The following is a 72089-nucleotide window of genomic DNA, read 5'->3' as shown; positions in this document are numbered from 1 at the left end:
AGTGATTTGCTCTTCCTGTTTTCTATGCCTACACCCTAAGAGAGAGGATTCGTTTACATTAGTTTGTCATCATAACATGCAAAAGTTCTTATTAGGCAGTATCATTCGAAGCTACTGCAAAAGCCATCAGATACCCTCAAGTTCAAGTTCAATTTGGAACTTAGTGCCTCTGGAACTAGCCTAGTTCTCAACTCTGTTAATCACGTGCAGTGTATTAGCATTTTCGTCTCCTGATACACATGTCATGGATCCTAGCAAAAGTCTCTCTAAGGAATTTCTTGCCCTTTCTGTCCTTGAAGGTGATATAATGATTGTGGTCATGGGAACCCAGAGATTCCCACCTGCTACTTCAACTGATCTCCCATTGCCCTTCTGTTTTCCTCATGAAAAGTAGGTGACTTGCTTTTCTCCAAATATTCTATGCTTTTAACTTGCCGCCATGTTTTGTACATGTACTTCTCTTCTGCTAGAATGCCGTTCCTTTATCACACAATAAATTCTTCTCAGATTTCCATGTTTGGTTAAAGGGGTAACATTTATACATTATCTTTTCTACACTATCTTTCATGTTCACTATGAGGCTCAAAGAAAACTTCAATAGCCATGAAAAAATTAAGATTAGAGATTAGAATAGTTAGTATATTACTTACAAAATCAGTAGCTTCTATAACATACAATCCTTGAAATATATAATTGTTCAAATAGGTATGATAGAAGTTTCTCTCTCAATATAAAGTCCCAAAGAGGTCAGTGGGCAACTCTCCTCCAACTAGTGATTCAGAGTTTTTGGCTTGTTGTATCTTCTAGATTCACCATCCCTAACACTTTGCTATCTGCAACCACTAATGGAAGAAAAAAAAAAGGGTGAAAAAGATGTAACCACTTTTTAACAGCCATCATCTAGTAGTAATACACATCACTTCCACTCATTTCTATTCATTAGTACAGCTCACGTGGCCCAACCTAAATGTCTCGAGTTTGGGAAGTATGGTTCCTGACTGGGTGACAGTTTGCTGGTGACAACTGCTGTGCAAGGGAAAGCATACATGTTGGTGATGACAGTTCGCTATCTCTGCTACAGTTAATATTCGTATGTTTGCAAATGACATAAATTTCAATTTAAGAGAGCTTAAGCAACATGTTGTTTTAATGAAGTCACTCAGGGGGCTGTTCTGTGATGCCTAGGAACATCTACAGGGATCAGACAACTCTGGGGAACTTCAGATATGGGACCTAGACACAGAATGCCTACATGGTTATCTGTTGTCTTTGTTTTATCTGCTTGTTAGCTTTGGTCTTTCACATTGAAGAGCAATCGCTTCCCACATGGTAGGGGTGGGAAGTTAGCCAACTCCAGGCTTACAGTCTCCAAGTTTAGTGACTCCAGGGGAAAGTGAGAATATGTGTTTATCCATTTTGCTGTGTAAAAATCCCAGGGTAAGCGGCATCTGGGTGGTTCAGTCAGTTAAACATTTGACTCTTGATTTCAGCTCAGGTCATGATCTCATGGTCGTGGGGTCAAATCCCATGTCAGGCTCTGGGCTGAGTGTGGAGCCTGCTTGGGATTCTCTCTACCTCTCCCTTTGCTCCTCCCCCTGCCCATGCTTGCTGGCTTACTCTCTCTCTCTCTCCCTTTCTCTCAAAAATAAATAAATAAGCATTAAAAAAAAAATTCCCAGGGACAGACTCTGGCCAATTTGGCTCATATGTTCCCCCTCTGGACCAATTACTGTGGCCACTGCTAAGAAGTGCTCTGATTGGCTAGGCTGGAGTCCTATGTCCTCCACATTTTGGCAGTGGCAGGCATTGTGATAGCAGTTGTATACATGACAAGGTTAAGATCAAACTCTCCAAAGAAAGGTAGGAGCGGATATTACCAAAGAATGGATAAAAATTTTCTGGGTAGGACAAAAATAAATAAATAGATATTTACAGAATATTACGGATGTTTTGTACAAATTAGGAATAATGAATTGAGACTCTGAGATTTTATTCTAAAAATCAGTTTTCTGTATATTTCCCTAACTTCTGTAATAGTAAAATAACTTCAATTTGATAGTAACCTAAAGAAAAACTTTAGTCCTGCCCATATTTATGTTTGTTGCCAAATGTCAAATTTCATTTTATTTGATGTTTTACTTCACCATACCCTGAAACTTTTATAAGGGGCCATAATGTAGGACTGAGACAAAAAGTCCATTTTCCAATTGCACGTGAGTCAGACATAGGATAACCATACGTAGGTTTGCCGATGACAGTCCTGTTTTAGACCCGTTGTCTTATGTGAGACAACACATAAAGATGTGAGAAATTTTACAAAAGTATATTAGGAAATAATTTCACTATTTCACTAAATTGCCCCTATTTAACATTGTCTTCCCTGAATTACCTATGTTAAAATATGAATCCAAGGATTTTACAGTGCTTCCTTAGGCGACTTCCTTGGGATATTTAGCCAGGTCTAATGGGATCTCTATAGGACTTTAGATTCCTGTTCCTGGAACCTTTAGCAAAAGTAAAAGTGAAATGGATTATAGACAAAATAATTGGAGAGAATAAATTTCTAGAAATTAAAATTATGTTGCTTTAGTAAATATTTTTCATTAAATAATACCTATGTGTAGGTGCATATTCTTGACTAGATTCTAGTCTTTCTTGTAGGCTAGCTATACTCCCCCCTTTGAGGAATAGGGGATAAAATTTTTATTCTTTGGTTTTATAATGAGCATTATTATATATACTAGGTGCCATTTTCTGGGTACTTGGAATAGTCATGAAAAAAGTGGACAGTGGAGCGCCTGGGTGGCTCAATTGGTTAGCGTCTGACTCTTGATTTCAGCTCAGATCATGACCTCACGGTCATGAGATGAAGCCCTGCATCACCCTCTGATGGGCATGGACCTTAAGATTCTCTCTCTCCCTCTTCCTCTGTCCCTCCCATGCTCTCTCTAAAATAAATAAATAAATGAATGAATGAATAAATAAATAAATAAATAAATAAAATTAAAGCCGACATGGGGTGCCTGAGTGGCTCAGTTGGTTAAGCATCCAACTCTTGATTTTGGCCCAGGTCATAATCTCAGGGTGGTGGGATCGAGCCCCACATCAGTCTCAGGGCTGGGCGTGGAGTCTGCTTGAGATTCTCTCCCTCCCTCCACTCCTCCCCCACTCCTCTCTCCAAAAAAAAAAAAAAAATTAAAAGTGGAAAATGTTAATGTCTTCCTAGAATGAGATTTTTGTGGGGGAGACATAATAAACAAATAAGTAAATATATACTACAGTATCAGTTAAAGATATTGGTTCTGAAGAAATACAAGGCTATGTCCTTATCACAAATTACTTTTTTCTCTTTTAGGTTTACTACATGGGTTTCTTTTGCTTACAGCCAAAGGAGTCTTTTTTTTTTTAATTTTTTTAACGTTTATTTATTTTTGAGACAGAGAGAGACAGAGCATGAACGGGGGAGGGGCAGAGAGAGAGGGAGACAGAATCGGAAGCAGGCTCCAGGCTCTGAGCCATCAGCCCAGAGCCCGACGCGGGGCTCGAACTCACGGACTGCGAGATCATGACCTGAGCTGAAGTCGGACGCTTACTGACTGAGCCACCCAGGCGCCCCCAAAGGAGTCTTAATAATTATACTCCTATCTAAAAAATTTCTTATTAGCATTCACCAATTATATTTCAAATTGTGTTTTCATACTTTACCAGCTGATCTATTCCAGGAGCTCTCAAAAGTTTATTAGTTATTGAAGGACAATTCCATTTTGCTTTTAAATGTCTATTTTTTATTTTTGAGAATGAGGCAGAGTGTGAGTGGGGAAGGGGCAGAGAAAGAGGGAGACACAGAATCCAAAGCAGGCTCCAGGCTCTGAGCTGTCAGTACAGAGCCTGATGCGGGGCTCAAACTCATGAACTGTGAGATCATGACCTGAGCTGAGGTCAGATGCTTAACCAACTGAGCCACATAGGCACCCCACTGAAGAACAATTTCTGACTAGCATCTAGAAGTGAATTAAGAAGCAATAAACATAATCATAAACCACTTCTCCCATAACATTTTGTCCCCATCTGGGAAAATTTTTCCTCCCATAGTCAATCTAAACATCTCTTTAAAATGCAGGTCATCTACCTTTTTAGATTTATTTTTAGCCAGACGACATAAGCAAAGTATAGCCAGTAGGTTTCTGCACCCTATGCATCCTTGGTCTCACTCATGTGACACAATTAACATGGAGCCTACCCACTTGGATCTTAGGAAGAGTATGGCCCTGGTTCAGACCAGGATCCTTTCTGGAGAGAGATAGGTAAATCCTAGGGATAAGGGCTCACTGGACCAGTTCTTGGCGACAGCATTGTACATTCCTCTGAAATTTATCTATGTTCAATTTATCCTTTCTTTTTGAACAGAGGTCTGAGAGTATGGATTCTGTGAAAATGTTGCTCAACTTCTAGAATAAACCATAACACTTTAGTTATGTTTGTGGTAAAAGTGGACCTATGATGGGATTAGGTGGTCCTCAGTACTCCCAAGTCTCAGGGTGGATCTCATAGGCAGTGGGCAGTAGTTATAGCATACTTTTGAAGAGTTGAATGGGGATGAGGACTGGGAGAGAATCCAGCTATATATATTTACAAGAGTCTATTACCATAAGAATATGCCCCCTTCATTCTGGAAATAGAACAAGTGCTGTGTAAAACCCACCTAGCATATTTTCCACTGGCTTACATAATACTGCCATCCCAATGGTGTGTGCACTTACATATACCATATGTCATATTACATATCTCACACATATAAAGTTTATGGCATTTGTGGACCCAGTCCATGCATAACTTAAAACCTTATAATTTTATTTCAAAAAGCCGTAGGGTAAGTGAAAGAATATGATGGCCAAGATGGCTACAGTGTTGGGTTATGAACTAGATTAGAGGAAAACTTCAGCAAATTGGAGAAGCATGAAGCAAATAGGAGTACAGAAGTAGGTCAGCTTCTGCTGCTTTAGCTGAAGACTAGGGCCCACACCACTTATTCTGTCTGTAGTCCCAAGTTCTAAATTCCTGTTACTAGTCTTTAATCTTGGTAACATAAGCCATCCAAAATCACTATTTTGAACTTAGTTACTGGTGGTGTAATTGGCTAGATATCTTGAAAGCCTTCCAGATTTTTATCTACATCATCTAACTATGCTGGATAAACAACAAAATAAATCATTTTAAATCTATAGTTGAGCCAGTAAGAAAGTAAGTCAAATCTTGAAAGCACAAGAATAAAGCACCTTCAATGGATATATCATCCAGACATAAAATCAATAAGGAAACATTGGACTTAAGTCCATCTGATCCAACATATAGTTTAGCAGACATTTCCAGAATATTCCATCCAATAACAGCAGAATATACATTCCTGTCATGTGCAAATGGAACATTCTCCAGGATACATCATATATTAGGCCATTAAACAAGTCTTAATAAATTTAGGAAGATTTAGATATTATCAAGCCTCTTTCCAACCACAATGGTACGAAACTAGAAATCAATCACAATAAGAACAACAAATATGTTGAAAGTAAACAACATGCTCCTGAGCAACCAATGGATCAAAGAAGAAATCAAAAATAAATTAAAACAAAATATCTTAGGAGAGGGGCACCTGGGTGGCTCAGTCGCTTAAGTGTTTGACTTTGGCTCAGGTCATGATCTCAAGGCTCGTGAGTTTGAGCCCTACGTTGGGCTCTGTGCTGACAGCTCGGAACCTGCAGCCTGCTTCAGATTCTGTCTCCCTCTTTCTCTGCCCCTCTCATACTTGCACTCTGTTTCTGTCTCTCTCTCTCTCTTTCTCTCTCTCTCTCTTTCTCTCTCTCTCTCTCAAATATAAATAAACATTAAAAAGGAAAAAAAAGGTACACTTAGGAGAAACAAAAACAAAGGGACAGTATACCAAAATTTATGGGATGCGGCAGAAGCGGTTCCAAGAAGAACATTTATAGTAATAAATGCCTACATTAGGGAAAAAGAAAGATCTCAAGTAAATAACCTAACCATACACCTCAAAAAGCAGGAAAAAGAAAAATAAAATAATCCCAAATTTAGTACAAGGAAGGAAATAACAAAGATCAGAGAGTAAATAAATGACAGAGACAAAAGAGACAATAGAAAGACCAATTAAACTAAGAGTTGTTTTTTTAAAAAGATAAAACAGAAAACCTTTATCTAAATTTATCAAGAAAACAGGAGAAAATTATATATAAAAGAAGAGACATTATAATTGATACCAAGCAAATACAAAGAATCATAAGAAACCATGATATATAATTATATGCCCACAAATTGGACAAACTAGAAAAAAATGGATAGATTCTTAGAAACACACAACCTACCAAGACTAAATTGTGAAGAAATAGAAGATCAGAACAGACTGATTACTAGTAGGGATATTGAAAGGATGCCCACTGTTACCACTTTTGTTCAACATAGTAGGAAAAGTCCTAGCAGAGCCATCAGACAAAATAAAGAACTGAAAGGCATCCATGGGGCACCTGGGTGGCTTAGTCGGTTAAGTGGCCGACTTCAGCTCAGGTCATTATCTCATGGTTCATGAGTTCGAGCCCCACGTTAGGCTCTGTGCTGACAGCTTGGAGCGTGGAGCCTGCTTCAGATTCTGTGTCTCCCTCTCTCTCTGCCCCGACCCCCCTCACGGTCTGTCTCTCTCTCAAAAATAAATAAACATTAAAAAAAAAATAAAAAATAAGAAAGAAAGAAAAGGCATCCAAATTGGAAAGGAAGAAGTATATTATCTCTGTTTGCAGATGACATATTATATATAAAAAACCCTAAAGACTCCAGCAAGTAACTGTTAGAACTAATAAATTCAGTGAAGTTGTAGACTATAAAATCAATATACAAAGATCTGTTGCATTACTATTCACTAACAGATAATGATCAGAAAGAGAAATAAGAAAACAATGTCATTTACAGTTGTATCAACAATAATAAAATACCCAGGAATAAATTTAACCAAGAAGGTGAAAGATCTATACACTGGAATATATAAGATGTTGATGAAAGAAATTGAAGAAGACACAAATAAATGAAAAGATATTTCATGTTCATGGATTGAAAGAATTAATAAAATGTACAAACTATCCAGTACAATCTACAGACTCAATGTAATCACTATAAAAATTCCATTGGCATTTTCCACAGAAATAGAAAAAAGAATTCTAAAATTGCATGGAACCACAAAAACCCTAAATTGTCAAAGCAATCTTGAGAAAGAACAAGCTAGAAGCATTGTACTTTCTCATTTCAAATTATATTCCAAAACTACCATAATTAAAACATGAAGTATTTTCATAAAAACAGATACATAGATCAATGGAACAGGATAGAGAGCCCAGAAATAAATCCATGCATACATGGTCAATTAATTTATTACAAAGTATCCAGGAATATACAGTGGTTAAAGGGTAGTATTTTCAATAAATGGTGCTGGGAAAACTGAACAGCCACACGCAAAAGAATGAAACTGGACCACTATCTTAAACAATACACAAAAATTAACTCAAAATGGCTTAAAGACTTAAATGGATTAAAAATGGGTTAAATTAAAAATAAACAAGGGGGACTACATCAAACAAAAAAGCCTCTTTCTAGCAAAAGAAACTATCAATAAAGTTAAAAGGCAACCTATAGAATGGGAGAAAATATTTGCAAAGTCTCTTTCAATAAGGGGTTAATATCTATAATCTACAAAGAACTCCTACAACTCAGTTGCAAAAAATAACTCAATTGAAAATGAGCAAAGAACCTGAATAGACATTTTTCCAAAGAAGACATACAAATGGCCAATAAATACACGAAAAGGTGTTTGACATCACTAATTATCAGAGAAATGCAAATCAAAATCTTAATGAGCTATCACCACCTGTTAGCATGGCAGTTATCAAAAAGATGGGATAACACATGTTGGCAAAGATATAGAGAAAAGGAAACCCTTGGGCACTGTTGGTGGAAATATAAATTGACATAGCCCCTATGAAAAACACTAAAAAGTTTCCTGAAAAAATAATAATAGAACTACCACATGATCCAGCAATCCCACTTCTGATAAACAAAGGAAATATACCATTATCTCTAGAGATATCTCTACCCTCATGTTTTTTGCAGCATTATTCACAATAACCAAGATGTGGAAACAACTTAATTGTCGGTCATTAGATGAATGGATAAAGGAAATGTGATATATACAAAATATGTATTGATGTATATGATAACATATTAATATGTAAGTGTAATTATTTATATCAGAAAGAGAATATTATATAGAGAAGAATATTATATATATAAATTAGCCTTAAAAAGAAGGAAATCCTTTCATTTTTGACAACATGGATAGACCTGGGGGCCATAATACTAAGCAAAATAAGTCAGACAGAGAAAAACAAACACTGCTTGATATCATTTATATGTGGAACAGAAAGAAAGAGAGAGAAAGAGGGAAAAGAAAGGGAAGGCAGGAACGAATGAAGGAAGGAAGGAAGGAATGGAGGAAAAAAGAAAGAGAAAAGCTTAACTCATAGAAACAGAGAGTGAAAAAGTAGTTGTCAGGGGCCAGAGTCAGGGAAGTAGAGAGAGGTTGGTAGAAGGTGTACAGACTTTCAGTTATAAGACGAATAAGGTCTGAGAATCTCATATACAACATGGTGACTACAGTTGTTAGTATTGTATAATTGTATTTAGATTGTATAATTGAGATTTGCTAAGACAGAACAGTTATGTTCTCACCAAAAAAAAGTAAAGAAGGTAAATAGATGATAGATGCGTGAATTTATCTGGTGAAGATAATCTTTTCACAATGTTTGTGTGGATCAAAGCATCACATTGCACTCTTTAAATATCTTCCAGTTATACCTTAGGAAAGCTCAGGAAAAAAAAGGGAAAAAAAGTTACATCAGTGTTTCTCAATCTTCTTTTCATTATCACCCCCTAAGGAAACATTTTGGACTTTTTTTTCCCCTAATTGCCCTTACCCCCTATGAAATGTTAATACCACAGATATTCTTTACATTTGTTTATGTTCTGTGGCTCTTCAGAGGGCCATAAACCATTGTAATATCTAAAAAAAAACAAACAGAAAAAAAGAATTTACACCCAAGAACCCATTTTTGCAGGAAGGGCATATTGTCCCCTTGGTGAAGCTCTGCTTTCAATGTCATCATCATTAGTGGAATTAGTAAACAGAACCCTGAATTTATAGTCACTTGCCGAGTAAGAGGGATTAGAATACTGACTCTACCTTGTACTATCTCTCTTATTTTAGCAAAAGTATTCAATTTCCTCGGATGTCAATTTTCTCATGTATAAAATAAGGTAAAAGAATAAGCAAACAAAGAAACAAGATGGGAAATATTTGCCTAACATCACAGGGTTGTTGTGAGAGTAACTCTTCGTGAGATAAGTTTATTTATCGAGATAGGACTCACCGCAAAAGATTGCCTATCAGCGTTTTTACCAGTCTTGATGACATTAACATAGAAAGCACCTCAAGTGTTTGCACAGTAGTAATAGGAATGTGGCACTATGCTCTGCAGTTCAGTTGAGCATGCAAGCAGATGATAACGGTTTTTAGTGGAATTTGTTGAGACACAAAGGAGTACTCATGCCTATTGGAGGAAAAAGTCACAAAGGGAAATCTTGGAATATTTTCCCTTCAGAAGCTTTGAAAGCAGTAGCAAATATTGCTTGACTCCACTGAGTTATTTGCAGTGAAGGACTGGATTGCAAACCATTCCTTCTAATATTTAATTCATTGCTTTTCTATAATGAATGTAATTATCTTCAGGCAACTTAAGATTTCGATGTAAACTTTTATTTCCAACCATGGTTTATTAAGTATTACACCTAAATTATAAGCTGAGTTGGTCTAAAATAAGTTAATTAAGTTGGTCGTATAAAATCCATTTAACTTTTAACTCTCTACAACTTCTGAAATACACCGTTTGTTGAAAAATAATAACACGTGTAACATTTATTGAGCACACAGTGTATACCAGGCCCTGGACTAGGCGTGTTACAGTCATGGTTTTTGATCCCTATAGCAACACGAAGAGTTAGTAATGCATACTGTATTATTATCTACAGTTATCTACTGTAGCAAAAGTCATTTTATTTACTCCCAGTTCTGGGTGTCACCTAGGCTGTTCTGCCAGTATTGTTTAGGGTCACTCATGTGGATTCAGTTTGTGAGCTGGTCAGCTGGGAGCTATTTGGTCTAGAGAGGATCCTCTAGAATGCTTTGTCTTGGCTCCAGGTGGTCTCTCTTTCTCCAACAGGTCAGCCTGGGCTGTAGGATCCCAAGAAGGCAAGATGGAGGCCGTATGGCTTCCTAAGACCAGACTCGGCACTCACTCAATGTCACTTCCATTGCATTATACTGGTCGCAGCAGAGTCACAAGCCTAGCCCAGATTCAGGGAGTATGGAAGTAGATTCCACCTCTTGACGGTGCCAAGGCTGCCAAGAATCTGTGGCCATTTTTTTTTTTCATTTTTTATTTATTTTTGGGACAGAGAGAGACAGAGCATGAACGGGGGAGGGGCAGAGAGAGAGGGAGACACAGAATCGGAAACAGGCTCCAGGCTCCGAGCCATCAGCCCAGAGCCTGACGCGGGGCTCGAACTCACGGACCGCGAGATCGTGACCTGGCTGAAGTCGGACGCTCAACCGACTGCGCCACCCAGGCGCCCCTCTGTGGCCATTTTTAAGCCACCGCACATACTCTCACATAGGAGCTATTTGTTATTTGTTTGAAGAAATATCCAAGCAAACTCTTATTTACTTATTACTTTTTTACTTTCACCATCTTCAGCATAGCATGACAAAGAGGTAGGGTGAAGAAATAAAAACCTGTAACAATTTCATGAATGTAGTGACCCAAACAGAAGAATAAAATTCTTACTCTTGAAATCTAAATGAGCTCTGAGTTTTAGAGATAAGTTAAACAGACACAGTTGAGGTATAGACACTGCCTCCAAATGTTGCTTGTGTAATGAATTATCCTGTTGAGAGTAGTGAATAAGGTTGGACCCAGACCAGCATGGAGGTTTAGGCAATGCTTGGTGCTCTGGAGTCTTGCTTGCTCCTGATCTGAGACTGTGTGATAGGCCCACTTGTGAATAGAAAACTGCTGGGGAGTGGGGGGCAGTCATTGGGCCTATAGTTCTTGCATTTAAGAAGGTGATAAATCTTTATTCATCAGTGGATGGACATTTGGGATAAAGAAGATGTGACATATATATACCATGGAATACTACTTGGCAACGAAACAGAATGAAATCTTGCCATTTGCAACGATGTGGATGGAACTAGAGTGTATTATGCTAAACAAAATAAGTCAGGCAGAGAAAGACAAATATATGAATTCACTCATGGAATTTAAGAAACACAACAGATGAACACAGGGAAAGGGAAAGAAAAATAAGATAAAAACACAGAGGCAGGCAAACCATAAGAGACTCTTAAATACAGAGAACAAACTGAAGGTTGCTGGAGGGAAGGTGGGTGGGGGGATGGGTTAAATGGGTGATGGGCATTAAGGAGGACATTTGATGTGAGGAGCCCTGGGTGTTCTATGTAAGTGATGAATCACCAGTTTCTACTCCTGAAACCGAGACTACACTGTATGGTAATTAACCTGGCTTTAAAAACAAACAAACAAACAAAAACAATGATAAAATTTTTAAAAAATGAAGGTGGGAAATCTGAGATTCAGAACTAAAAATGTAGAGATAACAAGCTAGAAAGTGTTTGGTTTTAACCTCCTTAATTTAGCAGAAGGTAATCAAGTAAGACCTACAGGCCAAGGTGACAAAGTAATGACACTAAAAGCAATAAAAGAAAGGACATGTATGTTCTTGGATCTTTTCTCTCATCCTCATTTCCTCATTTGTGCAGGAGTGCAGGATATGGTGTATGCTTTGACTTTGACGAATCCCCATCCTGCCCTATAACCCGCACCCCCAGCCTTGCTGTATTTGGGGGACTTGTTGAATGAACGATGATGAAGGCACTTTGCACTCCTGGACATGGGAGGAGGTCTCACTTGCTGAATGTGCCCATGCCTGGGTCCTCTTAAAAGATTTTTATCAATGACATGAATGAAGCCATAGAAAGAGGGCTCTCACATTTACTAAGAACATAAATCTGGGAGGGTGTGACAGACACTACTCGTTGTCTCTGAGTACCTGTTCTCACCCTCTTACTTAATAATATAACTGTTCTTTTTTTTTTTTTTTTAATTTTTTTTTAACATTTATTTATTTTTGAGACAGAGAGAGAGCATGAATAGGGGAGGGTCAGAGAAAGAGGGAGACACAGAATCCGAAACAGGCTCCAGGCTCTGAGCTGTCAGCCCAGAGCCCGACGCGGGGCTCGAACCCACGGACCGTGAGATCATGACCTGAGCGAAGTTGGACGCCCAACCGACTGCGCCACCCAGGCGCCCCTGTTCTTTTTATCCTGAACTGTTGCTCAGAATAGAGATAGCATTTTTCAGCCTCTCTTGTAGGTAGTTGTGGCCATGTGGCTATGTTCTAACCAATGGATAAAAGGTACTAGAGGCAAAATTCTGCTCCCTATAAAAAATGATTTCTCAAGGCACCTGGGTGGCCCAGTTGGTTAAATGCCTGACTCTTGATTTCGGCTCAGGTCATGATTTCATGGTAATGGGCTCTATGCTGAACGTGGAACCTACTTGGGCTACTCTCTCCCCCCTCTCCCTCTGCCCCTTCCCCACTCACCTGCATGCACACTCTCTCTCACTCTCTCTCTCAAAATAAATAAATAAACATTAAAAAAATCATTTCTCAAGGGTCTGTAAATCAAAGTGTCGCATGGAATGGCACTTTGGGGCGGTCGTCTTAAATCAGAGACCAACTTTTTGGCTCTTTTCTACTTCTTGTTGGCTGGAGAGTGGATATAACAGCTGAATCTCTAGCCTTCATGTTGAACTATGAAATGAAGGAGGTGTTTAGGACAATAAAACCAAGTTGAAGGGTCAGCATCCCTGATGATCGGAAAGTCATCATTCCAGTGCTGAAGTGTTTACCTATGGTCTTTGTTCACATAAGATAGGAACGCATTTCTATGTTGTTTACATTATGGTGTCTTAGTGTCATGTTATTTATAGCCACATCTAATCCTGATTAATCCAGAGAGCTTGCTTCTGTGCTGAACAATGAAATCAATATCAAAAAGCTCTTGACAGACTGAAATGAAAGTCAAAACTGTTGTGAAATAAAGATGAAATAAAATGTAAATGGCAAGAAGAACTGGCTAAAGAGTAGTTCATACACAAAAGCCATGAGCGTGTGTTAGGGGAGGGAAGCTGGCAGACGTAAAGTTGATGTAGGTGAACAGCCTAATGAGGCTGTTGAAAGCTAATCCTATGGTTAGGTTAAATTAAATTGTACAGACCAAGAGAGATTAATACTTTGTTTTCAAGTTTATTTATTTATTTTGAGAGAGAGAGAGCATGCAGGAGGGGCAGAGAGAGAGGGGGAGAGAGAGAATCCCAAGCAGGCTCTATGCTGTCAGCACAGAGCCTGACGTGGGACTCAAACTCATGAACCATGAGATCATGACCTGAGCCAAAATCAAGAGTTGGATGCTCAACTGACTGAGCCACCCAGGTGCCCAAATACTTTCAATTTCGGTGTTGGCATAGCACTTCTGGAGTATTGTGCTCACTTCTGAGCCCCATATTATTCCCAGTGATAAACTAGAGAGGGTCTAAAGGGCAAACAGGATAGCATAGGGTCTGACAGCCATATCACAGTCAATGGAAGGGACTGTGAAATATTAGCTTGGAGAGGGGAACGTGTAGGGAAATGTAGGGAAAATGTATCTTCAAATATTCAAAGGGTCATTACATAGAAGACAGAGTATGATTGTTTATTTGTTTTTCCCCAGAAGGCATACTTATGATCAGTGAATGAAAAATACTAGAGGCAAAATTCTGTTTTGTAGAAGAAACAATTTCTCAATAATTAGGCTGCCTTGAATGAGAATGCACTGCTTTGTGAGGTGTTAGGTTTGATCATTCTAGAATCATGAGTGCTAACCTTTATCCTGTGCATTCTATGGGGCAAGCACTTTGTTGTTGTTGTTGTTGTTGTTGTTTTAAGTTTATTTATTTATTTTGAGGGACAGAGTGTGCTGGAGGAGCAGAGGGAGAAAGAGAGAAAGAATCCCAAGCAGGCTCTGCACCGTCAGCACAGAGCTCAGTGCGGGGCTCAAACTCACCAACGGTGAGATCACGACCTGAGCCAAAATCCAGTCAGATGCTTAACCAACTGAGCCACCCAGTCGCCCCTGACGCAAGCACTGTATGTGCTATCTCATTTAGTCCTCACAAACCTGTGAGGCAGATTCTATTTTTATCTGTGTTTTAAAAATTTGCAAGTTGGTCGAGGCTTAGAAAAGTCAAGTGACCTACCCAGCATCATCTGCCTGGTGAGAGGCGGAACCAGGCTTTGATGCCGCCCTGTCCCCCACTCATGGAAGTGGTCAGGCGTGGGCTGGGAGAAGGGGAACGTCAGCGGCAGTACCGTAGAAGTCCTCAGTTAAGCCGCCTCTGGAAGAGTCTCCATTTCTTTATCTTGAAAGCACTTTCTTAACTTTAGTAGGAGTAATGAGACTCAGTGGGTATAGTGGGAGAAAACGCCACTGGCTTTGTCTCGGGCCCTGTAGGTGAAAAGGGGGAATCATGAAACAGGTAGGGGAATGGATCAAAACATGCAAATGGAAATCTTGACTCTTCTGCTTTCTAGTTTGTGTAGTTTGGGACAAGGCACGCGGTCTGTTTGAACCTAGTGTCTTCATGAGTAAAATTCAAATAATTACGCACAACTTGCAGGGTTGTTGTGAGAGCTAAACATAAGTAGCTTGGGGCCTATTGCCGGGCAGATGCTCAAAACTGGTCACTAAGTATCACTGACATCTGGCAGGTACTGATGCCCGTATTGCAGCTAGAAAAATTCAGATACTGGGGTTCCTCCAGGATTTAAAGGAGAAATTGAAGCTCAGTTAGACTACGTAATTTTCATAACGCCTTAGTCACTACTTGGCTAGCAATTTAGGACTTTATTCTTTAGGATAAAACTGCATTTCCCAGGCTCACCCAAAATTCGGGTTCTGTTTGTGATTTAGGTTTTATCTCTCAGAGATACTCATGTAAGACTTGAATCCGTGGAAAAAAAAATAAGTGGTAGCAGAGACACGAAGCTGATGGCATGTAAGTGTTGGGGAAACACACAAAAAAAATCTCCTGAAAACTCAGAAAACCTCTCCACATAGGTCTAAAAGAAAGAAAACAGTTTTATTATTGATTAAGCATAAGCTAGAATGCGATATGAATTGCAGACAATCCTCTAAGAGATTGCAAAGACAGAAAGCAATCTGACCGTTTTATATAGCCAAGCAGACACAACCCATGCCTTACGTGTTCTCAAGATAAATAGTAACTCATCCTTAAGTGAGGCCTGGATGGCACCATTCGCCACGCACAGTTGATCCTAAATTCATCTAGGAATTGGGGCAGGCAGGCACCTGGGTTTGCGCGTTGCCTTTATCCAAAGGGAAACTAATCTCTCGTATCATTATGACAGGAGGTAAGTTTGCAACGTGGAGACAGGTGCCAGCTGAAATTAGGCTCCTCCCCTTGCACGGAAACTGGAACATAGGGACACTATCTTCCCTGATGATTATATTTCAAAGAATTGGTTTCCAGGTGCTTGAGGAAACATTCCTGGGTTATAAAATTGGCTAGAGGCGTATTTCATTTTTAAAAAGAGTTACATGCATTTTAAAGAAGCAGAGAAGTTACAAGTTTTCTAAAGCAAATGCTCTAAGAAAAGGGAGAGGGAGAAGTGCGTCACCTTTTTCAATAAGAAGAATCAAACTTGTTTTTCCTTATTTTTAATTTGCATTTGGCCTCATACAAGTCTTCACGTGTGCACGGTCTCAACGCCAACAGGTTGGGGTGGTGGCTTCTCTATCCTCTGACCCCAGACAACACCTGCAGGCAATACACTTTCCCTAGAACATGGCCAAGCTGCTGGGCCGAGACTGCATCTTCCTGACTTACTTCCTGATTATGACAGTTAGCAGTCCCCTGGTGGGCCCTTCAGCAGGGTTCATCTGAGGCATCCCGGAGCTTGCTCCTCCTTTTCCAGTGAGTTCGTACGCGCCTAACTCAATATGGTGAGTCCCTTTCTTCTTAAGGGAGTAGTGTCTGTTTTCTACAACTGAACTCCATCTAATATAAAATCTAATAAAAATGATCACCTAATAAGCCACAAATCTGTTTTAGACAAAGTCTCTTTGACAGTATTGGTATAAACAGAAGATGTCTAGAATTCGATACTTGAGATGATTTTGCTAGTGAAATAAATATTCTAACAGGCATAGGTAAATACCTATTAATTTTAGGTTGTTTTATGGATAGTATCAAATAGATGAGACTCAGGTGTGGTTTTAGTTTGGGAAACTTAGCACATTTCCTTGGCAGAGATTTCTTTTTTTCTTTCTGTTTTCATCTTCACATACTAAAACAAATGCAGTTTTTGAGTAAGGTTATCCAAAGCATAAGGAGATTCAAAAATAAAAGGGTTATGGCTAATCTGGGATTTTCCCGTTCCCAAGTCTCAAGGAACAATCCTTTTTCATATACTAGTATTTAATTCTTCCCATCCTTATGGACACATCCATCCCTTATCAAGAGGTAAAGGCTAATTCTCTTCCCCTTGAATCTGTGCTGGCCTTATCGCTTGCATCGAGCAACGGAATGTGACGGAAATGACCTCAAAGCCTGATCTAGTCCTTAAGGAGCCTAACAAAGCCTGCCTTTGCTTTCTCGGAAGCCAGACTTTGTTAAAGAAGTCAGACAATTTTGTGGAAGAGAGGCCACTTGGAAAGAGCCCCAGGAATGTGAGGCTGAAGGGCCAGGAGGTAGACCGGCCCTTCCAACCACCCTCTGAGGTGGCAGGCATCGCTAGGAATTCACACATGCTGGCCCTTCCCTGGAAAGCCCTGCACTCTCTTTTCCTAACATCCCTGCTTATCCTTCAAGACTCAGCTCCAGTTTCACTAATTTTAGGTCTCTCGGAGAAGCCTGGAAATGTGATGGCTATTGCCCAATTCTTCTAGCCTAAGGGTAGAGTGGGAGAGATAAAGGAGGCTTCACGTGGAATGTTGAAATCATTTTCTATATATTCATTATTTAGGAAATGATTACTAGTTGCTAGTACTACTAGTATAAAATACTAATACAACCACATACTGGGAACTATATGGAGAGAAGTGCTATATATATTATTATGCAACGAATAGTATATATGAAATTTGTATAGTTAATATTTGAATTACTATGTAGTAATAAAATTAAATAGGCTATGTATGAATAACGACTTTATAATAGTTATTATTATGTGTGGCACTCTACCTATTAATGTAATAGTTATTTACTAAATAATAGTAGTTATTAAGGGATGGATAAAGGGCCAAATATCATAAGGCAATAAATAATACTTGGATAGTTAATCTTACCTTATAATTATATAAAATATCTATTTCCTAGGGCTCAAAGCCAAAACCCATAGATAATCTGCTTCAACTTTGTTTTTTTAAAAAAATTTTTAATGTTTATTTCTGAAAGAGAGAGAGAGAGAGAGAGAGTATGAGCTGGGAAGGGGCAGAGAGAGGGGGACACAGAATCCAAAGCAGGTTCCAGGCTCTGAGCTATCAGCACAGAGCCCACCGCGGGGCTCAAACTCATGAACTATGAGATCGTGACCTGAGCCGAAGCTGGACGTCCAACCCACTGAGCCACTCAGGCGCCCTTCAACTCTTAACTATCATGCTTTCTTAGTGTAGAATTTCAGCCTCCGTTGACTAATCCCTCTAGCTGTGCTGACATTCCTGTGCATTAGCTTAAAGCAGTTTCTATTTAGTGCCCAGGACTTTTGAAAAAATCATACTAACAGTCAATAAAGGAGCAAGATTATGTTAATCTAGACTATCCCACTCTACCATGGTATGTCATAGTAAAGACGTTAAATAATTACCATATAACTGATAAAATATGGAAAGAAAGTTACAAGAAAAACAATATTGTCTCATGAAATCTTATTGGACCATGATGGGGCATCTCAGTGCCCTTGTCTTCCAAGCTGGAAACAGATACTGTGCCTCAAAATGATCATGCTAATTAAAGAAATAATGACATGTCAGTGTAGAATGTTCCTGTTTCTGATTCCTCCCATCTGTACCTAGTTAAGTGTTGATGTTGTCCTCATCATGTACATGTGCCAATCAACACACTCAGTGGCCGCAAAGATATAGGTGAGCTAATGATGCCAATGACCAAGTCCCTTACCAGTACCTCCCACAAACGTGTTCTCTCCCTTTAAAATCCTCTCACTAGAATAAGAAGCAGTAATAGTATAATGTTTTGACTTCCACTAGTTTCCAAGAGTTAGCAGAGAGAGAACCCAGTAAATTAAGGTCCAAAGGTAACTTTTTTCCAGCATCTACTATAAACTGGGCTCTTTGAGTTTTAAGGCACAGAAATTCATTCAAACTAGAGAAGATAAATTGGGAAGGTAGGTGGAAATAATTTAGGGCAGCAGGAAAAATTTTTTTTAAAAAGAAATATACACCATGACCAATTAGGAATTATTCCTGAAGTGTAAGGATAGTTCTACATATAAAAATTGATCAAGATAATATGCCATATCAAAAAGGAATGAAGGAAAAAAGAACATCTCATTCTCTCAATTGACGCAGAAAAAGCATTTGACAAAACCTGGCACCTCTTTCATGATAAAAACACTCAACAGGACAGATTGAAGGAAGATTCCTCAACATAATAAAGCCCATATATGAAAAATCCACAGCAGACATCATACTCAAGATGGGAAGCCTTTCCTCTAAGATCCAGAACATGGCAAAGAAACACAGAGAACATCTGATTTACAGTTTAATGCTTGGTTTAGTAAAAGTTAACAAAAACAATTAATATTATTAGTCTGTGTTAGTACAGAATAAAGCGCTGGCCAATCTTCACCTTTTAACATATTAGCATTCCTAAATAGGCATAAAATCCCCTTAGTGGTAACCAAGTACCGGGCAGGGGAGTGGCCGATCCTGAGCTCTGTCAGTAAGTGGGTGTGCTGTCTGCAGAGAATTTAAAATGATAATGAAATCATCTAAGTGGTCTGCTTTTGAAAATCACCATGTACAGGAAATGTGAACAGACTTCATGATAAAATACCCTACCTGGAAAAAGACTGTTTTTGGTCTGGGTTCTAAACAGTTGTGATGATTGTGGAATTTTAATAATAAATGTAAGTTTCACATTAGTTCATTTTTATTACTTATCCCTTCATAAACATTGAATTCTGGGTGGGAGCTATTTGAAGAACTCCTTAGTCATATACCTGATCACCTACCTATCTGCAGATTCAAGTATATGTGTTCATTTTGAGGGCAAGGTTGTAATGTTTGAACTCATTTGGGGTGGTTTCTCTCTCTACATATCCCTGAGTGTAAATCATGAAAAATAATGTAATTTTTCTTTTTTGTGTCAAAATTAAGGAAATGCAAATTTATTTTTTATTATTTTTTTAATGTTTGTTTTTGAGACAGAGAGAGACAGAGCGTGAACGGGGGAGGGGCAGAAAGAGGGAGACACAGAATCTGAAGCAGGCTCCAGGCTCTGAGCTGTCAGCACAGAGCCCGACGCGGGGCTTCAACTCACAAACCGTGAGATCATGACCTGAGCCGAAGTCAGATGCTCAACCGACTGAGCCACCCAGGCGCCCCAAGGAAATGCAAATTAAAACTATGAGGAGATAACAGTAAACCCCACCAGAATATCTAGAACTTAAAGAATGAATAGGGGCGCCTGGGTGGCTCAGCTGGTTAAGCTTCCACCTCTTGATTTTGGCTCAGGTCATGATCTCACGATTCGTAAGATCGAGCCTTGAGTGGGCTCAGCACTAATAGTGCTGAGCCTGCTTGGGATTCTTTCTCTCTCCCTCTCTCGCTGTCCTCCCAGGTGTGCATTCTCTCTCTCTCTCTCTCTCTCTGTCTCTGTCTCTGTCTCTGTCTCAAAATCAATAAGTAAACATTAAAAAAATAACTGAGAACATCAAGTGTTGACAAAGATGCAGAGCATTGCTGGTGATCTATACCTCTTTGGGAAAATTGTTTTGTATCTACAAGATTTGAACATATTCATACTCCATGACCCAGCAATTACTCCCCCGAGCAAACATCCAACAGAACTGCGTATGTACACCAAAACACAGTGAAAAATGTTTGAAGCAATATCATTTGTGACTGCCTTGTACTAGAAATATTTCAAACTTCTGTAAAGAGTCGAATGAACCAATCAATTGTGGTAGATTTATACAATGGAATAACACACAGTAATGAAGGAAACGCTGCTGTGCTCAACAACCATAATGAATCTCAAAAATGTAGTGTTGACCCATAGAAGCCTTAGACAAAATGATGCATAGTTTACAATTCCACATATATAAAATACGAAAACTGGAAAAAATTCTTCTGTGGCATTAAAACTCAGGGCAATTCAGACAGTTTAAATATGGCCTGGGAGGGGCATGACGATTTTCTGGGCTTCTCAGAATGCTTGGTTTCTTGACCTAGCTGGTGTTTACATGGATGTGTTCCCTTTGTGATAATTCAATAACCTGTACTTTTGCATACCTTTCTGAATGTATAATTCAATAAAAATGTTTATTTAAAAAACATGGCCTGGGCACCTGGATGGCTCAGTTGGTTAAGCGTCCTACTCTTGATTTCAGCTCAGGCCATGATCTCATTGTTGGTGATATTGAGCCCAGGGTGGGGCTCTGTTCTGTGTGTGGAGCCTGCTTGGAATTTGCTCTCTTCCACTCTCTCTGCCTCTCTCTCTCAAAATAAATAAACATTAAAAAAAAAAAATAAACATAGCCAACCATTAGGGTATAAACAAAAGATCTCACAGGCACTGCATTTTGGGGATATGATTATACGATCTGATACGGGTGGCATATCCTACAGATAGAAGTCCCCTTAAGAAAATCTGAAGCAAAGAAATCCATATTTACAAGACAAATTAACCAAGAGGAATGTTATTTAAGCAGTATTAAATACACCTTTTAAGAAATAATTCATTCTTTCATTGTGCATGAAAATGTCATGTGATTTTCAAATATTTTATTCCAATACTCAGAATCTATTATGTAATTATTTTTAAGTAAACTAAGTATTCCACCCTACACCTCACCTCTCTCTTTTTTTTTTTTTTACTGGCATATTTAGTTTATGAGATTCTAATGGAGCATCATCACCATCTTTAGTATCATCATCATTATCCCAGCGCATTTTCATCATGCTTAAGAGTAACAAAGAGCTTTTAGGAAGGCAAGTATTAGACTCACATTCTGCATTAGCAAACAGATTCAGACTGGCTAAGGTTGTTTTCATGTCGCACTCCTCATACGAGGTACAACTGCACCTTAGTCTAGTAGCCTCTCTTCATTAGCTCTTGAATCTGTCAACTTTCTTGATTTCAAGCCACATAGACCTACTCTGTTACCTCAAGTCAAAAAGAGAGGGGAAGGAAGGAAGTAAGAAGGAGAGAAGAAAGAAAGAAAGAAAGAAAGAAAGAAAGGGCAAAGGGAAAGGAAAAGAAATGATGCGGAATCCATCTGGTCTTCGTGTTGTGCTGGGAAGACTCTGAAATCCAAAAAGATTCCTGCTCTGGATTCCACATCCCAGGAACGAGGTTCGATGGGTTGTTTGGGTTTTATGCCCACTCCCTGACTATCATAAGGGACCGGGAAGGATTTGAATCCCTTCATTCCTGAGAGGAGGCATTTAGCCTTGGAGAATTTCCCAAAAGGGATATTAGAGTTAAGAACTTCCCCTAATGGGATATTAGGGTGCTGCTGATGATCAAGGTGAACGGGAGTCTGAGGGATGATGTAGGTAAGACACAAGGTTATAATCAAATTGACTGCACAGACATTTAAAGTTGCTTTGTAGACTGAACTGATTCTCAGTTGGTTTTTTTTTAATGTTTTTATCTATTTTTGAGACAGAGAGAGACACAGCATGAGCAGGGAAGGGGCAGAGAGAGAGGGAGACACAGAATGTGAAGCAGGCTCCAGGCTCTGAGCTGTCAGCACAGAACCCGATGCGGGGCTCGAACTCACGAACCGTGAGATCGTGACCTGAGCCGAAGTCGACGCCCAACCGACTGAGCCACCCAGGCGCCCCTGATTCTCAGTTTTAACTAGTGAAATACAAAATAAGGTTCATGTCAATTATCTTAAAGATTTAACAGGGTGAAAAGCAAATAGAGCAACAATAACAACAGAAAAGCTAATGGATATCTAAGAGAATATAAAACAGCAGTCAGTAATTCAGGGACTACTGGGTATTTACACAAAGAATACAAAACCACTAATTCAAAAAGATCTGTGTGTCCCTATGTTTACTGCAACATTATTCACAATAACCAAGATAGGGAAGTAACCTAGGTGTCCACAGACAGAGGAATGGATAAAGAAGATGTGATATATATATTGGAATATTATTCAGCCATAATGAAGGGTGATATCTTGCCATTAGCAACAACAGGGATGGGCCAAGAGTATTACACTAAATGAAATAAGTCGGATAAAGACAAATACCATAGGATTTTCCTCATATGTGGAATCTAAAACAAAAAACAAAAAACAAAAACAAAACCCAAATAAATGAATAAGCAACCAAAAAGTAGAATCAGACCTATACATACAGAGAACAAGGTTGGCTTGGGGATGGGCAAAATGGATGAAGAGGGTTGAGAGGTATAGGCTTCTAGTTACAGTATGAGTAAATCACAGGAATAAAAGATACAAGGAACACAGTCCATGATATGGTGATATCATTGCATGGTGACAGATGGTAGCTATACCCGTGGTGAGCACAGCATAACACAGAGAGATGTTGAATCACTATGTTGTACACCTGAAACTAATGTAACATTGTGTGCCAACTATGCTCAAAAAATAAAAAATAAAAAAACAAACCAAAGCACAATGAAATAATGCAGTGGCCACAAAAGAGGTCAAGGCTGCAGCAGTAGTTTAGGAAAACAGCAGCTGCAATAGTTTAGGAAAACAGGTGGAATTTTAAAAGCATGTATTTGTTTGTACTTAGGGCTGGGAATATGTGAGTCTTCGATATAATTTTCAATATGATCAATATAGTTTTGAATATAATCATGGTTGAGATCATTGTGAATATTATTTTGCTGGAGCTGCCATGACAAAGACAAAGTGGCTGAAACAACAGAAACTTATTATCTCACAGTTCTGGAGACTAAAAACCCAAGATCAAGATGTCAGCAGTGTTGGTTCCTCGTTAGGACTTAGAGGGAGAATCTGTTCTTTGCTTCTCTCTCAGCTTCTTTGCCAGCTTTCCTGGCAATCGTCGGCATATCACTTGGATCTCCACCTTCATATGCATATGGTGCTCTCTATGTGTGTGCGTCTGTCTCTGTGTCCAAATCTCCTCTTTATATAAGTACAGAAGTCATGTCCACCCTAATGACCTTTGCATTCTGAGGTACTGGGGGTTAAGGTTTAAACATCTTTTAGGGGGACCTAATTCAACCCATAACAGGGAGGATGCTTGTTATCAATCAAGAGTAATACTTCGTAATTTAGAATATCTTTTTCTGGGGACCATGGGGCGCCTGGGTGGCGCAGTCGGTTAAGCGTCCGACTTCAGCCAGGTCACGATCTCGCGGTCCGTGAGTTCGAGCCCCGCGTCAGGCTCTGGGCTGATGGCTCGGAGCCTGGAGCCTGTTTCCGATTCTGTGTCTCCCTCTCTCTCTGCCCCTCCCCCGTTCATGCTCTGTCTCTCTCTGTCCCAAAAATAAATAAAAACGTTGAAAAAAAATTAAAAAAAAAAAAAAAAAGAATATCTTTTTCTGGGGACCAGAAAGCATGTTCAACAATGCTTCATTATTAGGAACAGCTTGGTTTGTGAGAAGGTCAAGGATTTTACTAGGCTCAAATGACAACACCAAGGCTGCAAATACTATGCCCTGAGGTCGGACCTTTGTTAATTCTAAGTTCCTAATTTCATGTTTATTGCAAAACATAAAGTTCTTTCATTGAAAAGTATTGGCTTTGCTATTTAACACCTTTGTTTTATTTAGAGAATTCATCCCTTCATTTAATCTGTTTTCCCAAACTTGAGGATTTTGCTATTGTTAGTAATTTTTGGTCCTTAAGTATGATATTGTTGGTAGGGAGGCTTCATAAGTTTAGAATTTTACAATGACAGCTAACATTTATTAAAGCATTATCTAAAAAAATATTTTTTTTCTTAATGTTTGTTTGTGACACAGAGACAGAGCATGAGTGGGGGAGGGGCAGAGAGAGAGGGGGAGACAGAATCCGAAGTAGGCTCCAGGCTCTGAGCTGTCAGCACTAAGCCCAACGCAGGGCTGGAACTCACAGACCACGAGATCATGACCTGAGCCGAAGTCGGAAGCTCAACCGACTGAGCCACCCAGGCGCCCCTATTAAAGCATTATTATGTGTGTCAGGAGCAGAGTAAAATCTTTATACAGATTATCTCATTTAATTCTTGAATTATTCTCACTTTACACATGAGGAAGCTGAGACTGGACAGTTCCATGGAAGTCAAGTTCTGTAGCTATTAATAGTGAGAAAGAATGTGGACTCAGGCTGAGTCTAAAGTCCCACCATCATCATTATACAGGATTGCTAATTAAACAGTTTCAGTAAATTAAGATTACCCCCCAGTCTGTCTTTCAGTTCCCTGCTCACAAAGGAGCAAGTTTTATTTATAACCAGAAATTATGTGAAACGCTTGCTGGGTAGTAACAGCCATGTTGCAGTCAACTGCTCTGCATATAATCGTCTGGAGAAGAGCTAGAGAAAAGGCTGAGGGAGGCGAAGTGGGGGCTGGAAGGAAGGAGGGAGTCTATCCTGTCACTGGGAAGTTTTTCAGCACACACAGGACAGCTTGGGAGCGTTCTTGTCCTCTTCTTCCCAGACCCTCAGGAGGGATAGAAGGAATCTAGAAGGAATCTAGGTCTCAAAGGGGTCAGATCCTGGGCCAGTGCCTGAGGCTGACCAGCTGACAGCTGGCTCGGGGAAAGTCAGAGGAAATAAGACTCGGTTGGAGTGTAAATATTGTGTTGGAATACTCTTTAGGTACAATCCTTTTATTATAAAATGGGTTATTTTTTCTTTGGACCCAGATTAGCACTTCTCTGGGCTATTTCATGTAAGACATTCGGTGTCGGGAAATGAATGTGTCTCTGCGCTCCATCCGCATCAAATTAAACTGTTGATTTAAGGGGGAGATACGATTGCCTCAAATAAACTTTTATCTACCATGGTTGGCAAGGGATGAAAAAATAACACTGAATCCTTTTCTTTCCAAAGTCTGGAGAGAGTGGGGAGAGGGGGGGCGGGATGTACTAAAGTTTCTTTGGGCAAGCTTCAACTTTGGAGTGTGCCCCAGGTCTTACCCAGGAAATATGACACAACCAGAATGCACGGGCGTGCAAGAAGAAATTAATCTTAACGTCAGGAACGCTTTGCATTTGGAAATTCTCTATTTCAAAAAGCATCAGCTTACAAGAGGCCTGGCTACTTCCTTAAGCATCTTTGCAACCCAGCGTGTGATTTCCCTCCTATTCTAAAAGAAAGATGATTTGCTCTTTATCTCTTTTTCTCCCTGAGTGTGTGCACAGAAATTTCCGTGGCCTTCAGCAGATGGGCTTAAGAGCTATACAAAATAAAAAAAAAAAAAAATCCTTTATGATCTTTCAAACTTACTCTTTTTTTTTTTTTTTTTTTCCTCCTGGAATGTGCTGAGATGTCCAGAGCTGCCTGCTGTGTCAGGGAGTAAAATTGATGACCCAGTTGGATAGTGAATGGAGGATTCTCGACACCAGGTACCGGCCAGCCAACAGGACACAGGCTTGTCCCATGGCAGTAGCGAGTTGCGCTGCAGGCCAATAGCAAGGCTGCAAAATGGCCTGATCCAAACAGGAGCCAGTCCTGACTTCCTGGGCGGCCGGGGCAGTGAGGCAGAAAGCGGCTCTCACTGCTGACACTGCAAGTGCTCTCACAAAGCTCTGCCTGTTGGCTCTGGGCTAGACCTCCCACACCTACAAATAAAACAGAGGGAGATTAACTTGCATTAGAAACCAAGTGAATAACTTCAGAGGTAATTTTTTTTTAAATGCTCGTTTATCTAGATCCTGCTCTTCTTTTATTCAACTTCAAGGTATGCAAATATGACACCTTATACTTCTAGTCCTGTGCAATGTGTGCTAAAATGGCTGCTGGCCTCTGGGTCTAGATCTTAGTTAGCTCTCAATCAATTAGCAGGAAGTATGCAAAACAAAGTATATGTGGAGGGGAGACGTAGCCATGCTGACTGGGGAGGGTGTTATGGATGAGTGTTCACAAACTGAAACCACCGTTTCTTCCTTTACTCTTGGCCCCGCCCCCTCGGTGATCTTAAGCCTGAAGCAGGTACTTAGTTTCCTGGTAACAACCACCAAGGAGATACAGGGTGGCCTAACCCTGTTTCTTCTGAATTGTCATTTTAACATCTTTAATTTGGAAGTGCCTCTGTCATCTGTTAGGCTAACCGAAAAAGCGTTATACATTTGTGTTATGATATCAAAAGGCAGGCACTTTGGGATAATTAGATACAAAGTGCTAAATTACTTACAGAGTATCACCGATATTCAGTAAGTGCTGTTGAATTTTCCAACAGAGCCTTTTATTACCTTCACATTATGACTTTACGTCTATTCCAAAAAAAAAAAAAAAAAAAAAAAAAAGGGAAAGAAAAAGGCAAAAGAAAAGACTGAATGTTGGAGTTACTATCGTGCCCCGCTTCTGAACTTAAACTCTTGGAACGATTGCCTTTGCTGCGAATCTTACTAGGTAAGCAAAGTTAACTTCCATGTTCCTGAATTCTCCCTTTGCAAAATGGTATTTAGGCCATCTCATGTTAACCATCTAGTTCAAACCTATTTTGGAAGCCAGTTAAATAGAAGTAAACTTTAAAAGATTAATATTCAGAAAATGATGATCCCTTTACTCCAGAAAATGAGAGTGCTTCGTGTAGCCAAAAGAGCGGCCCTTCTGCTCCTCTCCCCTCTGCATTTATGTTCAGAGTGAGGAAGCGCATTTCTCCTCAGAGGACAGTGCAGAAAACAGCATGAGGAAGTCCTGGGCCAGGGAAACCGTTCATGACAGTGAAGTATGAGTGGGGAAATGTTGGTACTGTTCTCTGTCCCAGCTTCTGACTCCCTGACCCCAGGCAGGAAGGCACTCTCTCTAACTGCACTTCTTTTTTTTTAAACGTCTGTCACAGGGAAAGGCTTCTCCCTTAACTGTGTGTACATGGCATCTCAAAACCAACCATTTCTAAGTTCTCCGTATTCTGAAGGAGAACCGTTCTGATTCCTTCATTCTCTGTGCAGATGCTCCCAATGATTTTATGTCTCGACTCACTTCATGGAGGTCCTAAATATTGGGAAATCTCTTATATAGTGCATGTAAATTAAACCCGTCGAGAGAAATCTCATGCACACAACCTTTGGTACACATTACTCAACACAATTTGCCTTGGGCATGTCAGGGACTGGGATAATGTTGCATTGGGAAATACTGCGCCAATGTGATAAGGACCCACATGCTTTCTCAAGGAGTCCCTGTTTCTAGGTTAGAGATTATAACTAAGTAACTGAATAAAAGGCTGAAAAGACATTAAGGGAAATAAGCTTTCAGGGTATTTGCAGAGAATGATTCTTTACAAACTCCTATAAAATTAACTATTATGTTCATAATGATTTCATGAAGGATGTGATCTCTGGCAACATATGTTTCAGAAATGCAGCTGCCAGGGTGCCTGGGTGGCTCAGTTGGTTGAGCGTCCTTTTCGTGTCTCGTCATGATCTCATGGTTGTGGGGTGATGGGATTGAGCCCCACGTTGGGCTCTGCCCTGGGCACGGTGCCTGCTTGGGATTCTCTCTCTCCCTCTTTCTCTGCCCCTCCCCCAATTGCACTCGTGATCTCTCACTCTCCTCTCTAAAAAAAAAAAAGGAAGAGAAGAGAAGAGAAGAACAACTGCCTTAGCCGAATCAGCTGGCTAGGCCCTCAGCAGCTATTTTTTTTTAATGTGCCTCCAACCATAAGAATTTGCCATGGTTAGTAATTATAAATCATAAGACATTAGTAAAATTGGAGCAATGGTAAGAAATGACCCATGAGCTAGCTTTTATGTTGTGAAAATAAGGAGATTTTAAAGCTTAATCTTATCTGTGTGTCAGTCGTAGCGCATATAAGTACAAATGACTCAGATAAAGCAGCAAGCCACAAGGACTCACTCGGTCATGAGTAACATGTATAACTCAACCCCAGGGTTTCACTTCTAAGTTTGAGATCAGGTTTCTTGAAGGAAGTGTGGTCAGGTCAGATATACCAAGGGTAAGAAAGAAAGTCAACTTGGGAAGGGGGTGGTTTTTATAGGCAAGGGGGTTGCTACCATTATTATTAAGCATCATGCATGATTCCTAGCACTTTGCATGTCTGATTCTACATACTCATCTCAGTAACTCTATGAAGTTGGTACAATTATCTCTATGTCTCAGATGCCTACCATCGGGGAAGTTAGGTAAATTTTGCAAAGTCTCACAAACCATAAATGCCTCCGGAGAGTCCCAGACCATTCTGATTCCAGATCCCTAAGCGCATGCTTCTGTTGCCCCTCCTCTGGGTGGACGTCAAAGGCACTCAGTAAAGGGGAAATGAGATCCCAGTATGGCTGCGCAGCTGATGTGTGAATGGATAGAGGGAAAAATCTCACGGCTGGGCTCTAGAAAACACACGAATTCTACTCACCCATCTTTAAACCAACCCAGTCCCTGCAAGAAACCACTGTTATGCTGAGTGTTAGCCCACCCAGGCCCTGGAATTCATGCAAACTCCAATTTCATCCTATTCCACTGACCTTGTTTAGCATCTCATCTCTGGCTCCCAGTCACTGCCTTTCACCTCCTTACGTTCTTGGCTTCTGTCACACCTTTCCAGTTTCTCCTCCATTTACTCCCTTGGAAGGGATTCTGTGACTCTGGTTTTTGTGTTTCAGCTTCTGCCTTTCACTCTTACATGGGGCAGGCCTGCTCATCACACAGATCTCTGTCATGGGAAGGATACCACACTATGTTCAGAAGAGTTTGTTTCTGTTAATGTTTATTTCTTTATTTTCAGAGAGAGAGGGAGAAAGAGAGCATATGCGCATGAGCAAGGGAGGAGCAGAGAGAGAGAGGGAGAAAAAGCACCCCAAGCAGGATTTGCATTGTCAGCACAGAGCCCAACTCAGGGCTCAATCTTACAAACAGAGGTCACAATCTGAGCCAAAATCAAGAGTTGTGTACCTAATTGCCTGAGCCACCCAGGCGCTCCTGGAAAAGAATATATTTTTAATTTGTTTATTTTTGAGAGACAGAGCACAAGCAGGGGAGGGGCAGAGAGAGAGGGAGACACAGAATCCGAAGGAGGCTCCAGGCTCTGAGCTGTCAGCAGACAGCCAATGTGGGGTTTGAACCCATGAACCGTGAGATCATGACCTGAGCCAAAGTCAAACACTTAACCAACTGAGCCACCCAGATGTCCTGAAAAGTATATTTAAATCATTAGTAACCCTATTTGGACATTTTTAAAGAAGTTGTTAAGCCGTTACATTTAAACCTGGTAAAATCATTTTATTTAATTTTATTAATTTTATTATTTTTTGGTAAATCAGTAAATTTGTTTGTTTTTTTGTCAGTTTGATCATTTGGCAACTAATTCTTTCCTCATTTCCTGACTAGGAGCTGGGGAGTGACGGCTGAACAAGGCTCAGCCCAGCGGCTTCCTTCCTAATGTTAGGCTATACTTCCTGGAAGAACAGGAGGAATTCCTGAGAGTCAGACCCTGGGGACAATGTGGCACTGTAAGGCACACAAAGAGGCATTCCATCAGGTGGTGGGAAGGAGTAGGTCTAATTGCCTACAGTCCAGTAGGCTCTGAATATTCTTGTTATTTTAGGACGACTCCCACGACGCTTCCCAGGAATGGGGCTGCAGCGCGTCCCCCTCCAAGTCATTCAGAAAGAGGCAGAATTTAGAGGCATTTAAATCACTGAGTTCCCTTTCCTTACAGGGGTCCTAGATGAGCGTGCCAAGAAGTAACAGTTTAAAAGGAATGGCTTAACAACTTTTATAAAAATGTCCAAATATAGTTATGATGGTTACATACATTTTTCTGAGCTCAATTGACATTTAACATTCAAACATTTCAAGGTGCCTCAGTGGCTCAGTCAAGTGCCCAAGGTGGCTCAGTCAGTTAAGCGTCTGGCTCAAGTCGTGATCTCATGGTTTGTGAGACTGAGCCCTGGATCAGGCTCTGTGCTGACAGTGCTGTGTTTGCTTGGGATTCTCTCTCTCTGAGCCCCACCCCCCCCCCCCCCCCCCCCGACCCCATCTCTGCTCCTTCCAGCTCATATGCTCTCTCTCAAAATAAATAAATAAAAGTATATATTTTTAGCATTTCAAGTGGAAAATTTCAGTTTATATTTATTTTTGTTTCATAATTTTAAACATCTTGCTGAATCACTACATTGTACACCCGAAACTAATGTAACACTATATGTTAACTACACTGGAATTAAAATCTAAAAAAAAATTAAAACATCATTCTCATTTTACTAACATTTTAGCATCTAAATTTTCATATTTCTCGGGTTTCTAAGTAGTTTTCTTATCTTTCCCTTATAATTTTACATCATGATTAAATATCAAATTAATTTAAATAGCAGATTAATCACAAATCATCCAATCCATTACAGTGTTCCCTTCTAAGTATCCTTGCTTTCTTCCTGTTGATTTGAGAAGTTTTATATTTTTAAGTTGAAACTTTTTGCAAATTGCTACCCAATTTTCTGTTTCTGAAATTCTTGTTAGAAACCAAAATATCAGAAAAAAAAAAAATAGAAAAGAAAGAAACCAAAATGTCAGCATTTTATCTCTGATAGGACTCTTGGATAATTCTGATTTATTTCAGATGACCTGTAAATTAAATTTAAATTTTTAATTTAATGAAAATTCAACTGAATGCTAATTATAAATGAATTCTAAGTAAAATTTGAATTTTCTGAGTTTTAAAATTTAAATTAGCTAAAAATCACTTGCTAAAAATCTAAATTAAGTTTGACATGCCATTTGAGGAATTGGTAAAATAATCCTAAATGTGGTTAAATTTTCAAAAAATAGTCACATACAGAATGGCAAAATCGTTGATGGAAAATGTGGTTCATATTGGTACTTTTAGTGAATTTGGGACTTGCTACCATTTTAACATTCAATTAGGATTGTTTTATCAGGTGGCCCCCAAGTTTAGTTTGGCCAATATACAAAAGAATATATTTGATTACGTGTAATTAAAATCAAATATTAGTATTAAAACTGGTGAAAATTGCAGTTTGTAAATTTTGGTCCTTCTACAAATTGATTATTTCAAGAACTGATTTTTAGTGGATTTGCCTACCTTTGTCTCTTAAGACTCTGTAGTTAAAAATACAAACAAAAGCATCAATAACAATGGCAACATCTATTCTAAACAGACAGTGAGCCAGTGCGGTGCCAGGTACTCTGCGGAAGTTGTCTTCCTTGAACCCACACAACTTTTTGAATTAGGTATTATTATTACCATTTTATACAGAAGGGATCTGAGGATCAAAAAGGTTAGTAACGTGGGGTGCCTGGGTGGCTCAATCGGTTAAGTGTCAGACTTCGGCTCAGGTCATGATCTCACAGTTCATGAGTTCAAGCCCCGCGTTGGGCTCCGTGCTGACCACTCAGAGCCTGGAGCCTGCTTCGGATTCTGTGTCTCCCTCTCTCTCTGCCTCTCCTCCGCTTGTGTTCTGTCTCTCTCAAAAATAAACAAACATTAAAAAAAAAAAAAGTAATGTAAATTGCCCAGAGGAGGCAGAATTAGGACTGCTTGTCTCAAGGGCCAAGTTGCCTCGTGTAGCTGCCAAGCTGTGAAATGAAAGATGGAAGCTGCCCACCTCTGCCCTAGATCTACAGAGCGGACATGAGGAAAGAGGTTGCTCCCATTTCACTGCCTGAATGGAAAGAGCTCAGCATCTCCACAGATTGCAGCATTTGGGGCAAATAGCAAGTGGGCTGGGAAGATGGCCAGCCCACTGTTCAGGGAGTAGGAGCAGCAGCAGAGATGACACAGGTGATGGGTCTGGTCCAGGCACCCAGTTGGCGGCGGGGCCAGGCGGCGGCATCTGTTGGCGGTGGCTGCAGCTTCACCTTCAGCACAGCCGGCTGACCGCTGTTGCCTGGCTGCACAGTACGGTTCTCCATTTCCTCCTGTCAGACCATTATGCCTCTCAGATACAAAGGAATGGGCTGTTGCTCTTAATGCAGCCTGGCACTTGTTGCTCTCTGGAATAATGCCAGTCGGCCCTGCATGGGCTGATACGAGAAGATTTCTTGTATTATAACCTCAAAGCTTGAAACTGAAGGGCATGTGCAAATTCAGCTCAAGGGATCCCGCTATAGGGGTCATCAGAACAAGAGGGATGGAACGGTTCTGTCGTCTAGCAAACTTTTTTGGGGTAGATTGGAATGAGATGTGTAAGGGCTAAGCTATTGTACGAACCTCAGCTCATTATTCATTCCAGCTGGCAAATACCCCTCTTCCTCCTCCCTTTTCTGCCCCTTCTATAACTTTCACTAACCAGCCTGGAGTGATTATTCTGAATTTTTCTACTCCAGTGACAGATCTGGGTGTAACCCGTGATTGCTACATACTCTATCATACCTGCCACATATATGCTGCTTCCTTTTCCCATTGTAGCTTCAGGAGGAACGGGGCTTGAGAAGGAAGAGATGGGCAACTTGGAAGATTTCCTTTTCTTTCTGCTTGGGATGACATGATACCTTATCAGATTATTTTTCTTATCCAATTCCTCATCTCCTATCCTTCTCAGATTTAATGTCTCTAGTTAGTGAGATGTCAAGTTTATATACATAATATACATAAGCCTATTTTTTTTAAATTTACAGTTTGTGGTTTTTAATACATTTTCAAGTTTGTACAACCATCACCACTATCTAATAACAGAACATTATCAGAACCCTATAAAGAAACTATTTCTGGGTGGCTCGGTTGTTTGAGCATCTGACTTTTGGTTTCAGCTCAGGTCATGATCTCTTGGTTTCGTGGGTTCGAGCCCCACAAAGGGCTCTGTCTATGCTGACAGCACAGAGCCTGCTTGGGATTCTGTCTCTCCCTCTCTCTCAGCCCTTATCCCACTTGTGCTGTCTCTGTTTCTCTCAAAAATAAATAAATAAATTTTAAAAAATAAAAAATAAAAAAATAAAAAAAGGGATGTCTGGATGGCTCAGTCAGTTAAGCATCCGACTTCAGCTCAGGTCATGATCTCAAGGTTCGAGGGTTTGGGCCCTGCTTCAGGCTCTGTGCTGACAGCTCAGAGCCTGGAGCCTGCTTCGGATTCTGTGTCTCCCTCTCTTTCTCTGCCCCTCCCTTACTCATGTTCTCTCTCTCCTTCAAAAATACACATTAAAAAAAATTTTTTTAAGTAAAAAAAAGAAACTCTGTTTCTCTAAATTCACATTCACGTCCCTTCCCAAGCCCCTGGCAACTTCTCATCTACTTTCCGTCCCTATAGATTTGCCTATTCTGGACACTTCATAAAAATAGAATCACAATATATGACCTTTTGTATCTGGCTTCTTTTACTTAACATGATGTTTTCTATGCTCATCTGCATTGTAGCCTTCATGGCTACATAATATTTGTATGGCTTTGTATGGCTAAATAATATTCCATTGTATGGATATACAACATTTGTTTATCCTTTTATCAGTTGATGGAAATTTCAGTTGTCTCCACATTTTGGCTACTATGACCACTAATGCTGTCATCATGTATGGGATTGTGTGGACATGTTTTCACTTCACTTGGGTAATACCTAGGAGTGGTATTGTTGGGTCATATGGTGCTCCATGTTTAAATTTATAAGGAACTACTAAATTGTTTTCCCCAGTGGCTGCATCATTTTTCATTCCCACTAGCAATGGTACATAGTGTGGCCAGTTAATAAATTAATGCCAAGTAAAGGCAAGTAAGTTATTGAAATGAGAAATGGGAAAACGTCATTAGTGTGTGATATAAAAATGAAAAAAAAAATTACAGTTAGTGACTACAAGACCAGAAATGAGATGGTGTTGCTTAAAAGGAGATATAAGAAAACATCTCGATTAATTGCATGTAAGTGCACAAAGTGTGATTTGTACAGGCAACACTAAGCTAGGAAGCTGCCTTCCACATGTAAGAACAAAATACTAGGAGAAGAAAGGATATCCTGAAATATTCAAGGAAGCTTCCTTGTACTATTGACCTGAGAAATGACAATAGGGGTTGTAAGGAAGAGAGACTTTAAATGTTTGTGAACTATTTTTATTTTGTCAAAACTCCTTGGGTGAATAAAAGAAATCTATATAAATGATGGAGATCTCTGATCCATTTAGGAAATGGAAAACAATGTCCAACGGTAAGAGTTAGATCCAAATTGATACAGAAGTGTTGGAAAATTCCACAACCTCCTGAATAGGAGTAAGTAACAGTATGTCAGTGGAACACTGAGGTAGAATGATTTAATCAAAACAGTCATCAAATTTTTACCCCTATACCCAGGGGGAGCAGTCTTTCACAGGTGTTTTATTCATTCATAGATAGAATCACCTAGAAAGGAAATAGTTTCTGAGATAAATATGAAGAATTTTAATCTGATTAGAATTACTTATGTATTTTGGTTGGTCTGGGGCATTAGTCTTAGCTATCAGGATGTTCTGCATAAAGTTCTCAGAAATTAATAGGAATTAATACATTAAGTCAGATCTATGATCATCCGGAACAGGCTTATACTCCCTGTTAGGACCACAGGGATGGTTTGTGGGATGGCAATTGAGCTTCTGGCTCTCAACCAGGAAGATTAGAAGCAACTTAGAACTCTTTCTAGTTACTTTCAGAGCCCAGTTTTGTATCTGTCACCCCAGCTTTATATAAGCCTTTTACAAAATTCCGTTATATTTTGACTTGCCACCCATATTTGTTGAGACTGGATTTCACTACATGTTAGGGTCCTGGAAAACCAATGGCTTAACCAAGATAGAACTTCATTTCTTTCAAGTAAAGTTCAGGGGTATGCAATGCAGGGTTGATAAGGTAGCACTGATCCATGGTGTTCTCAGGGACTCAGCCTCATCCTAGTTTACCAGGTTACCTTCACTTGTGTGTGCCCTTACCCTCAGATACAGACATCACATTTGTGTTCCGGGAAGCAGAAAGGAGGAAGGGATGAGACGGCAACAGGGGTGCCCGAGCTCATTCATAAGGAGTACTAGAGATGCTGTCAGAGAAAACTTCCACTTACATGTCATTGGCCAAAACATGGTCATGATCCTATGACCACACCAAACAACAAGGGAGACTGGGAAATGCATTTTTAATTTCCTAAACTATCTGCCCAGAAAAAAAAAATGGAGTTTTCCATTTTTGGCACTTTATCTCAATTATGATAAAGGGAGAACAAATACTGGGGGGACAGACTACGTTATTTGCCATGCCACAGTTTGGAAGTCAAGTGTTAGTCTGGGTTGTGTAATGTAATTCTTCCTTCCAATTTCCCTACATTTGAGCTTCAGCATTGCCTCCTGCTTCTAATGTAACTGGCTTTATGTTGGATAAGAAGTAACTTAAAGGTCCCTGAGGGTTCTGGTTATGGAATGGGAACTAGATAGGGGTGCACTAAGTGGAATTAACTCTGTGTAATGAGGTTCCCTCTCAATGTCATGCTTTTTTTTCTTTTAATTTTAGAGAGAGAGTGAGCAGGGGAGAGAGGCAGAGGAAAAGAGAGAGAATCTTAAGCAGGATCACCCTGTCAGCGCCTAGCCTGACATGGGGCTCAATCCCATGACCTACAGTTGGTAGCCTAACTGACTGAGCCACCCAGGCAGCCCAATATCATGCTATTGTTATTGAATGGTTGCACTCACCGCTCATGTATTCTTCCTGTGATTATCAGCTTTAGTTATTTAACTTTAAACAAATTACCAAATCTAACTATTCACAAATCATCTTTCTGCATTGATTCCTAAACTCTGTTATCCATATTTACATGAAAGTCCTCTCTACATCACTGTTAACATTTTGGGTGCTCTCCTTTGGACCTTCTGAAGCATAGATGTTTCTCTTTTGGTAACTGTTAGAACTGAGTGAATAAGCTTTGCCTCAATGGAGACAGAGAAACACTTTGGATAATTAAAATTCACCAATTTGGCCAACTTATGGATCATCCAAAGGAAATATCCTCTGTGGTCCAACAGATGGAAACAGAAAATGTCATTTAAAACATGGGACTATAGCTAATAATATTCCATGTATATTTTAAAGTTGTTAAGAGAGTGGATCTTAAAAGTTTTCATCACAAGAAAAATAAGTATGTATGGGATTGATGGGGGTGGTGGTTAGGAGGGTGAGGAAAATGGGTGATGGGCATTGAGAAGGGCCCTTGTTGGGATGAGCACTGGGTGTTGTATGTAAGTGCTGAATCATGGGAACCTACTCCTGAACCCAAGACTACACTGTGTGTTAGCTAACTTGACAATAAATAAATAAATAGTTTTTAAAAGTATGTATGGTTATAGATGTTAATGACACATTACTGTGATCATTTTGCAGTATACACGCATATCAAATTATGTTGTACATCTGAAACTAATATAATGTTACATGCCAATTTTATCTCAATCAAAAGTAAATAACATGAAAATGGGGATATAATTACAGGAGATTTGATACTGAAACATCATAAATGTTGAAGTCTTTCTTCAGGTGCTGATTAAATTAGATCACTAAGTTAGAAAAAAAAACCAGTCCATTAAAACTATATAAATATAAGAATGATAGTTGAGGAACAGAATTATACTTAAATATTATCCATCCAAATCTTTTTATTTTATGGATGAGGTTACTGAGATCCAGGGCAGTGAGCTGGAAACACTCATGAAATTAATTAGAAACTTCTTGGGGGGAAAATTTCAATTTTTGCCATTATTGAATAATAGTCACCTGTAAACATAAGATTTGGTCAGAATCTCACAAATAATTTAAAATAATGTAAATTACTGGGGCGCCTGGGTGGCTTGGTCGGGTAAGCTTCTGACTTCAGCTCAGGTCATGATCTCATGGTCCGTGAGTTCGAGCCCTGCATCAGGCTCTGTGCTGACAGCTCAGAGCCTGGAACCTGTTTCAGATTCTGTGTCTCCCTCTCTCTGACCCTCCCCCGTTCATGCTCTGTCTCTCTCTGTCTCAAAAATAAATAAACGTTAAAAAAAATTAAAAAAATAAAATAAAATAATGTAAATTACTGATAAATGGGAAAAGTTATGAAAGTGAATCTTGGAGCAAATGCCTAAGCTCCTAAAAATGAGGGAAAGACTTATTCATAAAAATGACAGAGTTCGGAGGGTGATATTGACATTTAAATGTAATAGTGTCTTATTTGTGCATTCAAAAGAGCAGTCAGTATTTAAGTGTGGCTATCTAACTACTTAAATTTAAATGCAAAACAAAACAGAAACCTTTCCCCAATCATTTACTTCTTACACTTTCAGCTTTCCATAGTTTGATGGGCAAGATATCAATTTTGTGTGTGAAATCTAATGAGGAAACTCACCAACTTGGCCATCAGGACATCTATAGCTAACAATTATAGGTAATATTTAGTCCCGTTTATTTCTCCATTAGCTTCTTGGTTTCAATATATTCTTCCAAAGGAACATTTTAGAAATATTTTGTCTTCTTCTGTTGGTTAGAGAGCATTTTCCTTCTTGTTTTACTTGGGTGATGAAGAAAATGATCACTATGATGTACTTAACAGACCACAGAAAATCTAACCATGAAGCTAAAATAATTGCTGACTTTTTTAATTTAATTTTTTAAGAGAGATCATGAGCAGAGAAGAGAGACAGAAGGAGAGAGGAAGGAAAGGAAGGAAGGAAAGGAAGGAAGAGAGAGAGAAAGAGAGAGAGAAAGGAAGGAAGGAAGGAAGGAAGGAAGGAAGGAAGGAAGGAAGGAAGAGAAAGAGAGAGAAAGAGTCTTAAGCAGGCTCCATGCTCAGCATGGTCTCTGACTCGGGGCTTGATCTCACCACTGTGAGACTGTGACCTAAGCCTAAACCAAGAGTCTGACACTCTACCCACTAAGCCATCCAGGCACCCCCAAAATTGCTGACTTTTTATCATTTTTGCATCTTCCATAAAATGTGGAAAAAGACAATACTAATTCCTGTCATTGCTTTGTGTCCCTATCAATATGTTCAGAAAACTCAAGCCAGTGCACTAAAGATGTAGTTCCTGGTTCTCTTGAAAGGCTTCTCTGTCAATTTTGCTGCTGTGGCCATTCATCTACCTTAAAATTCCTAAACTGAAATGGAAGAGTTATTGTAAGTTGATATTAAGATATAATAGCCTTTAAAATACATTACCACTTTCTTAACAAATGTTACCAGTATTGGAAAATAAAAGAAGAAACAAAAAAAAAAAATAAGAACAGAAGAACGTTCTGTAGGATCTGTGGTTGGTTTGCTCATTCCTTCTCTCTCCCTGTTTTTTCCTTCCTTCCTTTCTTCCTTGTTTCCTTCCTTCCCTCCCTCCCTTTCCTTCCTTCCCTCCCTTTCCTTTCCTTTCCTTTCCTGTGGACTCACTTAAAAGACAGCAAATGCTGTGGCGAAAAAAGAAACAAAAATGAGTGCTAGCTGGTTTTTAAAGTATAATTTCTTGCTTAATTGAAGACTGGTATCAATTGAACGAATTCTAAAGTACAGGGCGATCTTCATGCTGTTGAATCCAGGGGAAGAAGCTGAGTTATATTGGTTTTTGCAATAGTTATGTGTGGAGATGGCTTATTTCACTTTGTCTTGATATCTTCGTCCCAGAATTCCTGTGAGAACTCAGACATTATTAAAATCCAGTCTATTACACATAGATGAAAAATCACAAAATCTCTACTATCAACTAGGTTTGGGGTATGTGTGTTTCATTATAAGCATCTTGGACTCAGCACCTTTCCAGCCACTTTGGGTAAAGCCCTTTTAGCTGGATTACTCACTGACTTTATACACAAAAATGCAAGAAACCTGACATTCTTGGTGGATAACTTCGATTAATTATCCCCTCTAAACTTGTCCTCCCTCATTGGATCTGTTCTAACAGGTGTCTTTGTCTTTATTATTTATGAATGGGATTATATGGCATCATAGATATTGAGTCAGTCTCCCTCTCCCTCTCCCTCTCCCTCTCCCTCTCCCTCTCCCTCCCCCTCTCCCTCCCCCTCTCCCTCCCCCTTTCCCCCTCCCTCCCTCTTTCTGGAGCATGAATTATTGCCAAATAGGGAATTATCAAATCATAGTGATTGTTTCAAGTCTCAGAGATGTTTCACCCTGAGCTAACTTGTTTCTTTCTTTGTGCCTTACACAAAAGAGGAAATAGCCCAGAAGGTCTCAGACTTGAATTGCTTCTTTGAACCACATGGAGAGCAGCCTCTTTAAGTTGAAAAATACATGAAACTTTTAACTGAAGTTTGCCCTCACTGATAAACACATGATTCTTCCTTTTTCCTTTGTGGGGGTTGCCTGCTTAGATAAATCCTTCTTTGTTGTATTGGTTTTAATGACTAATTTTTGCTTGAATTTTTTTCTCTCTTAAAAATACTCAGTGCACATGATAAAAACTTCAAGCATTATAAAGTGTATATAGTTAGTTTCCTTCTACCCCCTGAAACCCAGACCTCTAGCTCGTCCCTTGAGAGGGATGTGTCTAATGCTTCCTGCCACATGGAGAAAATTTTCCATTTCTTCACTGTGGATTAAAAACTCTCATGATCTCTCCCCCATCTCTTTTCTTCATTTTTTTCTTCCTCCTCCAGGCATATACCTCTGCTCCAGCCATACCTCTGCTATCTAATTTCTTTCTTTTTTAAACTTTATTGAGCTATCTTTGACACATAAAAATTAAAAATAATTAAGGTGTACAACTTGATCTTTTTTAAGTAAGCTCTACCCTCAACATGGGGCTTGAACACACAACTCCGAGATCAAGAGCTGAGCCAGCCTGGCACTCCTTAATGTTTTGATATATGTATACAGTGTGAAAAGATCACCACAATCAAGCTAAATAACGCATCAATCACCTCTACATAGTAACCTGAAACTTTGTACCCTTTGAAAGTTTGTGCTCCTCATTTCTTTCACTCCTGGCAACAGCCATTCTACCGTCTGCTTCCGCGAATTTGACTATTTTAGATTCCACATGTAAGTGAGATCATGCAGTGCTTGCCTGTCTCTGTCTGGCTTATTTTACTTAGCATAATGCTATCCAGCTTCCAGATGAGTCCTGGGTGTTTGCTCCTGGGGTTCTCTGCCCCTTGGGTCTTTGCTCTTGTGGGGAGTCAGTCTTCCATTCTCCTGCAACCCTTGCTCAGCCTCCCATGCCCTGTTCAGGTTTTCATTATCATTTCCTTAGATTCACCTCACATATATGTCTCCACTGCTAAAGTGTAAGATCTGAGAAGGAAGTTGAGAAACGCGGACTCTGGCTCTAAACTCAGCTCAGTCATTAACTGTATCCCAGAGAAAGACAGAAAACCTCTCAGTGCCCTGGTTTTCTCAACTGCTACATTTTTTTGCACCTCATCCTTACACAAGGACCATACTAATCTTCTCTGTATCATTCCAATTTTAGTTTGTGTGCTGAGAATGGAGCACTCAGTTGCTACATTTTTTTTAAACAAGTAGACAAGTGTTACAAGACTGGAGAAGAAAGCAGTAACTCATGCTGTCTCTGTGTTGTTAAAGTAGGGAGACATATTCTCTCTTCCCTATATAAATGAAAATAAATACTTCAAGTAAATATTAATATTGTCCCCTAAGAAATAAAAGCTTAGGGGCGCCTGGGTGGCTCTGTTTGGTTAAGTGTTTAACTCTTGATTTCAGCTCAGATCATGATCTCAAAGTTCCTGAGTTTGAGCCCCATCAGACTCCCTGCTGGCAGTCTTGAAATTCTGTCTCTCTCTCTCTCTCTCTCTCTCTCTCTCTCAAAATAAATAAACTTAAGAAATATAAGTCTAGTGGGAAAAAAAAGAATATGTTTATTGAAATATATGAGCTAAACACTGGGAATTACAAATCTAAGTTATTAATATGAAATCTCAAGTTTTATGAAATGTTTAATGGACTCTATTGGTATTCCTTCAGGTTAAATAAAATCCTTTAAAATTTCTTAAAGTATTGTTTATAGCATGAGCTATGTCTTATGCACTCTCAAGAAGGATTATGAAGAGCTTGTGACCTTATTTGAACAGTTAAAATACTCAGTACATAATCACCAAGATGCCCTTCTAGGAAAGAATTTCATTTAAAACCAGTTAAAGTAGACTTTAATATTCATAAGAGGATAGAATTATTATCTGGATAAATCTTTCATGCAGACTATTGTGAGAAGAATTAAATAAAGCCCAGGAGAATAATATTTTAATGGAAAAATTTTTTTTTCAAAAACTAGAAATAGAAATACTTTAACCTTTCAGGTCAGGGAAATGAGCTTATAAAATCCTCAGACCACAAATATTAAGATACAGCCACAGTATAAGAAGAAATAAAAAGAATCATTAAAGTTTTTATGCAAATAACTTTGAAAACCTGGATAAAATATATTTTGAAAAATATAATTTACCAAAATTCATCCAAAAGATTTAAAAAAAATGTCTAAGCAGATAGCTTTCCAAAGAAGAAATGGAAAACGTACACAAGTTGCTTTCGTTCTTTCGAATGTTTTCCCAGAGAATTCTATAAAACCTTTAGAGGACATAGAATTCCAATGTTATTTAAATTGTTTTAGATCATAGGAAAAAGAGGAGGTCCCTAAGTGCATTTTATGAAGCAAGTATAACATTTAATATTATAAACCATTAAGTCATCATTTGATAGTTCCAAGGAGAAATCGCATATGAATATGCGATCATCATGAATAATCCTGGAAAAAAGCACGGAGTTAGTATCATATTTTGTGGGAAAACTCAAGAAGCATTCCATTGGCACCAGGAAAAATTAAATAATGCCCACTGTCACATTAAGGTGTAACATTGGGCTAAAATAGGAACGATTAAGCTTTTAAGAAAATAAAAAGAAATTAGAGGTTCGATATTAAAAGGAGTTGAGATTATCATAACTGAAAATATTATTTCATACTTAAACATTGCAATATAATTAAACTGTAAAATTACTTCAAACAAAAGAAAATTTAGTGACATAGTGGGGCACAAAATAATGATAAATCAGAGCTTTAGGTACACTACAAGAGGAGATAAAAAAACAGATTCCACTGCAATGCAATAAAAATAATAAATAAGAGAAATTAGGAGCCCCTGGGTGGCTCGTTGAGCGTCCAACTCTTCATTTCAGCTCAGGTCATGATTCCTGGGTCATGGGATCCAGCCCTATGTCAGGATCCACACTGAGCATGATGCCTGCTTAAGATTCTTTCTCTCTCTCCCTTTTTGCCCCTGCTTGTGTGCTTTCTCTCTCTCTCTCTCTCTCTCTCTCTCTCAAATAAATAAATAAATAAAATTAAAAATAAATAAGAACAATTAAAAAGCAATATGAAAAAGCTGTATGTGTAAACATTTTAAATACTCCTGAAGGCCCAAAATAATACATGAATACCTGAGAAAATATACCATGTTCTTTGATAGACATTTTCATCACCAGTGTCGTTTCTTTACCATGATCCAAATGAAAATGCCAACTGCTTTCTTTTGTTGTCTTTAGTTTTTTAGGTATTTTTTTAATGAAAGGGTAAGACATAGGGTAATTCTCTAGTTCATTTTGAAAAATAAACATACTTCATGCATATATCAAGGTAAATTACTCCAAATGAGTCAGTGTTTAAATGCAAAAAAACAATAAAAATAATATATAAAACCTTGAGTAAACTCCTATAAAGAAGGAAAGGCCTTTCTAATTATAGACTCAAATCCTTAAGCCATAAAACAAAAGAGTGTAAAATTCAACCACATTAAAAAAATAACTTCTGCACGAGGCAAAAATATTATGAACAAATAAAAACTAGGAAATATGGCTTATAATTCATATTACAAAGGAAAGGCTCACCCTTCTCTTATATAAAAATATCCTTGAAAAAAATAAGAAAATGCTAAACAAATATGAAGAAAATAGGCAGAGGGTATGTACAGACAGTTCAGCATATACATATATATGTATATGCTGAATATAACCTTTAGATTTGTAAAAAGATGTTCAGCTGCACTCATAATAAGAAAAATGCTAATTCAAACATCACCACACTTGTGGTTTCAAAACATGGCCCCAGAATTATCCAGCACTCCTCCCATGAACAGGTGCACTTTCCCTTGAGTCCAATGTCTGTAACTTTCTGACCAACAGACTCCAGCCTATATGTTGTGATGGTTTGGTAGCTTGCACTACCCGTCTCTTTCTCTGAAACCCAACCACCATGCTATGAGGAAGCACAAGTCCCCCACTGGACAGGAACCAATAGCTAGTACCAACTTGCCAGTCATGTGAGTACACCAACTTGGAACAAGACCCTTGAGCTTTAGTTGAGCTGCCCCAGCTAACACTGCATGGAGAAGAGATGAGTTGCCTTTACTAAGTTCTGCTGAAATTGAAGATTTATGAGCAAATTAAATGACTGTTTCATTTTGAGCTAATTCAGGATGATCTTTTGAAATTGGTAAGGAAGAAGACGCCATGATACTGTGTACAGAAAACCCTAAAAACTCCACCAAAAAAATAAATAAATGAATTTATTTATTACTAAATTCAATAAATCAGGTCACAGGATACAAAATCAATATAAAGAAATCCATTGCATTTTTATATACTAATAATGAAGTGGCAGAAAGATAAATTAAGAAAATAGTCCTATTTGCAATTTTACCAAAAATAATAAAATACCTAAGAATAAATTTAACCAGGGAGGTGAAAGACTTGTCCTTTGAAACTATAAATGTTGATGAAAGAAATTGCAGATGACACACATAAATGGAAGATGTTCCATGCTCATGGATTGGAAGAACAAATACTGTTAAAATGTCGATTCTACCCAAAGCAATCTGCAAATTCAATGGAATCCCTATCAAAATACCAATAGCTTTTTTTTTTGTACAGAACTAGGACAAACAATCCAAAAATTTGTGCGGAAACACAAAAGACCCCAAATAGCTACAGCAGTCTTGAAAAAGAACAACAAAACTGGAAGTATCCAGATTTCAAAATATACTACAAAGCTGTAGTAATCAAAACAGTACTGGCACAAAAATAGACACATAGATCAGTGGAATGGAAGAGAGAACCCAGAAATAAACCCACTCTTATATGGTCAATTGAATTTTGACAAAAGAGACAAGAATATGCAATGGAAAAAAGATGGTCTCTTTTACAAATGCTGTTGTGAAAACTGGACAGTTACATGAACAAGAATGAAACTGGACCACTTTCTTAAACCATACCCAAAAATAAACCAAAATGGATTAAAGTCCTAAATGTTAGACCTGAAACCATAAAAATCCTAGAAGAGAGGACAGGAAGTAATGTTTCTCACATCAGCTAAAGGACATTTTTCTAGATATGTCCCATGAGGCAAGAGAAACAAAACCAAAAATAAACTATTGGGACTACATCAAAATAAAAAGCTTCTGCATGGCAAAGGAAACAACAAAACAAAAAAGCCAACCTACCGAATGGGAGAAGGTATTTGCAAATGACATATCTGATAAAGGGTTAGTATCCAAAATATATAAAGGACTTCTATAACTCCGTACCCCCAAACCAAATAATCAAATTTAAAAATGGGCAGAAGACATGAACAGACATTTGTCTAAGGAAGACACCCAGATGGTCAATAGACACATGAAAAGGTGCTCAACATCATTCATCATCAGGAAAATGCAAATCAAGACTACAATGAGACATCACCTCACACCTGTGAGAATGGCTAAAATCTAAAACACAAGAAACAATAAGTGTTGGTGATGATGTAGAGAAAAAGGAACTCTGGGGCACTGTTGGCGGGAATGCAAACTGGTGCAGCCACTGTGGAAAATGGCATGGAGGTTGCTCAAAAAATTAAAAATAGAATTACCCTATGATCCAGTAAATTGCACTACTGGGTATTTACTCGAAGAATACAAAAACAACAATTTGAAAGGATATATGTACCTCTATGTTTATTTAAACATTATTTACAATAGCCAAATTATGGAAGCACCCCAAGTGTCCATCAATAGATGAGTGAATAAGGAAGATGTGATATGTACACACACACACACACACTACTCAGAATATTACTCAGCCATAAAAAGAATGAAATCTTGCCATATCCAACATGGATGGATCTAGAGGGTATACTATCAAGTGAAATAAGTCACAGAAAGAAAACTACTATATGATTTCACTCATATGTAGAATTTAAGAAACAAAACAAAGAAAGAAAAAAAGAGACAAACCTAAAAACAGACCCTTAAATATAGAGAACAAACAAACACCATAGGGGAGGTGAGTGGGGGAATGGGTGAAGCAGATGATGGGGAATAAGAGTGCGCTTATCGAGATGAGCACTGAACAATGTATAGAATTATTGAATCACTATATTGTACACCTTGAACTAATGTAACACTGTATGTTAATTATACTGGAATTAAAATAAAAAATAAATATGTTAAAAAAGAGAGCTTAATAAAATAATGTCTCAAATTGAAAAAAAGATACTTTTCTTTCATTTTATTTTATCATCCAGAGATTAGATATGAAAATAGCTATGGTTTGCACTTTCTTCTGGAGAGCATTATAGGGATAAAGTAAAATAACAAATGGGAAGGTGTTTTGAAGACAAGTAAATGCAAAGTATTATCACAGCAATTGTAAATAAAAAAGTAAAAGAGAGCATTGTTCTGCTTATAGATGTCAGTCTGAGAACATGCATTTACAGTAAAAATGATGGAGTAAGAATACCTGCCAACATGGGATGTAGAGAAATTTCGAGAAAATAGGAAGCAAGTGGAGGAATAGGAACTGACTGAAGGAGGAGAGAGATACCACTAGGTAGCATATAATCAAAATACAGCCAGAAAGGTTGCTGACCATCCCATCCCCACAGATCTCTGGACTGTCTCAGGGTTTGGACTTCCCACGTACATTACTTCCTCTCCAGGCCAGGAGTGAAGCACTCTTCTATAAAGATAACAATGCCTCCAAATAAAGCCCACCCCATTCAGGCATTTAAGTGTCTGTGGTGAGATGACTGGACAAATGTCTGATAATTGACAAGTCCCACCCACATATCCAGGACTCCCAATCAGCTTTCTGTTGCCTCAGTCTAAAAAAACAGATGACTATTGAATGTCATCAATGTGGCAAGCACTCAATAAATATTTCCTAATATTTATTGCATTTGGTAAGTATTTTAATAACAAAACCAGTAATAATATTACTATTTTCAATTGGAAAGATGTTTTATTATACACCAAAGTAAATAGAGTTGTGTAAATACAAATACACAAATAGAAAATAATAGAAATAATACAAGGACTAGAAAAGAATTTTTTAAAAATTCTCAATGGTATCCTTAGAACATTTCACCAGAAATTTTCATCCATTAAAAATAAAGAGAGGGGCAGAGCAATTAGAGACCTGGGAAGGTGGCGGCATAGGAGGACACTGGGCTCACCATGTCCTGCTGATCGCTTAGATTCCACCCACATCTGCCTAAATAACCCAGAAAACTGCCAGAAGACTAGCAGAATGGACTCTCTGGAGCCAAGCCTAGACAAGAGGCCCACGGAAGAGGGTAGGAAGGGCAGAGAGGCGGTGCGCGCTACACAGACTGGCCGGAGGGAGCCGGGGCGGTGAAGGGACAGCCAGCCCACCCGGCAAGGCAGAGCCCCCAAGTCTGGCTTGCAAAAGTGGAGGGGCCAGATGGAGTGAGTTCTGACAGCCAGCGGGACTTAACATCTGGAATGTCATAAGTCAACAGCTCTGCTCGGAGAGTGGCAGGGTGAGAGAACACCGGGAGGGAGATTTGTTGAACCCTGGAGGACAGAGCTCAGCTTGGCGGGGAACAAAGGTGCTGGCCATCGCCATCTTCCTCTCCCATCCCCCAACTGAAATTCCAAAGGGAACGGTTCCTATCACTGAACTTGCTTGCACCGCACAAACCCTCGATGTGCTTCTGTGGATCCATCCCTCCGACAGGTCTGCCTCCCTCCTGGTGCTGCAGGGCCCCTCCTGCAGGGGACCACCTTCAGCAAAGGGAGCTAAGCCTGCCCCTCCCGCCCCTGTGCACCTTGTGGATCCACCCTGGCTAATACGCCTTTGGCCAGATCCCATCAAAGCAGCACCACAAGCCTGGCAGTGTGCAAGTAGCCCGGACAGGGGCCACACCACTCCGCAATGAGTCCTGCCCCTGGGAGAGGGGAAGATAAGGTACACACCAGTCTGACTGTGGCGCCAGTGGTGGGCTGGGGACAGACATCGGGTCTGACTGTGGCCCCACCCACCAATGCAAGTTATTCAAGACAGCACAGGGGAAGTGCCCTGCAGTTCTGCACCACTCCAGGGACTATCCAAAATGGCAAAACGGAAGAATTCTCCTCAAAAGAAACTCCAGGAAGTAGCAACAGCTAACGGATTGATCAAAAATGATTTAAGCAATATAATGGAACAAGAATTTAGAAAAATAGTTATAAAATTAAACGCTGGGCTTGAAAAAAGCATAGAGGACAGCAGAGAATCTATTGCTACAGAGATCAAGGGACTAATAAATAGTCATGAGGAGCTAAATAATGCTATAAATGAGGTACAAAATTAAATGGAGGTGGCCATAGCACGGATTGAAGAGGTAGAGGCGAGACTAGGTGAATTAGAAGATAAAATTATGGAAAAAGAGGAAGCTGAAAAAAAGATAAAAAAAATCCAGGAGTATGAGGGGAGAATTAGAGAACTAAGTGATGCAATCAAATGGAACAATATCCGTATAATAGGAATTCCAGAAGAGGAAGAGAGAGAGAAAGGGGCTGAAGGTGTACTTGAACAAATCATAGCTGAGAACTTCCCTGACCTGGGGAAAGAAAAAGGCATTGAAATCCAAGAGGCACAGAGAACTCCCTTCAGACGTAACTTGAATCGATCTTCTGCATGACATATCATAGTGAAACTGGCAAAGTACAAGGATAAAGAGAAAATTCTGAAAGCAGCTTGGGATAAACAGGCTTTAACTGACAAAGGTAGACACATAAGAATAGTAGCAGACCTATCTACTGAAACTTGGCAGGCCAGAAAGGAATGGCAGGAAATCTTCCATGTGATGAACAGAAAAAATATGCAGCCGAGAATCCTTTATCCAGCAAGTCTGTCATTCAGAATAGAAGGAGAGATAAAGGTTTTCCCAAACAAACAAAAACTGAAGGAATTCATCACTAAACCAGCCCTACAAGAGATCCTAAGGGGGATTCTGTGAGTGAAATGTTGCAAGGACTATAAACTACCAGAGACATCACTACAAGCATGAAACCTACAGACATCACAACTCTAAACCCATATCTTTCTGGAAACCAATTTGACAGTAAATTTCATATATTAAAAAATAAAAAAAAATTAAAAAAAATAAAAAAAAAATAAACCCATATCTTTCAATAATAACACTGAATGTAAATGGACTAAATGCTCCAACCAAAAGACATAGGGTATCAGAATGGATAAAAAAAAAACAAGACCCATCTATTTGCTGTCTACAAGAGATTCATTTTAGACCTGAGGACACCTTCAGATTGACAGTGAGGGGATGGAGAGCTATTTAGCATGCTACTGGAACTCAAAATAAAGCTGGAGTAGCCATACTTATATCAGACAACCTAGACTTTAAATTAAAGGCTGTAACAAGAGATGAAGAAGGGCATTATATAATAATTACAGGGTCTATCCATCAGGAAGAGCTAACAATTATAAATGTCTATTCGCCGAATATGGGAGCCCCCAAATACATAAAACAATCACAAACATAAGCAACCTTATTGATAAGAATGTGGCAATTGCAGGGGACTTTAATACCCCACTTATAACAATGGATAGATCATCTAGACACAGGATCAATAAAGAAATAAGGGCCCTGAATGATACACTGGACCAGATGGACTTGACAGATATATTTAGAACTCTGTATCTCAAAGCAACAGAATATACTTTATTCTCAAGTGCACATGGAACATTCTCCAAGATAGATCACATACTGGGTCACAAAACAGCCCTTCATAAGTATAAAAGAATTGAGATCATACCAAGCACACTTTCAGACCACGATGCTATGAAACTTGAAATCAACCACAGGAAAAAGTCTAGAAAACCTCCAAAAACATGAGGTTAAAGAGCACCCTACTACAGAATGAATGGGTCAACCAGGCAATTAGAGAAGAAATTAAGAAATATATGGAAACAAACGAAAATGAAAATACAATCCAAACACTTTGGGATGCAGCAAAGGCAGTCCCGAGAGGAAAATACATTACAATCCAGGCCTATCTCAAGAAACAAGAAAACTCTAAAATACAAAATCTAACAGCACACCTAAAGGAAACAGAAACAGAATAGCAAAGACACCCCAAACCCAGCAGAGGAAGAGAAATAATAAAGATCGGAGAAGTAAACAATATAGAATCTAAAAAAAACTGTAGAGCAGATCAATGAAACCAAGAGTTGCTTTTTGAAAAAATAAACAAAATTGATAAACCTAGCCAGGCTCTCAAGAAGGGAGAGGACCCAAATAGATAAAATCATGAATGAAAATGGAATTATTACAACCAATCCCTCAGAAATACAAGAACTTATCAGGGAATACTATGAAAAATTATATGCCAACAAACTGGAAAACCTGGAAGAAATGGACAAATTCCTAAACACCCACCCACTCCCAAAACTCAAATAGGAAGAAATAGAAAAGTTAAACCGACCCATAACCAGTGAAGAATTGAATCAGTTCTCAAAAATCTCCAAACAAATAAGAGTCCGGGACCAGATGGCTTCCCTGGGGAATTCTACCAGACATTTAAAGCAGAGATAATACCTATCCTTCTCAAGCTGTTCCAAAAAATAGAAAGGGAAAGAAAACATTCAGACTCATTCTATGAAGCCAGCATTACTTCGATTCCCAAACCAGAGACCCAGCAAAAAAAAGAGAACTACAGGCCGATATCCCTGATGAATATGGATACAAAAATGCTCAACAAGATTCTAGCAAATAGAATTCAACAGCATATAAAAAGAATTATTGATCAAAAAGAATTATTAATCCCACCATGATCAAGTGGGATTCATTCCTGGGCTGTAGGGCTGGTTCAACATTCACAAATCAATCAGTGTGATACATCACATTAATAAAAGAAAAAGATAAGAACCATATGATCCTGTCAATCAATGCAGAAAAAGCATTTGACAAAATTCAGCATCCTTTCTTAATAAAAAACCTCGAGAAAGTCGGAATAGACGGAACATACTTAAACATCATAAAAGCCAATTTATGAAAAGCCCACAACTAATATCATCCTTAATGGGGAAAAACTGAGAGCTTTCCCCCTGAGATCAGGAACACAACAGGGATGTCCACTCTCACCACTGTTTTAACATAGTGTTGGAAGTTCTAGCATCAGCAATCAGACAACAAAAGGAAACCAAAGGCATCAAATTGGCAAAGATGAAGTCAAGCTTTCACTTTTTGCAGATGACGTGATATTATGCATGGAAAACCTGGTAGACTCCACCAAAAGTCTGCTAGAACTGATACATGAATTCAGCAAAGTTGCAGGATACAAAATCAATGTACAGAAATCAGTTGCATTCTTATACACTAATAATGAAGCAACAGAAAGACAAATAAAGAAACTGACCCCATTCACAATTGCACCAGAAATCATAAAATACCTAGGAATAAACCTAACCAAAGATGTAAAAGATCTGTATGCTGAAAACTATAGAAAGCTTATGAAGGAAATTGAAGACGATATAAAAAAATGGAAAAACATTCCATGCTCGTGGATTGGAAGAATAAATATTGTTAAAATGTCAATATTACCCAAAGCTCTCTACACATTCAATGCAATCCCAATCAAATTGCACCAGCATTCTTCTCGAAGCTAGAACAAGCAATCCTAAAATTTGTACACAACCACAAAAGACCCCGAACAGCCAAAGTAATATTGAAGAAGACCAAAGTGGGAGGCATCACAATCCAAGACTTTAGCCTCTACTACAAAGCTATAATCATCAAGACAGCATGGTATTGGCACAAAAACAGACACATAGACCAATGGAATAGAATAGAGACTCCAGAATTGGACCCACAAAAGTATGGCCAACTAATCTTTGACAAAGCAGGAAAGAATATCCAATGGTTTGGAGAACTGTACAGCAACAGGCAAAAGGATGAAACTAGACCACTTTCGTACACCATTCACAAAAATATACTCAAATGAATAAAGGACCTGAATGTGAGACAGGAAACCATCAAAACCCCAAAGGAGAAAGCAAGGAAAAACCTCTTTGACCTCAGCTGCAGCAATTTCTTACTCGACACATCTCCAAAGGCAAGGGAATTAAAAACAAAAATGAACTATTGGGACCTCATGAAGATAAAAATCTTCTGCACTGCAAAGGAAACAACAAAACTAACAGGCAACCGAGAAAATGGGAAAAGATATTTGCAAATGGCATATCAGACAAAGGGCTAGTATCCAAAATCTATAAAGAACTCACCAAACTCCATACCTGAAAAGCAAATAATCCAGTGAAGAAATGGGGAGAAAACATGAATAGACACTTCTCTAAAGAAGACATTCAGATGGCCAACAGGCACATGAAAAGATGCTCAATGTCGCTCCTCATCAGGGAAATACAAATCAAAACTACACTCAGATACCACCTGATGCCCATCAGAGTGGCTGAAATGAACTGATCAGAAGATTACAGATGCTGGAGAGGATGTGGAGAAACGGGAACCCTCTTGCACTGTTGGTGGGAATGCAAATTGGTGCAGCCGCTCTGGAAAATAGTGTGGAGTTCCTCAAAAAATTAAAAATAGATCTACCCTATGACCCAGCAATAGCACTGCTAGGAATTTACCCAAGGGATACAGGAGCGCTGATGCATAGGGGCACTTGTGCCCCAATGTTTATAGCAGCACTTTCAACAATTGCCAAATTATGGAAAGAGCCTAAATGTCCACCAACTGATGAATGGATAAAGAAATTGTGGTTTATATATACAATGGGATACTACTTGGCAATGAGAAAGAATGAAATATGTCCTTTTGTAGCAACATGGATGGAACTGGAGAGTGTTATGCTAAGTGAAATAAGTCATACAGAGAAAGACAGATACCATATGTTTTCACTCTTATGTGGATCCTGAGAAACTTAACAGAAGACCATGGGGGAGAGGAAGGAAAAAAAAGTTAGGGAGGGAGCCAAACCATAAGAGACTCTTAAAAACTGAGAATAAACTGAGGGTTGATGGTGGATGGGAGGGAGTGGAAAGGGGGCGATGGGCATTGAGGAGGGCACCTGTTGGGATGAGCACTGGGTGTTGTATGGAAACCAATTTGACAATAAATTTCATATTAAAAAATAAATAAAAAGAAAAAGAGAAGAAATAGCATGCTAATAATTATCTGGAAACAAGAAAGACCTGTTTGATAATTTTTCCCACATGCACAAAAATCTATGGATCAGTAGAAATTCAAATTGAAGAAATGTTCTAGAAAGTATTGTAAAAAGATTAAGAATGATAAAATAGAGGGGGAATATTTAGTTATGGAATATCAATATATGACCTCCAACAGATAACTAATGAAATTCCTTAAAGAGAGAATAGTAAAATTGAAAAGGAGAAATTATCAAAGATCAACCACAGTGGTTCTCAAGGTGTTATCCAGGGACCTCTGAGGTCCTACATTTTCTTCATATTAACCAACAAACAAACAGACATGTCTCAACAGAGTAGGAAGTCAATAGATAGCATAAAAATTGAAAAATCTAGAACTGGCTGCATAAGGTTATTTAGAGATAATAGCCTTTAGAGAATTAACTACTACAGGAAACAGGTAAATAGTTAAAGGGATTGTCTGTGGAGATGAGAGAGGGGACAGAAAAGATTAGTCAAGGAGCCTCTATTTTAAATTACACTATTTAACAGCTTCAAAGGGACATGCACCCTAATGTTTATAGCAGCATTATCAACAACAGCCAAGCTATGGAGACAGCCCAAATGTCCATCAACTGATGAATGGATAAGGAAGGTGTGGCGTATATGTGTGTGTGTATACACACACATGTGTGTGTGTGTATACACACACACATATACATATATATACACATATATATGTGTATACACACACACATATACACCACACCTTCCTTATCCATTCATATGTGTGTGTGTGTGTGTGTGTGTATACTTTTATATATACACACACATATGTATATATATAATGGAATATTACTCAGCCATCAAAAAGAATGGAACTTTGCCATTTACAACAATGTGGATGGAACTAGAGTGTATTATGCTAAGCAAAATAAGTCAATCAAAGAAAGACAAATACCATTTGATTTCACTCATATGTGGAATTTTAAAAACGAAACAGATGAACATATGGGGGGGGGGAAGACAGGGGAAACAAACCATGAAAGACTCTTAAATATAGAGAACAAAATGAGGGTTGATAGAGGAAGATGGGTGGGGAATGGGTTAGATGGGTGATGGGTATTGGGAGGGCACCTGTTATGATGAGCACTGGGTGTTGTATGTAAGTGATGAATCACTGAATTATGCTCCTGAAACCAATATTGCACTGTATGTTCACTAACTAGAATTTAAATAAAAATTTGGAGAAAAAAAAAAGAACAACAAAAAACCCCCAAATATTTGTGAAACACAGGTTAACTTTTACACTTAGGGCAACTCAAAGATTTTTATAGAAAATTAAATATTTCTTTTTTTAAAACAAAAAAAATAAAGTTCAGTATTTAGGTAGCTCAGTTAATAGAAGGATCACAATCAAGAAACTTCTCACAGTTTCACATTAAGAGGCTGAAGGTTGGTCCTTCCTAAGGCTTAGAGGTGAGAATTATTGACATCACCTTGGTCTGCAGATGGGTACTTCTGGCACATTCCCCTCTGTGCAGCTGTAAAATGAAGTCTGTGTTTGAGGAACACCGTGTGTGCTCTCTTCTTCAGTATTAAACTGCTGAGTAACTTAACTCACCACTAAATCTTTTTGTTCTAGCTTTCTTTCCTCGCTCTCCTTCTCTTCAGTTCCTTGTTCTGTTATCCCATTATAACTCCTAACTCGAAACTCACCAGTGACATTTTTGTTGAGAGTTTCATGTACTTCTGAAGAAAAACACTGGAGCAGTTTGTACTGAATCAAATTCTTGGAATCTCTTGCCCTAGTTTGTACTGGAATATTTGGGGAAGTCCAGGGGTATCTCCAGAACAGCAAAGCTTTTCAGAGTGGGCTTTGTCTCCTAAAAGGAAATGTCAAGTGATGACCTTAAGTGATGGACACTCTGGAATGATGAAAGTGGAATAGAGACACCGGAGACCCTCATGCCCCTGTCCAGCCACATTGGTCCACTGTTTGGACCTATGGGTGTCAGCCATCAGCTTGATATATTATAATGCCATTGAAGGGGAAGACAAATTTCTTTTGTAGAACAGCATGGGAATTGCAGTGTGACCAATCATCTTGGTGTGTAAGAATAGCCTGGGACTATCCCAGTTTTAACACTGAAAGTCCTGTATCCTGGGAAGCCTCTCAGTCCCAGCAACACTGGGATGGTTGGTCACATGGTTAGGATGTCTAGTACAAAGCCACTGCCTAGAATAAAATCCCAGCTCCACCACCTACCTACTAGCTGCCTGACTTTGTCAAAATTGCTTAATCCTACTCTTTCTCATTTGCCTTATATGAAAATGGGGATAACATTAGTACTTAACTGCTGGGGTTGTGCCAAAAAACAACTTAGTACATATAAAGAACTCAAAATGGTGCCTAGCATGTGGCAACATGGCAAGTACTCAGTAACTATTCCCTAATATTTATTGCATTTGGTAAATATTTTTAATAACAAAACAAGTAATAAGATTACTATTTTCAACTGGAATGATGCTTTGTTATGCACCAAAGTAAACAGAGTTGTGTAAATAATATTTCTTTTGGAGGTTGATAAGGCCAAATAGGCCCAATGGGTGTTTTGAGATGTCAGCTAAATCAAAATCAAACATTCTCATGGCTAACACTATAAACTCTGTGGAAACAACTGTCAGGAGAAGCAGCACCCTTTATTCATCTGAGTTGTAGACAAAGCATTAATCAATAGGTGATATTAAAACAGCCCAATAATGAAAATTACTTTCGCATCTGATTTTAAGATGTGAGAGCATGTTCATGCCAATGGAATTGAAATGGACCTCAGGTATTTACTGTTGACAGGAGAGGTAATAAAATGTGGAATGCAGTGACACAGGGCCTGGTATCATTGAGTTTGGATTGTTCTAGTATTTAGGCAAATTCATACTCTTCCTGAAATTGAGGGGTTATAAAAAATATACTGTAGGTACACACTTCTTTTTATTAGTTTTGTTTCTTTGCTATTCAACATCTGAACATCCTTTCTCTTTTGTTTCTTCTCTGTTCAACATCTGAACATCCTTCCTCTCTTTTGGTAATCCCCAGCATGTGGGCATTGGTCCCACTCTGGACGTGAAGGGGCCAAACACTGTTTCCTCCTGCCCTGTTGTAGTGATTGCATATATGCTATCAAACCTCAGCAGAGGTACACAGGCTTACATAGAAGGCTTTTTAAAACATAGATTGCTGGACCCCACCTCCTGAGGGGTTGAGAATTTACATTTCTAACAAGTTTCCAGGAAATATCGATGCTGCCAGTTAGGAATCACACTTTAAGAACAAGTCAGTTAGAATGTGAACATGTGCTGGGGCGCCTGGGTGGCTCAGTCGGTTAAGCATCTGACTTCAGCTCAGGTCATGATCTCACAGTTTGTGGGCCCGAGCCCTGTGTCGGGCTCTGCGCTGACAGTTCAGAGCCTGGAGCCTGCTTCAGATTCTGTGTTCTCCTCTCTCTCTGCTCCTCCCCTGCTCACTCTGTCTCTCTCTGTCTCTCAAAAATGAATAAATGTTAAAATTTTTTTTTAATTTTTTAAAATTTGTTTAAAAATTTTATTTTTGAGAGAAAGAGAGACAGAGTATGAGTGGGAGAGGAGCAGAGAGAGAGGGAGACACAGAATTTGAAGCAGGCTCCAGGCTCTGAGCTGTCAGTGCAGAGCCCGACATAGGGCTCGAACCGACGAACTGGGAGATCATGACCTGAGCTGAAGTCGGACGCTTAACCGACTGAGCCACTCAGGTACCGCCCGCCCCCAATTTTTTTTTTTTTTAAATAATGTGAACATATGACTTAGGTCAAAGAGATGACTCTGATTGGGACTTGAGACACAAGGTCAGCTGCGAAATTTTCTGTGAATAGAGCAGGCATATCAGGAATCCAACTCTGGCAACACCAAGTGGTCAACAGCAGTTATCAGAGTTGGTAAGAAGATAGTTCCTATGAGTGACCTTGGCTGTCTATCCTTTCTTGATTCTTGCCTGTTTGCTGCAGCCTAATTCTCTCACTTTTCTGTCAGTTCTGTGAGCTACTCTGCCTTTCAGTGAATTATCCTTTTGGGTAAGTTCACCATGGTCAGTTTCTGTTGGATGCATCTAGAAACACTGAGTGAAAAAGCAAGGCTATCAATGAGTAACAGGGATTTGAACTACTGTCAATCGTGGCAAGTGATAATTGACTATAACTGACTAAGTGCAGTGATAGAAGAATGCTCTGAACACTACATGAGCACAGAGGAGAGAAGGTGACCCAACTAAATGGTGGGCAATGGTGGGATGGGAGCTTATGTGGAGAGGAGGTTCAAGACAGGAAATAGGATGAAACTGGAGACATAAGTAGGAATGAGGTATTGGAGAACGTGTGTAACCTACAAAGTGAATTTAGACATTATTTGACAATATTTAATGTCAACATTTCCCAAACTTCTCTGATGGTATGAATCCCTCTGAAGATTCTAGGGTCAGGACACAAAATCTAAATGTTTTATGGTTTTTATGATCAAGCATGCTCAAGAAATACTGCCACAGATAATGGGAATCATTCAAGAATTTTTAGTATGGAAGTAACATGGCTTTCTAGAATATCCTCTAAAAGCATGAGGAGATAGGTTTGAGGAGTAGAAGATGGGAAACAGGCAGACCAATTAGGATGTTGCCCCAGTTATTGGGACATGAAATTATATGGGTCTCAACAAATGCAGTCCCCAAGAAGGAAAGGATTCAAAACATACTAGAAAACACAGTCCTTGTTGATGGAATAATATTCAGTAGGTGATGGAATTCAGGGTGAGAGGAATAGTCTATCAGCACCACTCCCAGGACTTAGATTTAGGTCATGGATTGATATGTAAACGTTGCTTTTTAAAATGTTGGAGGTAAAACTAAGGTGCAAGATTGAGCAGCAGAGAAAGGGCTCAGGAAAGGCATCAGGTTCTTTTCTGGTAATAGTGATAGTTTTAAAAGATTTTTTAATGGTTATTTTTATTTTTGAGAGAGACAGAGCATGAATGGGGGAGGGTCAGAGAGAGAGAGGGAGACCCAGAATCCGAAGCAGGCTTTAGGCTCTGAGCTGTCAGCACAGAGCACAGTAAGATCATGACCTGAGCCGAAGGGACACTCAACTGACTGAGCCACCCAAGTGCCCCATTGGTAATAGTGATCGTTTTAGAGGGAGAGAGTGCTGGGATCGTGGACATTGTTGCATCAGTATTTCTACGGAATTTTACGATCTTCTTTCTTATTATTGCTCTTCATTTCATGTTTTAGTCACAGCTCTGATTTGGTACTGATGCATGTTAATTGTTTTTCCTTGAAAGTTCTTCTAACTTGGGACACCTGGGTGGCTCAGTCGGTTAAGCATCCAACTCTTGGTTTCTGCTCAGGTCATGATCTCACAACTCATGGGTTCAAGCCCTGCATCGAGCTCTGTGGTGGCCGCACAGAGCCTCCTTGCTTGGGATTCTCTGTTCCTCTCTCCCTGCCCCTCCCGTGCTCAGTCTCTCTCACAAATAAATAAATAAATAAACTTAAAAAGCCAAAAGCAAAGTAAGTCCTTTTAACTCAAGAGATTCAAACTTCTTTCTAAAATCCAACCCAGAAAAGTAAATAATTAGGTGCTAGTTAACTTAGTCTTCCTATATCTTTTGATATAAATAAATATTATCTAGGGAATAGCAAAAGCAGTCTAAGCATACCTTTATGGGGCTATGTCTCCCTTGACCTTCATAATCTTTCAGAGCAGATTTCATTCTTCAACATACAGTAACTGATACTCATACATACATAAATGTATGAAATTTCATACATAATAAATGATACATAAATGTAAATAAATTTATAAATAAATACAATTTTTATATAATTATAATATTGTTATATATAATTATATTATATAATAATTATATATAAATTATATATATATAAATATTTATAAATATAAAATAATTGATAAATACATAAATTTATACATTCATAAATGTATGAAATAGTAAAATATGAACACTGATTGTCCATGGATTGTACTTATTTAAAGCTCATAATATCCCTTTAAGGTTATTATTATGATTATTCCAAATTCACAAATGAAGAAACTGTGACTCAGTGAATTTAAGAAACTTGGCCAGGGCCACGCAGTAACCACATTTTATAACCAGCTTTCAAATCCTCATCTGATTTCTACCAGGAGGAAGAGAAACAATGATCTGAGAAGATTTGCATGCACATCTTCTTGGTAGCCAGCGCACTGCATAGCTTAGCACGTGGCCTTGAGGGATGCTCCCCAGTCCAGATATTAACTAAAACAGTACCCACAATTTTTTTCATAGAGCTAGAAAGGACTTGGAAAAAATAATTTCTAAATCAGCTATTACATGTTTGCTACAAAGAGGAATATTGCTACACACCCATTTCACATTGCCATCAAACCCTAAGTCCTTGATTGAAATTTCAAATAATGGCTTCGTTTTGACATTTCTGACTGAGAAAGCGTGAGGTTACCTGGCATCCTCCCCCTGGCTCCCAGGTCCAGTGCTTCTTTTCTCCCTGTACTCTTCCGTCATCTACCCCACTCAACTCACACCCGGCCTCTGTGCTTCTGACGCACTTGCTCTAACCTCCACAAACTTAAGGAAATTTTGCTCCTTTCGATCCATTCTACCTATTTCTGCCAATGCCTTCCCCCTCCCCTGCTCCTCAATGTTAATTTGGTCACGTTATGCTTCTCCTTGGAAACCTTCAGCATCAATTTAATGCTTAAAGTATAAACTCTTTAACATGGCTTGATAGTGACAGATTAACCCATCAACTGAGAAATATTTACGATTGTTTCGTCTTAGTTTTTCTTAAAATATCCTACAAGAAAGACAGATGTCAAATATTCTCCTTAATTTTTAAATTGAAGACACAGAAGTGAATTGCTTTCCAAATATATCCAGGAATTAGATAATGGAACCAAAGGCAAATTATATTTCTTAGTCCCTCATTTTGCCTCAAAAACAGACTTTTTTTAGTCATTTTTTAAAAATCATTTTGACATCACTCTCACATAGGCCACACATTCCCACGTGGATACTCATATACAATTTGTGGTTTTTTTCTAAAGTGTCCCTTTTCTATGCCATTCATGAAAACCTACCAGAGCATGCAGTGAGGGAGATGTAGTGTCCGGGATAAGAGTGCAAGATTTCCAGATACACAGGTGGGTTTCTGTCCAGGCTCTGAGACCTGTGGTTATAAGACTCTGGGGCAAATTGTTCAACCTCTTCAAGGCCTAATTTTCTTATATTTCAAGTGAAAGTAAATAAAATGTAGATCCTAGAGATTAAATGAGAAGGCAGTGAGATGTTTGTAAAGTTCTTAGCACATCTGACACCTAGTAAGTGTTCAATGAATGGTCCTCTTCAAATTGTGTTGATCTAGTTTACTTAGAAATGATTTGTCAGGGGCTTCGAACTCTACTTTGGTAATAAATTCCCTGCAACACAATCTCCTCATAGATCATGACATGGCCATGTGTGATGGTACCGCTTTCCACATAATGCAGCTTTAAAAGAGTTATGGGGTTGGGGGTATCATCTGCGTTTGCTCATGTAGTCTGGGGTTGGGGGTATCATCTGAGTTTGCTCATGTAGTCTGGCCTCCTCCAGACTCAGGGGAGCCTGGAAAGTGATGCAGAGCACAGTGAGGATGTCTCCCTCACTGCATCCTCTAGGGCCCCTCTGCCCTAGAGCCCACAGACTGTAAAAACAGAAATGTGCAAAAGACTTTGAGGGTGAAGCTCTGCAGTGAATGGTCCTTTTTCAATAAAACTTTTGAAAAGAACGTTCTCTCTTATTAGGACTTCATTACGGGTTAATAAATATTATATAAGCATCTAAGAAATTCCTGTATTTGCTTATATCGTTACTGAAACGTCACTGATTCTGGAATTAATAAGAACAATACTGAAAACTGTTAACAGTCAAACATTTGGCATCATCTAGATGCGGATTCGAGCCTCTCGTTCCTCACTAACCGTATACCCTTGAGAAAATTACTTGACTTCTCTGAATCTCTTCCCATAGCTGTACAGCGGGAGTAATAACAGCACTTACTTCAAAGGCAGGTAGTTTGAGAACTAAATGAGACAATAGATGTAAAATGTTTAGTATGTACCCAGCACGTCCAATGAACTCAAACAATAAAAACTCTCATCTTTTTCTCATTTGAAATCACTTTTCTGGTTTCCTATTTGATCTCATTTGGAAATATTCTTATGTTTATTCTCCATTTTATCTCCATACTACACTCACTGTTTCTGATCTCTTGTGTTCAGAGAAACTGTGTCTACAGCAAAGCAACCTCCACTGTAATGAAATGGGGTTGGAAGGATGACAGAGGACTTAGTGTTTGGATTTCTGGGAAGAGCCTTCCCTGGAACATTAGTCAGGAAATGTTACCAACACTATTCATCATGCTAGACAGAGATCTGACCAAATGGAAGGGACCACGGGGCCGGTTCTCAATTCAGGGTTCTCATTAACATCATGCGGAACAGACAAGCTCATTGTGTTCTGAGAACCTTCTGGTTTGTACGAGAGAAAGATTCTCTGAGCAGTGCCTCTTGAGCCTTCCTGCCATGCCTGGGAATGTCAGCAGGTTGTTTGGCATGACTCTAAGCCATCCATCTGCCCACGTGAGTTATCTTAGCCTTTGTAATGGTATGGATTTAACAATAACATGGGGATGTTTCTCGGTGAGACAAATGGTGAGAGCAAATTAGCAGTACCAAGCAGTTTATAATGTATCTCGTACATATGGGAAAATCCTATGGAAATTTTAATCATCGATTCAAATTGAAATGGATTTATCACCAAGAATGACTCACTACTCCCCTTTTCTAAAATAATTAATGCTGTCCTCATTTTCAGTAGAACTGAGTGGCTGTCTTTTGTGCAGCTTGCCTCACAAAGCAATTGCAGACCTAATCAGTGCCTAGAAGAATCCAGCCAGCTGCTAGAAAACTCAGTGATGTTGCAGGATATCGGACACAAAACTTGTGATTTCTGGGACCATCAGGAAAGTTGCCAAAAGATGTAACAATAGAATGTGGCTTAAACTACTACTCAGGACCATGCCTTTTCAGCGTCTCCTAACACATTCATCTTTTCCCTTTCACTTATATCTTCCAACTGGCTCAGAAAAATACACACAAACCTTCACCCTAATATTTACATATTTACTGTATTTCTTGATCCCTTCTTCAATTTCTTCCTTTGCTTTATAAAAAAAGGTAAGCTTTAGGCAGCAGCTCCCTATAATAGTAACTTCTGCCTCTGATATCTAAACTTATTACCAGATAATTATGCATTAATTAGTAGCTCAGGAAACTAGAAACTTGATCTATAAAAAGTTACCCTCTTGAGTTAATAAAGATTATATAGTGCATAAGAATTGCAATGAAGCTGAAGAAATACTTGGTGTTTCCTTAGAATGGTTGTCTATTGTCATTCCCTAAACTGTAAGCCAAGTGAAGGTGGGGATTGTGTCTACTTTTTTACCATTGTATTGTCAACACTTAAAGTAGTGCCCAGTTTACGGCAAGCACTCAATAAATATTTGCAAACGAGCAATCTCATGGAGCACCTGCTACATGTCAAGCATTGAGTTAGGTCCTGAATAGGATGAAGCCTCAATATTGAAGGTGTTCACAGCATACAAAGAGCTATGGGAATAGAGATGAAGAGCAATGACCTCTGCTTCTGAGGTGGTAAGTAGAAGACACAAGAAATAATATGAGGAGAATTTGAATTTGAAGCTCCACCTGGACAAGGAAGCAGGAGTTCCCCCAGATAAAGTGGGAGGGTGAGGAGAACATCCTAGGCAAAGGCAATGAAAGGCAATGGGCTTGATAGTGCATTTGGGAACCATAAGTGAAAAGTGTGGTTACAGTGTAGGCTATATGTGAAGGGGTGAGGTAAACAAAGCCTTGGAAGGTGACCAAAGAGTTTGAACTTCATCCAGTAGAGGGAGCCATTTAGGACTTTTCACATAGAATGAGAATTCTGGGCTCAAAGTGAATGACTGGATGAACTGAGAAGCTGAAGCAAGGCACCGTGTTTGGTAGGTATTTCAAATGTGTTTGAGGGAGCAGAGGAGGGCCTGAATAAGAAGCCAGTTGTTAGGATTGATTGGACAGGATAGTTATAGACAACAGTGTGGAGGTAGAGCTAAAAAAAAATTCAACTACTAATTGAAGGGTAGAAAGGAGGCAACTCCATTACTCAAAGGTTTCTCTGTGGAGTGATGCACATAGTCAGGTGACATTTATCAGACAGTAAATGGAAGAGTAGAAACAGCTTCTGGGAAAATGATGAGCCCAGTTTAGAACATGTTTATTGATGGTGCCAGCTTTGATAATTTCGTGATGATAAACTGCAAGCCATTGGAACGTGGGTTCAGATCTCAGAAGAAATGTCTATCTATGCAAGGAACATTTCAGGATCGATTTGTTTTATAGGTGACAGTTGAACTCTTTGATGAGATCACCATGATAGAATGTGCCAGATGAAAAGACAAGAAGACTAAAGACTGAATGAATCTTGAGCAATGTCTCTGTTTAAGGAGGAATAGAGAAGGGAGAATGAATGAAAAAGCAAAGAAGAAATTGTCAGGGAAAAAAATAGCGTGCATTAATAGAAACAGGAAATTTCACAAAAGTGGGAAAATCAGCGGTGTCAAATGTTGAAGAAGCCCAAAGACTTAATAATAGAATGAGTCTGTTATTGAAAACTTCCTTGGCTACTTAGGAAACTATAGCTAATTGGCGACTGTGGAATTCAAATTACTGGGAGTTTAGAAGTAGCTATGAGATGAGGAATGAAGGTATTGAGCTCTTTAACTATTCTATGAAGATTTTAGCTATGAAAGGAAAGAAAGACCATTGAGAGCCTGATGAGGTAGCAATGTCTGAGGTTTTATTAAGATCACAGAGAAAATTATCTAGGAAAAATAGTCATCTGAGAGGAAAGAATTGCCAACTCCCAGAGAGAAAACATTATTCACAGAGCAAGCCAGAGGAAAGAAAGAAGTGAAGTCTATTGCATGGGCTTTCAAATGATTAAATTCATTCTCTCACTGTGTTCAGATGTGGAAATGGTGAGTTCTCTGAGGTCCAGAAGCAGTAAAACTTTTCTAGGGAATACTAATTAGATCATAATTATAAAAGAACCATGCTGCTTTAAGGATTTTTTTAGGACTGAAATTTCAGGATACGTGGGAATGTGCTCAGTTTTTCCTGAACTGAGAAGTCGGCAGCCAGGACTGTCCTGAAGGTTGGCAGAATGAGCATCTGTGCTTTGACTGATTTTCCCTAACCTTGACCGTGGTCACTCCATTTCTTAGACTAAATAAAGTAATCATGTATAATACAGTCCATTCAATGTCGATCTGCAGTAGAATGAAGCTAATTCCTGGTTATAGTGTGGCTGTAGAAAAAAAAATTACTCATGTGTAATGGGCATGGTGTGGGCTGATTGATTAAAAATCCTGAACACATTTCTTCCTGGTCAGTGAACTGAGTTTGGCATGGTAATACTGGAGAACAAATGAAACTGTGTTTGAAAAATTAAGCATTGGACCAATAAATGCATTCATCAAGCTTGCAGCTGGTGTTGAAGTACAGAGTATCTTCCCCTCCAACTTCTTCCTAGGAAAAGTGAGCAAAGAGAAGTTGATGATATTTGCATTCAGTTAATGTGTTTGGCTGTAGGGGGCTCATGAACTCAAAGACACTAATAGCTTTGGCAACAACCAGATAAAGATTGGGTTTGGACAGAGTTATCTGATGGGCTTCACTCTGGATTAGGCTTGCTTTTCAGAGCAAACCCTTTGAGTTCTCATGAAATAGAGTGCATCTCATGGTGCTTCTCTTAAGTGAAGCTCTTTGTAAAAAGTAATGACTTTCAGTAATTAAAATACCGGATGAATATCAAAACCATCAGGGCAGCAACTTGTACAAACAGAACAGGGGAGCCTAAGAAGGTACACGTTTTTCCACTTCTAAGCCAAAGGGAGAGTTTCAGATTTATAAGAATTAAAACCCTTGGCTGTTTGCACAAGCTCGGTGTTGCCTAAGTTGCTAAGTAAAGAATGTCCTAAAGGATAAAAGGAAGAAAAGAGTGGCTAGCTAAGTAAAATATTTTGAATTTGTTTAAAAAGTGAGGGGAAGGGAGAGCCTGAGTGGCTAATTCAGTTAAGTGTCTGACTCTTGGTTTCAGCTCAGGTCATGATCTCACAGGTTGTATGTTCAAGTTCCGTGTTGGGCTCTGTGCTAACAAGACAGAGCCTGCTTGGGTTCTCTCTCCCCCTGTCTCTCTGCCCCTTCCCCACCATGCTCGTGCTCTCTCTCTCTCTCTCTCTCTCTCTCTCACACACACACACACACACACACACACACATGCACACACACACAATAAATAAACTTTAAAGAAAAAGAGGGGATGTCAGTATTTCTGAAAGTAACCAGAGGGGGGAAAATCATTAAGTAGAAAATAATACTGAGTCTTTAGTGTTCTTATGTTTTTGTTGTTGTTTTTTGTGCAGGATACATTATACAGGGTTGGCCTCTAATTTCAGACTCTATGGAGCACAGCTTGTTTGTTTTTTAAGTTTACTTATTTATTCTGAAAGTGAGAAAGAGAGCTCATGCATGCAAATGGGGGAGGGGCAGAGAGAGAGAGGGAGAGGGAGAGATCCTGATGGGTGGATCCTATCAGCCCTATGTGAGGCTTGATCGCATGACCCATGAGATCATGGCTTGAGCCAAAATCAAAAGCCAGACGCTTGATCAACTGAGTCACCCAGGCACCCAGAAGCATGGCTTGTTAGTTACAGCAAGATGCGGGACTCAAATTTGCACCTGAAACTTGACTCTCATCCATAAAGATGAACAGAGCTGTTCAGGAAGAACTAAAGATCTAAGTGAAAAGCAAAACAGGGTATTAAGGCAATAAGAACACCCAGATATTTAAGGGTTGTGTCCTCTTTATCTTTTTGCCCCTAGGGTATTTCATAATTCTCAGTCTATATGGAATTCACTGAAAAAATGATTTGCTGGCTAAATGAAGACCAGGTAATGATGATGATACAAATAAGTCCACTACAATGATGGGGAAATCCAGGAATCGATGTGCTCAGAAATTCATGAAGATGGAATTAGGGAAAAGTCTATTAGCAGGCAATGGAAAAAAAAAACCTAAGCAGGGGTTCAGGGTCAGGATCTAAGTCCTAAGAAAACAGGACTAGTTCTAGAGGTGCCGATATTGAAAAAAAGTTGCCCAAACAAGATCCAGGTCTAGGCAATAAGACAAAAGGCCTACATAACTAAATCATGCATTCATTAAACAATTGATTGTTGAGTTACTTTCTCTGTGACAGGTACACTACTAGATCCCAGGAATAAAGCCAAAAAGACAGAGATCCCTGTTCTCATAGAGCTAATAAGAGGAGACAAGAAATAAAATAGGCAAGAAAAATACACAGTATGCTAGCTGAGGCTAAATACTTTAAAGAAAAATAAAGCAAGAAGTGTGGATAGTAAGCATTGGAAGAGATTGTGATTTTTTTTTTAATGTTTATTTACTTTTGAGAGAGAGAGACAGAGTGCGAGTGGGGAAGGGGCAGAGAGAGAGCGAGGCACAGAATCCGAAGCAGGTTCCGGGCTCTGAGCTGTCAGCACAGAGCCCGATGCAGGACTCGAACTCACAGACCACGAGTTCATGACCTGAGCCAAAGTCGTATGCTTAGCCGAGGCACCCAGACACCCCAGGAAGAGGTTGTGATTTTTAATAGGGTGGTCAAGGAAGGCATTAACTAAAGTGACATTTGAATAGAGACAACGAAAATAAAAGTTAATGGAGGGATCCATGTCCATATCTGAGGGAGGAGTAAGCCCAGGGGAAGGAGACAGAGGGAACATCAGGTGCAAAGGCTTTGGGACTCTGAGGCTGGAGGAGATCAGGAATTTTCTAGAAAGCAGGGAGGCTTATTTGGCTTGAGGGAAACTATCAAGTGGGAAAGTAGTAGGACATAAGATCAGAGAGGCAAGGGGAGTACCAGATGGGTCACATCACATAGGACTTTGTGAAATTGGACTAGATGTGTTGAAATCTTGTGTCTCCAAGATCAGAACTCTTCCTCAAGACCAAGGTCAGGTTGAGCCTACTGGGATCCTCCAAATGAAAAGCACTTCTCTCAGGGGTGAAGAGGCTGAGAACCAGGTGGATCCCATCAGCTAATTTTCAGGGGGAGAAATGCGCAAGAAGCAATATATGTCATCAACAACCTCCTCTTCTGGGGACCTTTCCCACTGCCCTCTGCCAGTCCTCAAAGGAACACATTCTATGTCCTATTTCTGTAGAAAACTAAAGCATTAGCTTTACTGGCTTAATATCAAGCAAGGGTTATTTAAATTATAACCTGGGCAGACTAAACTATCCTCAGTATTTAAAGAAACCTAATGATGGAGTGAGAAACTTTGGAGTGCACAGGTTATCTTTACTGGGAACTCCCTGTGTGAACCATAACTAATGTCTGAACAAAGCTCCCCTTTTTAGAGCCTTTCCCTTTCTGTGTATATAGGTATATGTAGTTCATTATATACACACAGTTAACTGTATTGGTTGAAATTCCTAGTATAATTTAACCTTTAAATAAAGGTAACAAAAGCAAGATGAAGTCTACATTTAAGAAACGTAGGTGATCTCCAAACTCCTAATTCTGTGTTGTCCACCACTCACTGCTATCCATTTACTGAACCAGTTGCCAGGCAAGACCCGATCCCTACATAACGGCTAGAGAAAGGACAAAGGAAGCTTACAAAACTGGATACCCAATGGAGGTATTTATAGAATAACTTCTGTTTGTGTAAAGTTGCTGGGTTTGTTCATTCTTAATTATTTCAAAATCCTGATCACCCTCGCTTCCATCAGGGATACATTCCCGTATGATAAACAGCAAGGGAGCGGTATAGATGATACAAGTTGTTTTGTTCTTCCCCCCACCCCCTGGGGAAAACAATACCTCTTGAGCTGGGGAAGACTCAAAACTCTCTAGGAATTAAGTTGTATCCTATTTCATATTCATCATAAGCCAAATTCAGGCTTCCGTGAGTCCAAATCTAGTTGTTCAGGCACTGCTTAGCACAGCTAGTTTATCAAACCGGGTATTGTGCGGCCTAAATAGAAACAAAAAGCTTTTTGATTTGGGCAGTTCTCATGAGAGCTCATTGAATTTATTGTGATATTTCTCTTTATACAGAAAAGGACCAGATTAGTATCTGATAATAGATCAGCACATTTATAAATGCTGAATGCTGAGCTGTGGGCAACATGTGATTGGATATAGAATTTGTAATTATTTTGCTTTATTGAGCTTGCTGCAAGGACAGAGAGGGGTAATGAGGCACTGATCTCTCCCTCAGGGGCCTGGGATAACAGTGACAGGCAGAGGTAGGCCAGTCCCCCGGGGGGTGCAAACCGGACCTACAGGGGGCTATAGTGAAGCAATTGCCGAGAGGTTGTACAGGCAGGTGTTAGCACTAAACGTGCAGATTCAGAGTGGAAGACGGAGTATGGAGAACACAGGTGCCCTGGTGGATTTATCTGTCCTTGAGCTGACAGGTGTCCCCATCACTCCTGGGGCAAGATATCAATATAGTAAGAGAGATGGTGGCGAAGATGAAGCCACAGTTGGGGAAGAAAGAGGAGATGTGGGAATTGTTTAGGTTTCAAGTGTCAAGGTGACTGACTCTGAGTATTTACCTGAATGATGAGGCTGAAAATCGGGGAGAGTTAAGAGATCAAGAGACAAAGTGTTAGTTATTGCGAGGCAAGAGGAGGTTCACTACCCTGGAGGTGTTATACCAACCAACAGTGTATAAAGTAATACTTTTTGGCTATTAGCTGTAAAACCAAACCGAAATAAGACACACACACATCTACAAATTTTTTAGTGAGGTGTCATACACGTAAAGAATGATACATGACACATGTCATAAGTATCAACGTGAGGAATATTTCCAAATTGAAGCACTCATGTAACCAGTATCCAGACCAAAAAACATTACCAGGATACTCCCTTGGGCCCCCTTCCAGTCATTTTAACTCCCAGTGGAAACCACTATCCTGGCTTCTAATAGTGCCTATTTGTTTTACTGGTTTGGTCTCCAGTATAAATGGTATTGGGCAGTATATAATCTTTTGTACTTGGCTTCTTTCACTCAATATTATCCTTGTGAGATTCATCCATATTGTTGCATGTTGTTTATTCTTGTTGCTGTAGAGTATTCCATCATATGAATATATCGCAATTTTTATGCCCATTCTACTCTTTAGGGACCTTTGGGTGGTTTCTAATCTTTAATGATTATTAATAGAGCTTTCATGAGCATTCTAGTATATTCTTTTAGTGAATATATGTATGTGTTTCTGTTGGGTGTATACCCGGAAGTGGAATTACTAAGTCATAGGAAAGGGTACGTTCAGCTTTGGTAAATACTGCCAGTTTTCTAAAGTGTGGTTATACCAATTTTTGTCTGTTTTTTTAAATGTAGGTGGCCCAATAATTTCCACTTAGCCCTTAACTGAAGTACTTCCTTTCTTCCTACTTGTCTTAAAGTGCCTATGTTTTGAGTAACAGCAAGGCTTTCTGCCAAGTCCCGAGAAGTGAAGACTATAGAATAAAAGAAGGGGGGAGATTAGGGGATACGCCTGAGCATTAAAAAAAATACATGAAATCATCATACAAAACTGGGACCCCAAGTCTCTTTAGCTTTTATTCTCTATCCGAGTACGAGCCCCTATTTAACTCTTATGACCACTCAAGAATTTGAGCCTAGTTCTCATATTCCCCAAAGTTCCCAACTTCTTCAGGTTCCTGCAGCAAGTCATAGAAGATGGACCTCAGAGGGGCACCTGGGTGGCTCTATCAGTTGAATGTCTGACTTCGGCTCAGGTCATCATGATCCCATGGTTTGTGAGGTCAAGCCCTGTGTTGGGCTCTGTGCTGACAGCTCAAAGCCTTGATCCTCCTTCAGATTCTGTGTCTCCCTCTCTCTCTGTCCCTCCCCTGCTCATGCTCTATCTCTCTCTCTCAAAATAAATAAACATTGGGGCGACTGGGTGGCTCAGTCGGTTAGGCATCCGACCTCGGCTCAGGTCATGATCTCGCGGTCTGTGAGTTCGAGCCCCGCGTCAGGCTCTGTGCTGACAGCTCAGAGCCTGGAGCCTGTTTCAGATGCTGTGTCTCCCTCTCTCTCTGCCCTTCCCCTATTCACGCTCTGTCTCTCTCTGTCTCAAAAAAATAAATAAACGTTAAAAATAAATAAATAAACATTAAAAAAATGTTTTTAAAGAAGATGGACCTCAGAGCCCTTTGTGCACTAAGAGTTGGACCTGTAGCATCTGAAGCCTGCCTTCTTTTCATATTTTTTTTCAAGTGTTAGGTGACTGTGGTTGAATTTTACAGTTGGGATAGTGACATGTTTAATAAGCCTTTTAGGGCTGTCTGTAATTTAACTTGCAGGTACATCACATTACACTTATAAGAAAAGCAATTTCAATAACTGACTATTTTTTAAGTACGGGGAATCCAGATGGATAATAAATTGAGAACCCTTTGTGTTTGTACATCCAAACTCAGTATTCTTCGTTTCAAATAATTAGAAACCACAGGATGAATTAATGGTCTGTTGGAGGCTGGCTAATGTGGGCCAGTTGTATGAAAAGCACAGTGATCAGAAGTGAAAACACATTGTAGGAGCATTCAGAAAAGAAAGCAGTGTTGACAATGTCTCTGCAATTGGCTGTACAACCAGTGGCCAAAATCAGCACCTAGGCTATTCTCTGATTATAGAGACTTATCTATTAGCCCTCTACACTTAATCCATTTCTCACAGAGAACAGAGTCCCAAATGTAGGGTCTGCAACTGTTTTTCTGGAGAAGACAGTCCCTTATGACACTGAGTAATGCATGCCTTTCCCAAGGCTAGAGCTCCCTGCTGAATATGAGGATAGTACAAATCCCAGGTTTGCTTGATAAACCTCAGAGTATTAAAGAGACAACTACTATATTAAACGTTCATTTTACTAAAACCTCCACTGTTATAGCCACTATTGTATTACCCTAGTGTTTGAAAGTAGATTTATACAACTCAATTAACTACTGACCTCCAACTATTTAAAAAAATATCACTAAACTGAACTAGTCAAATGTGTCCACATTGGACAAACCCCTAACCACTTCCAATTCGTTGGAGAAGACTGCTGACTGGCAATCTGTATGTGCTTGGGAACAAATGCTTGAAATAATATAATCTTATGTTAAATTTTACATAGTGTTTACATAGTGTGTTTACATATTAGTTCTAATTATACCCATTTATTTATCTTGCCTTAAAAGATACCCTCTGGGAGTAGGATTCTAGGAAGATTGTAGGTTAGGAGGCATCAGGTGTCCATGTTCCCACCCAGACAATAACTCTGGCAGGGTATGTCTAATGTAACTATTTTGGAACTCTGGGGTCTATTGAAGGCTTAACTCGGCAGCAGTTACCCAGACCCAACCCTCAGCCCCCAACCCACACAGCTATCCATGTGTTCCTGGCACATCTTCCATGTCGATTTCAGGGGCCAGAATGGGAAATAAGACCTTGCCCTCCAAATACAGGGACTCTGATTGCTAATTGCTCCTTCTGATGTTAGAGGTATAGTCACAGAGGCCGGCAGCCATTGTTGTTGCACCTCCCCCAGTTGTTGCAAGCCCCACCCCTCAGGCTGAAGTGGCTTCCAGGGGATTTAAAGTGCCAGAACCTTCCTCCCCAACCCTTTCATTTTTCTCTTTTCTCCTTTTGGGAGCCAGATATGAAAAATATTCAAAAGCAACTGTATATATGGAGGAAGTCAGAAAGTCACCACTTATGCCCAAAGAAAGGCATAGGCTCAGAAAAAAAACTTGAAAAGACCTTAAATTTACTTAGGCTGATCCTTGGCACAGAGACACCCTACAGCACTGTAAATAAAACA

General features: G+C 39.3%; 1 non-coding gene across 1 annotated transcript; it reads right to left on the bottom strand.

The window, feature by feature from the left end:
- Window positions 1-40921: 40921 nt before the first annotated feature.
- On the bottom strand, window positions 40922-41027 carry LOC125925023 (U6 spliceosomal RNA). Its single transcript, XR_007458676.1, has one exon. It is a non-coding gene; the product is annotated as a U6 spliceosomal RNA (small nuclear RNA).
- Between the last annotated feature and the right edge of the window lie 31062 nt (window positions 41028-72089).

This window comes from Panthera uncia, chromosome F2 (assembly GCF_023721935.1).
Source record: "Panthera uncia isolate 11264 chromosome F2, Puncia_PCG_1.0, whole genome shotgun sequence".
Classification (NCBI taxonomy): Eukaryota; Metazoa; Chordata; class Mammalia; order Carnivora; family Felidae; genus Panthera; species Panthera uncia.
The sequence above is the reverse complement of the archived record's forward strand: the minus strand, read 5'-3'. Positions and strand labels throughout refer to the sequence as shown.